The sequence below is a fragment of the Zingiber officinale genome, chromosome 1A (assembly GCF_018446385.1).
Source record: "Zingiber officinale cultivar Zhangliang chromosome 1A, Zo_v1.1, whole genome shotgun sequence".
Lineage (NCBI taxonomy): Eukaryota > Viridiplantae > Streptophyta > Magnoliopsida > Zingiberales > Zingiberaceae > Zingiber > Zingiber officinale.
The window spans coordinates 128,347,270-128,404,197 of NC_055987.1; the positions used below are offsets into that span (position 1 = coordinate 128,347,270).

General features: G+C 39.6%; 1 protein-coding gene across 1 annotated transcript; it reads left to right on the forward strand.

The window, feature by feature from the left end:
- The first annotated feature begins 28,720 nt into the window (after nucleotides 1-28,720).
- LOC122002793 (zinc finger MYM-type protein 1-like) lies at nucleotides 28,721-30,213 on the forward strand. Its single transcript, XM_042558124.1, has 2 exons — nucleotides 28,721-29,845; nucleotides 30,196-30,213. Exons 1-2 carry the CDS (start codon nucleotides 28,721-28,723, stop codon nucleotides 30,211-30,213), a joined length of 1,143 nt encoding a protein of 380 aa, XP_042414058.1.
- Nucleotides 30,214-56,928: the final 26,715 nt, after the last annotated feature.

Below are 56,928 nucleotides of genomic sequence, written 5' to 3' on the forward strand. Positions count from 1 at the left end.
AATTAATTTTCAAATTTATTGCTTTTATTTATTGTGATGTTTATGTGCATGTGATGTATGCTAGCATAGGTTAAAATCCTCATTTTTAAATAACTAAGTGGGAGAGGGATTTTAATAAATCCCATGGTCTCCATTACTGGTTTGTAAGTGATGCAACAAGCTTGCGTGTTGGCTCTGAGTGCCTCCCTCCACAACGGATGGGTTTGTTGCGGATCACTAGATCAAACTTCCTTTATAGATGGTTATAGGAAATTATTTAGGAGCGTGTGATCTTCTCCAACTGAAGGGGCACAATCCTATTTAATGGACTTAGTATCAAGTAATGGTATACACTTAGACGCATTCAATAGTATCCTCCCCAACGGAGTCACTGCTATTGTTTTGTTTGACCAAAGTGAAACCAACTATTAATTTTATTTGTCATAAAGTAAGGATGACAAGATAATAAAATTAATGGGTCACACCCTCCTCTTACAAATGTTGAATTTGTATACGTCCACACTAACGTGGCATGCAATATTCACGGTGATTTGAGGTGTTGGTTAATTTGAAATAGTATTGTTTGAGGAATCAATATTATTCTAAATTTAAAGTCTTCACCAAAGTTTACTTTTGTGATTCTTAGGATGACTTTCAACCCACTGACCATTATACTGAAAGAGAACAAACTTATTGGTCCCAACTATATTGATTGGAAAAGAAACCTGGATATTGTTCTTAATGCTGAAAGCTATAAATTTGTACTGACTGAGGCTTGCCCTGATACACCTGACGGTGACTCTACCCCAGAGGAGATTGAGTATCATAAGAAATGGGTAAAAGCTGATGAGATGGCACGGTGTTACATTTTGGTATCAATGTCAAATGTATTGCAACATCAGCATAAAGATTTACCAACAGCTTATGGTATAATGAACAATCTCAAAGAACTCTTTGGGCACCAAAGTCGGACTACTAGGCAAGAGGCAATGAGAAAGCTAATGACAACCACCATGTTTGAGGGGACACCCGTAAGGGATCATATCCTCAAAATGATGGCTTATCTGAATGAAATACAAGTCCTTGGAGGAGAAATCGATGCGGAAACCCAGGTCGATATAATTCTCCAAACGCTACCCAGAAGTTTTGAGCAATTCCGCCTAAACTATAACATGAACAAAAGAGAGTATACATTGGCGAAACTTCTGACAGAACTACAGGCAGCAGAAGGAATATTTCGTCACAGTTCTCAGATTCACTATGTTGAAAATGGTTCTACTTCTAAGTTGAAAGGCAAGAAGAAGAAGAAACAGGTCTTTTCAGCAAAGAAGGTGAATAAACCTCAAGGTACAAGACAGAAAGCTGGAATGAAGAAGCCGAAGAGTAAGTGCTTCATCTGCAAGCAGTCTAGACATTGGAAAGCGGATTGTCCTCGTAGGAACCAGAACAATAAAGGTATATCTCATGCTCTAGTAGTTGAAACATGTTTAGCGGTGTTATCTACCAACACTTGGTGTGTTGATATGGGAGCCATTGATCATGTTTGCAATTCTTTGCAGGGGTTCCAGGAAACCCGGCGACTATTTGATGGAGAGATAACTGTCTACATAGGCAATGCTACTAAGGTGGCAGCTGTTGCAGTGGGAGACATCTACTTATCTTTTGATAGGAATAGAAATTTGATTTTAAGAAATTGTCTTTATGTATCCAGTTTTATAAAGAATTTAATTTCAGTTTCTAAATTGTATTTGGATGGATATTCAGTTTCCTTTAGTAACAATGTGGTTATAAAGAGAAATAAAGTGATTATCTGTTCTGGTGCATTGGTTGGCAATTTATATACTTTAAATCCAATTTCTCCCACAAAGAAAAATATGGAAATTAATAACACATCTTCTAACTCTAATAAGAGAAAAGAACCTTCGGAAATGAACCAAACGTATCTTTGGCATCTAAGGCTTGGTTATATTAACTTAAGTAGGATTCAAAGGCTTGTAGCTGATGGACTCTTGGGTTCATTAGAGTTAGAAAACTTTCCAACATGTGAATCCTGCTTGGAAGGTAAAATGACCAAGAGACCTTTTAAGGCCAAGGGGTATAGAGCCAAAGATGCGTTAGAACTGGTTCATTATGATTTGTGTGGTCCTATGTCTATCCAGGCAAGAGGTGGTTATGAATACTTCGTCTCTTTTATAGACGATTATTCAAGATACGGATACATTTACCTGATGCGCCACAAGTCTGAATGCTTTGACAAGTTCAAAGAATATAGGGTTGATGTGGAGAAACGTCTTGGTAAAAGTATCAAGACACTACGGTCTGACCGTGGTGGCAAATACCTCTTTGGAGAGTTTAGGAATTACTTATCATAAGTCAGGATTCAATCCCAATTGTCTGCATCTGGTACATGTTGGTTAGTCCTAGGAAAACATACCGGTTCCACTGTACAAAATTTTTTGTACAAGTGTCGAACATTTCCTTAAATAACCTATTGTGTTCTTTAGAAGTTAAATTAGGAATCACAGACGGAACTTAACATCATTGATTCCAAATTTAACTTATCTGTTCTTAATGGTTTAGATTTGAATCGCAAGCGGAACTTAACACTATTGATTCAAATCCACCTATGTTATTAATTCCATTAAATATTAATTTCTAAAATTGGCTTCCAGGACTGCATGGCGAGGCACATTACCTTCTTGGATATGGGAGCAACCACCACCGCCTAGACAAAGCCTTTTAAGGAAAGCTAATATTTAATTTCCTAAAATAACTCAAGGTTAACCAAAAAGAACAATCGAATCACAAATTTGAAAAAGAAGAAAACACAAACTCGGAAAATAAATTTGATAAACTAGATCTAATTGCCTCTTGTATTTAGAATTCTTACAAAGAAAATAACTAGTATGATGCGGAAGAAAATTACTAGTTATACCTTCTCTTTGTAAGCTAATGACCTCGAGATCTTCTGCCGTATTCCTCGCCTCGCCTTGGACGTCGTGTGGGCGACGATCCTCCAAGATGAACACCACCCAAAAGCTTCTTTCTCTTCTTCTAAAATCCGGCCACCACCACCACTAAGGAGAAGAGTGTTGGTTAATCCTATGAAAACGTACCGATTCCACTGTACATAAAATTTTTGTACAAGTGTCGAACCTTTCCTTAAATAACCTATTGTGTTATTTAGAAGTTAAATTAGGAATCGTATACGGAACTTAACATCATTGATTCCAAATTTAACTTATCTGTTCTTAATGGTTTAGATTTGAATCGCAAGCGGAACTTGACACTATTGATTTAAATCTACCTAAGTTATTAATTTCATTAAATATTGATTTCCAAAATCAGCTTCCAGGACTGCATGGCGAGGCACATGACCTTCTTGGATATGGGAGCAACCACCATCGTCTAGGCAAAGCCTTTTAAGGAAAGCTAATATTTAATTTCCTTAAATAACTCTAGGTTAACCAAAAAGAACAATCGAATCAAAAATTCGAAAAAGAAGAAAACACAAACTTGAAAAATAAATTCGAAAAACTAGATCTAATTGCCTCTTGTATTTAGAATTCTTACAAAGAAAATAACTAGTATGATGATGACCTCTAGATCTTCTGCCGTATTCTTCATCTCGCCTTGGACGTCGTGTGGGCGACGATCCTCCAAGATGAACACCACCCAAAAGCTTCCTCCTCTTCTTCTAAAATCCGGCCACCAACACCACCAAGGAGAAGAGAGCAAAAGGGAAAAGAGAGAAGAGAGGGAGGGTCGGCCACTTGATGATCTCCAAGTAAGAGAATAAGAATTGTGTCTCATGAAACCCCCTCACCCCTTATTTTATATTACTTGTCTAAGACAAATAAGGAAAAACTTTTTATAAAAAATAAAATTATCCAAGAGTTTTTCCTTTTCCCTTTTAATTTTTCCTTTTCTTTCCTCTTGATTAAATCAATCACCAAATTTGATTTTGTGATGATTTTAATTTATTTTATTATGGCCGGCCCCTTGCTTGGGCACCAAGCAAGGTGACCGACCACCTCATCAAGGGAATAAAGGAAATATAATTTTTAAAATTTTAACAAGAATAAATCCTCTTATAAAATTTACAAGCTCTCTTTCCTAAAGTAGGAGTTAAAAAAGGAAAGTTCTAAAAATTAAAACCATGTTTTAAAATTTAAAACTTCTCTAACAAAATTTCCTTTTTTAACATGATGATAGAAAATTTTAATTTTAAAACTTATCTCTCTTTTTTCTTAAACCATGAGGATGGTTAAAAAAGGAAAGTTTTAAAACTTTTAAAACTCTCTATTAAAATATGTGACCTAATTCAAATAAGGAAAGTTTTAAAAATTAAAATTTCTCTTTTAAAACTTATAGTTTTCTACAAAGAGAAGATTTTAAAAATTCAAAATACCCCTCCTATTTGAAATAATTATGGCCGGCCCCTATATGCTTGGTCACCAAGCAATAGGGCTGACCCTATTAAGAGGAGATGTGGCCGGCCATTGCTTGGTCACCAAGCAATGGGTCAGCCCCCTTCTTGGACACTAAGACGAGCCTTTCTTTGGATGTACTTGAGGCTTTAATGAGGCTATGACAGGGACCTAGAGGAGAAATTGATTTTGGCCTTCCGATGAGCTTGAGTATCCCGTGTTCGCCCTAAACACACAACTCAAGTTCATCGATAATAACTCATTCCACTAGAGAGTTATTACCGCACTACCGCACCAATCCCAAATTACATTATGGGCTCCTTCTTATCATGAGTGTGTTAGTCTCCCTATATTTAAGATTACGAATGTCCACTAATTAAGTAAGTTACTGACAATTTACTTAATTAATATCTATCTCCGAGAGTAGTACCACTCAACTTCATTGTCATGTCGAACTAAGTCCACCTGCAGGGTTTAACATGACAATCCTTATGAGCTCCTCTTGGGGACATTCTCAACCTAGATAACTAGGATAGAGATTCCTTCTATAATCAACAACACACACTATAAGTAGTATCATTTCCCAACTTATTGGGCCTATTGATTTATCGAGCTAAATCTCACCCTTTGATAAGTTAAAGAAATAAATACTAAATATATGTGCTTGTTATTATATTAGGATTAAGAGCACACACTTCCATAATAACTAAGGTTTAGTTCTTTTATAAAGCCAGTACAAAAAGAACTTACCTAAAATGGTCCTACTCAATACATTTAGAGTGTACCAGTGTAATTTATTAATCAAGATAAACTAATACTTAATTACACTACGACTATTCCGATGGTTTGTTCCTTTTCACCTTAGTCGTGAACAACTGTTTATAATTTATAAAGAACCGATAACATGATCTTCTGAGTGTGACACCACACTCCATGTTATCTACTATATAAATTAATTGAACAATTACATTTAACAAATAAATGCAGATATTGACCAATGTGATTCTTTTATTTCAAATAAATGTTTACAAAAGCTAGGCGTTTAGTATACACTCTAACAAAGAGAGCAAAAGGGAAAGGAGAATGGAGAGGGTCGACCACACCAAGAGGGTCTCCAAGCAAGAGAATAAGAATTGTGTCTCATGAAGCCCCCTCACCTCTTCTTTTATATTACTTGCCCAAGGCAAATAAGGAAAAACTTTTTACCAAAAATAAAATCATCCTCTAGTTTTTCCTTTTCCCTTTTCCCTTTTTATTTTTCCTTTTCTTTTCTCTTGATTGAATCAATCATCAACATTAATTTTTGTGATGATTTTTTATTTTTAATTATGGCCTGGCCCTTGCTTGGGCGCCAAGCAAGGTGGCCGGCCACCTCATCAAGGGAAAAAGGAAATATAATTTTTTAAAAAATTTTACAAGAAGAAATCCTCTTGTAAAATTTACAAGCTCTCTTTCCTAAAGTAGAGTTAAAAAAGGAAAGTTCTAAAAATTAAAACCATGTTTTAAAATTTAAAACTTCTCTTATAAAATTTCCTTTTTTAAAATGATGATAGAAAATTTTAATTTTAAAATTTATCTTCCTTTTGTTCTTAAACCATGAGGATGGTTAAAAAATGAAAGTTTTAAAACTTTTAAAACTCTCTATTAAAATATGTGGCATAATTCAAATAAGGAAAGTTTTAAAAATTAAAATCTCTCTTTTAAAACTTATAGTTTTCTACAAAGAGAAGATTTTAAAAATTCAAAACAACCCTCCCTTTTTGATTTATTGTGGCCGACCCCTTCATGCTTGGTCACCAAGCAAAGGGTCGACCCCTATAGAAGAGGATGTGGCCGACCCTTGCTTGGTCACCAAGCATTGGACCGACCAACTTCTTGGACACCAAGAAGAGCCTTACATTTGGATGGACTTGAGACTATAATGAGGCTACGACAGGGACCTAGAGGAGAAATTGGTTTTGGCCTTCCGATGAGCTTGAATATCTCGTGTTCGCCCCGAACACACAACTCAAGTTCATCGATAATAACTCATTCCACTAGAGAGTTATTACCGCACTACCGCACCAATCCCAAATTACATTATGGGCTCCTTCTTATTATGAGCGTGTTAGTCTCCCTGTGTTTAAGATTACGAATGCCCACTAATTAAGTAAATTACTGACAACTTACTTAATTAATATCTAGCTCCAAGAGTAGTACCACTCAACTTCATTGTCATGTCGGACTAAGTTGTTGGTTGCTACTCGGAAAACCTAGAGGTTCCACTGTACAAAAATTTTGTACAAAGGTCTGAACCTTTTCCTAGCTACCATGTGTTCTTTTAAATTAAATTTTGGATCGCCTGCGGAACTTAACACGTTTGATCCAAAACTTAATCTATTCGTTCTTTTAGATTTTGACTTGGGTCTCCTGCGGAACTTAACACGTTCGACCCAAATCACCTTAAGTTATTAATTCCATTAAATATTAATTTCCATAATTGGTTCCCAGTACTGACGTGGCGAGGCACATGGCCTTCTTGGATATGGGAGCAACCACCACCGACTAGACAAAACCTTTTATGGAAAGCTAATATTTAATTTCCTAAAATAACTTTAGGTTAACCGAAAAGAACAATCAAATCACAAGAAAAAAAAAACAAACGAACACAACATCGAAAAACATATTCGAAATACTAGAATCGCATGCCTCTTGTATTTGGTATTATTTCCAAAAATAACTAGTATGATGCGGAAAGAAAAATTACTAGTTATACCTTCTAAAAAGACCTCTTGATCTTCTACCGTATTCCTCTTCTAACCTCGGACGTTGTGTGGGCAACGATCTTCCGAGATGAGAACCACCAAGCACCTTCTTCTTCCTTGCAAGTTTCGGCCACCACAATTCTCCAAGAGAAGTAGAGGTCCGGCCACCACCACCAAGCTCCAAGGGATGCAAGAAACAAAACCACCTTTCTCTCCTTCTTCTCCTAGCTAGAACCGGCCACCATCAAGAGCTCCAAGAGAGGTTGCCGCCGGCCATAAGAAGAAGAGAAGAGGAAGAAGCTAGGGTCGGCCACCAAGGAGGAAAAGAGAGGAGAAGAATAATAGAGTTGATCACCCATGAAGGCACCTCTACCCCCTCTTTTATAATCCTTGGTCTTGGCAAATAAGGAAATTTAATTAAAAACTTCCTTAATTCTTTTTCCATGGAAAAGAAAAATTTATTTAATTAAAAACAATTTTCCTATTCTCAATTTACATGGCCGGCCACCATCAAGCTATAAACAAGGAGAGTTTTAATTAATTAAAACTTCCTAATTTGTCTCCAGAAATTTATAAAAAATTTCTCCAATAATTTTCCCTTCATGGTGGTTAATAAAAAGGAAATTTTATAAATTAAAATTTTTCTTTTAAACATGTGAATAATTTCCAAAAGGAAAGTTATCTCTTAAAAATTAAAATATCTTTTCAATCTACAAATAAGGAAAGATATCAAATCTTTTCTTAATCTTTTGTAGAAACTAATAAAAGAGAATATTTAATTTTTAAACTTCTCTTTTAAATTATTATCATGGTTAAAAGGGAAGTTTTTCTTAAAAATAAAATCTCCTTTCAATCTACAAATAAGGAAAGATTTCAAATCTTTTCTTAATCTTTTGTAGAAAGCTTTTAAAAGGAAAGATTTAATTTTTAAACTCTCTTTTAAAACTATGATATCCACATAAGAAATAATTTTAATAAAAAATCCTTTTTAATATGATGTGGCCGGCCACCTAAGCTTGGGCTTCAAGCTATTGGCCGGCCACCTAAGCCAACCTTTGGCCGGCCACTAACTTGGCTCATCAACTTGGTCTTGGCCGGCCCCATTGGTTGGGTAAGAAGGTGGGTATGTGGTGGGTATAAATCTCTATATACAAGAGGCTACGATAGGGACCGAGAGGAGGAATTGGTTTTGGTCTCCCGATAAAATTAAGCATCCCGTGCTCGCCCCGAACACACAACTTAATTTTATCAATAATAATTCATTCCACTAGAGAACTATTATTGAACTACCGCACCAATCCCAAATTACATTTTGGGCTCCTTCTTATCATGAGTGTGTTAGTCTCCCTGTTTAAGATATCGAATGTCCACTAATTAAGTGAGTTACCGACAACTCATTTAATTAATATCTTAGTCCAAGAGTAGTACCACTCAACCTTATCATCATGTCGGACTAGGTCCACCGCAGGTTTAACATGACAATCCTTATGAGCTCCTCTTGAGGACATTATCAACCTAGTATCTCTAGGACACGCTTCCTTCTATAATCAACAACACACACTATAAGTGATACCATTTCCCAACTTATCGGGCTTATTGATTCATCGAACTAAATCTCACCCATTGATAAATTAAAGAAATAAATATCAAATATATGTGCTTGTTATTATATTAGGATTAAGAGCACACACTTCCATAATAACCGAGGTCTTTGTTTCTTTATAAAATCAGTATAAAAGAAACGACCTCAAATGGTCCTACTCAATACACTCTAAGTGTACTAGTGTAATTATACAGTCAAGATAAACTGATACCTAATTACACTACGACCTTCTAATGGTTTGTTCCTTTCCATTTTGGTCGTGAGCTACTGTTTATAATTTATAAGGTACTGATAACATGATCCTCTGTGTGTGACACCACACACCATGTTATCTACAATATAAATTAATTGAACAACTACATTTATCATAAATGTAGACATTTGACCAATGTGATTCTTATTACTAGATAAATGTTTATACCAAAAGCTAGGCTTTTAGTATACACCCTAACATAAGTCCACCTGCAGGGTTTAACATGGCAATCCTTATAAGCTCCTCTTGGGGGCATTCTCAACCTAGATAACTAGGACACAGATTCCTTTTATAATCAACAACACACACTGTAAGTAATATCATTTCCCAACTTATCGGGCATATTGATTTATCGAGCTAAACCTCACCCTTTGATAAGTCAAAGAAATAAATATTAAATATATGTGCTTGTTATTATATTAGGATTAAGAGCACACACTTCCATAATAACTAAGGTCTAGTTCTTTTACTAAGTCAGTACAAAAAGAACTTACCTAAATGGTCCTACTCAATACACTTAAAGTGTATCAGTGTAATTTATTAGTCAAGATAAACTAATATTTAATTACACTATGACTATTCTGATGGTTTGTTACTTTCCATCTTAGTCGTGAGCAACTTGTTTATAATTTATAGAGAACCGACAACATCATCTTCTGAGTGTGACACCACACTCCATGTTATCTACTATATAAATTAATTGAATAATTACATTTAACAAATAAATGCATATATTGACCAATGTGATTCTTTTATTTTAAAAATAAATGTTTACAAAAGCTAGGCTTTTAGTATACACTCCAACAATCTCCCACTTATACTAAAAGACTAAGCTGCCATATCTGTTACCATACATATGATTCCCATCCCCGCTACATGCCGATCAAAAGCTTTCACCAGAAGGGCCTTTGTGAAAGGATCTGCCAGGTTATCTGCTGATGCAATCTTGGCGACGACAACTTCTTCTTGCTTGACGATGTCTCGTATCAGGTGGTACTTGCGCTCTATATGTTTACTTGCCTTATGGGCTCGTGGTTCCTTCGAATTTGCAACTGCACCGCTATTATCACAATAACTTGTAATGATCTTGGGAAAACCAGGAATCACATCTAAGTCCATTAGAAAGTTCCTGAGCCATACAGCTTCTTTGGCTGCCTCAGAGGCTGCCACATACTCAACTTCCATGGTTGAGTCCGAGACGCATTTCTGCTTAACACTCCTCCATGCAATGGCTCCACCTCCTAAAGTAAACACATAGCCTGACGTAGACTTACTATTGTCCCTATCTGATTGGAAGTCTGAATCCGTGTAACCCACAGAGAGCAAATCGTCTGCTTGGTAGACTAGCATATAATCTCTAGTCCTTCTTAAGTACTTTAAAATATGCTTCAGAGCAGTCCAATGTCCTTGTCAGGGTTACTCTGATATCTGCTAACTATGCCCACAGCAAAACAGATATCAGGTCTCGTACACAGCATTGCATACATAAGGCTTCCTACAGCCGAAGCATAAGGAACTGCCTTCATGTCCTCTATCTCCTTTGATGTCTTCGGAGACATCTCTTTAGATAAGGCTACTCCATGCCTAAAAGGTAAGAAACCTTTCTTGGAGTTTTGCATGCTAAAATGAGCAAGGACTGTATCTATATATAAAGCTTGGGATAGGCACAACATTCTTTTCTTGCGATCCCTTAGAACTTTGATCCCAAGAATGTGTGCACATTCTCCTAAGTCCTTCATATCAAATTGTTTGGACAACTATACCCTTACGTCTGATAATACCTTGACATTGTTGCCAATTAACAAAATATCATCTACATATAGTACAAGAAATACCACCACATTTCCGTTATACTTCTTGTATACATAAGACTCATCCGGACACTGAATAAATCCATATGATTGGAATACTTCATTAAACCGGATGTTTCAAGATCTTGAAGCTTGCTTCAGCCCATAAATGGACCGATTGAGCTTGCACACTAGATGCTCTTTGCCCTTTTCAATGAACCCTTCTGGTTGCTTCATATAGATGTTTTCTTCAAGAATTCCATTAAGAAAAGTTGTCTTGACATCCATTTGCCGAATCTCATAATCCATATGAACAGCAATGGATAAGAGTATCCGGATAGACTTAAGCATGGCTACCGGTGAAAAAATCTCCTCATAATCAATTCCCTCTTTCTGAGTATACCCTTTCGCAACAAGCCTTGCTTTGAAGGTTTCTACCTTGCCATCTATCCCTCTTTTCCTTTTGTAGATCCACTTGCATCCAATGGCTTTTACACCATCAGGTGGTTCTACAAGCTCCCAGACCTTATTAGAATACATAGATTCTATTTCGGAATTCATTGCCTTTTGCCAAGATACTACATCTATATCTTGGAGTGCTTCGTCATATGTTCGGGGATCAGGTTCATGTTTACCTGGGATCAAGTCCGAAGACTCTCCAAAAAACATGAATCTCTCAGGTTGCCTCACAACCCTCCCACTACAACAAGGCACTGTCTCTGGCTGTGTATCATGTGTGACACGTGTTGCAGTTTCTTGTGATACTTCATCTTGTACTGTTGGTACTAAAGTAGACGTGTCCTCTCTAATTTCTTCTAGAACTATTTCACTCATGAGCTTATGGTTCATTATATAATCTTCTTCTAAAAATTGAGCATTGGTGCTAACAATGATCTTCTGATTTTTAGGATTATAAAACAAACCGCCTTTCGTTCCTTTAGGATATCCCACAAATAGACAAACTTCTGTACGTGATTCCAACTTGTCAGTATCTCCCTTCAGTACATGTGCTGGACTACCCCATATCCAGATATGATTCAGACTAGGCTTACGCCCATTCCATAATTCCATGGGAGTAGAAGGAACTGTTTTAGAATGTACCATATTCAGAATGTACACTGCTGTTTCCAGAGCATATCCCCAAAACGAATTTGGTAATTCTGAATAACTCATCATCGATCTAACCATTTCCATAAGAGTCTTATTCCTTCGTTCTACCACACCATTCTGTTGGGGTATACCAGGTGCAGATAATTGGGATTGAATCCCAACTTCTGATAAGTAATTCCTAAACTCTCCAAAGAGGTATTCGCTACCACGGTCAGACCGTAGTGTCTTGATATTTTTAACAAGATGTTTCTCCACATCAACTCTATATTCTTTGAACTTGTCAAAGCATTCAGACTTGCAGCGCATCAGGTAAATGTATCCGTATCTTGAATAATCGTCTATAAAGGAGACGAAGTATTCATAACCACCTCTTTCTTGGATAGACATAGGACCACACAAATCAAAATGAACCAGTTCTAATGCATCTTTGGCTCTATACCCCTTGGCCTTAAAAGGTCTCTTGGTCATTTTACCTTCCAAGCAGGATTCACATGTTGGAAAGTTTTCCAACTCTAATGAACCCAAGAGTCCATCAGCTACAAGCCTTTGAATCCTTACACTAATCATGCAGCTATCCAATATTTACTAAGCAAGAAAGATGCTAAACCACGACTTATCAGATGGATTTTACTACTTCAAGAGTTCAACCTCGAGATTCGAGATAAGAAGGGAGCAGAGAACGTAGTGGCTGACCATTTATCCAGAGTTTGGCAAAATCAGGAAAAGGATGCAGATTTTGACCTACCTATTGATGATATTTTTCCTGATGAGCACCTTCTAGCTTTATCGAGTGTTAAAATACCTTGGTATGCGGATTTTGTGAATTTCCTGGCAAGCGGAGTCCTACCCCCAAATTTCTCCAATCAGCAAAAGAAAAAGTTTTTTTCATATGTGAAGAATTATATTTGGGATGAACCCCTCCTTTATAGGAAATGCAATGATGTGATTTATCGAAGATGTATACCTGAGGAAGAAGTCAAGGATATCCTATTTTATTGTCATTCTTCTTCTTATGGAGGACATTTGGGGAGCTCTAAGACGGTAGCAAAAATCCTTCAAGCAGGCTTTTATTGGCCCACTCTATTCAAAGATACCAAGAAGTTTGTACAATCATGTGATCAATGTCAGAGGACTGGAAATATTACTAGAAGGAATGAAACACCATTGAATTATATACTTGAAGTAGAATTATTTGATGTATGGGGAATAGACTTCATGGGGACATTTCCCTTTTCATATGGGAATAGGTTTATCCTTGTAGCGGTGGATTATGTGCCCAAATGGGTAGAAACTATAGCCTCTCCTACAAGTGATGCAAGAACGGTTATCAAATTGTTTAAAAGCATAATTTTTCTGAGGTTTAGCGTACCTAAGGCAGTCATTAGTGATGGGGGATCACACTTTATAGAAAGACAGTTTGAGAATTTGCTCAGAAAATATGGAGTGATCCACAAAGTAGCAACGTCATATCATCCACAAACTAATGGGCAAGCTGAGATCTCCAATCGTGAAATTAAAGTCATACTAGAGAAAACAATATCTACTTCATGAAAGGATTGGTCATTGAAGCTAGATGATGCCTTATGGGCGTATCGTACTGCCTACAAGACTCCTATTGGGATGACTCCATTTCGGTTAGTTTATGGGAAACCTTGTCATCTTCCAGTAGAATTAGAACATAAAGCCTATTGGGCAATTACGAATCTAAACATGAATCTCAAGGAAGCAGGGGAGAAAAGGAAGCTTCAGTTGAATGAGCTTAATGAATTGAGATTGGATGCTTATGAACATGCTAGATCTTATAAGGAAAGAATAAAGAAGTGGCATGATCAACATATTCTCCGAAAAATTTTTAAGGAAGGCGATCTAGTTTTATTATTTAATTCAAGGCTAAAGCTTTTTCCAGGAAAGCTCAAATCAAGGTGGACGGGCCCGTTTGAGGTTAAAAAGGTTTATCCTTTTGGAGCAGTAGATATTTGGAATAAATATCTTGGATTGATTAAGGTAAATGACCAACGGTTGAAGGAATATATGCATGGTATGAAATTGGAAGAGAAACAAAGGTTATATTTTTCTGAACCTCGTCCTCCGGATTGACTTTTTAGTTAAGTCTTGTTTTAGGTTTCAAATTCTTCATTAGTAGTTCTTTTACTTGGTTTTTGTTTTATTTTCAGGTTGAAATTTAATTTCCATGAGCTGGCCATGATTTCTTCATGGGCATGGAAGTGTGGAAGGAGTTAGAATGGAGGGAAAGTTTCAATTGGAGTAAAACAGAGCATGGTCGTGTGCTGTACACGGCCAGGCTTACGGTGCAAAAAAGGGGGATGCTTGAGCCGTGTCTACATGACACGGCCGTATGGAGTCTCCAGAGAAGAGAAGGTTGCAACAAAGGAGAAAAACTCTTGTTTTAAAGGTATTTCTAATGATTTTGGCATTGTCTTCTCTAGTGAGGAGCAACATTTTAGGTATTCTTCTTTATGTAAACGCCCTCTTGTAAGTACTAAATTTATGGATGATGAAACTTTGGTAACATTAGGGTTTAAAGATGATTTAAATTGGTTGTTTGAAAGAATAGGCTGGAGTGGTTTAATGACAATGAAATATCCTACCTATCCTAGAATCGTTTTTAAATTTTGAGTTCTATAACGGTTGATAATGTTCAAGGTGGGGGTAAACTAAAATTTCGACTGTTTAATGAGGATTATGAATGGGCGTTGAGTGATTTTAATACTTGTTATGAGTTGCCTAGGAATGATTTGTGTACAATTTTACCTCAGTTCGAAAATTCACATTTTTGGCAACACATTTCTAAACAATCACATTTTAACCCTCATAATTTCAGAGCTCTTCACATTATTAACTTGATTTTTAGATATGCTTATCTAGTGATGAAGAATACCATATTTAGGAGAGAAGATAAAGAGAGGTTAGTAAGACTTGTAGATTTGTACTGTTTATGGGCAATGGTTGAGAATGTTGATATTAATTCAGGTTATTTCTTTCTTAAACATTTAGTAAAACTTGGAAAATCTGACTCTACAACACCTATTATTTTGGGTGGATTATTAACCCAGATTGCTTTGGTGTTAGGGTGTGATTTAAATGAATTGGAAATAATTGACAATTCTTGTAGATTAGATTTGAACTCATGTTTAGCAATAAAAATGATAAGACGTGAAGAGCATGAATATAGTCTTCTTATTAAGAATAATTTCCCTTTAAAACTGCCCAATCATGACCTCACTACCATCCATGTTAGGGAAAATTGGTGCTTGAAATTAGCAATTCAACATTCGAAAACATTGTCGATTTCATTTTCAAAAAGAGTTCCTTTGGTTAATCATGATGTTCATAGCTTTAATTTTCAATAACTCCACTCTGCTCTAGATAATATTCATAATGATTTGAACGCGACTGAAAATTTTCTTTCTAATAATAATCCCATGGAAGAGGAACAATTTAAAAAATTACAAGATTGTTTCAAAAGTGAGAGGGAATTATGTGAAAAGATTTCTCAGTTTATGAATTCTTATAGAACCCATTTTGAGTTTAATGAAGATTTTCGGGGGTATATGAGGTTTTTCCAAGATGATGTTGACAAACTGTTCGAGTATCATATGTTTGTTAGAAATGAAGTAAGGTGGTTTATTGATTACTTCCCTTTTATTCTGCCTGAATTTCCTGATCTACCTCCACCTCCACCATATTGATTTCATCGAGACGATGAAAAGTTTGAGTCTGGGGGGGTGTCAAACCTGATTTCTTTTTGCATTCTAGTTTTCAGTTTTTGCTTGGTTTCTTATTTTCTACATGTCTAGTTTTTGTTTTGCATTCTATTTTGATTGTCTTGCTTGAGTGTTTGTTTTGATAGTAATTTGATTATCTTTTGAAATCTTATGGCATACATCTTGAGAATATCAAACTTCACTTATATGCTTTCTTGTCTTCAAGATTAAATGTTAGCACGTTCATTATCTAGATTCATGATGTTGTAAATGATGCTAGTAGTATGCCTAGTGTACCTCTTTTTTCTATCTTGAGTAGCATGAAATAAGCTAAGTATCTTTTGGAGATAAGTTTTAGTCTTGGCTTGACCTTAAGAATCTTACTTTCACTACACTTTGACTTGATGCTTGAATGGTTGATATCATTGAAATAGTCATGATTCATCTTGTTTGTTTAGTACTTGGTTTCTATGGTGATTTTTCAAACTTCATTTTGGTTACTGGATGAGGCTCAATTCATGCAAGCTTATTTAGAAAAATCAAAATATCCCAACATTTGTGCTAAAAGTACACTTGTGAAATAAGATTTGCACAATGCAAATGCTTATGAAAAAAAAACAATGAAAAAGAAAAAAATGAATATGGGATATAAAAAACAGTTGTCATGAGTGGAATCTAGCAAGTCACCCCGTTGAGACCGAGTTAGGTTACTGAGGAAATGACTGCTTAGCTTCTCTTGAGATTGAGCACGCCTTTGAGACCATGGGTTGATTGAGAAATATGAACCAAGTGTTTGGCAAGTAAGTGTCTATCACTGGTTACTTGTCCATCACTGGAAACATTAGGAATTCAAATTTGATGACGACTTGACTAGGACATAGATTGAACTTAAAGAGTTTTGAGTTGTTTTTGCACTGTGCATAAGATACTTATGCTTGAGTCATACTTGACTTTGTTTTCATGATCATGCTTGTTAGTGAAACTTTTTGATAGAGTTAGGAAAGTACATTATGGTTTATGAATGTGTTATAGAACATATGAATGTAGATTGCAGCATTTTGCTTGAGGACAAGCAAAGGTTTAAGTCTGGGGGTGTGATGTGTGTAGATTGTATACATTTATTGGCATGTTTTGATGCACATTTACATACTTTGAGCATGCTTGATCTGTGCATTTTCGTACTTTGAGTTTTCCTTTTTAGCATATTTACTCGCTTTGTTCGGAGATCTGCTTTTGTGCATTTTATGTACACGGGAGTCGAAATTGGTGAAGATTTCATGTTTGAAGCCAAATCTGTGAGCAAAACAAAAGGGAAGAAGGTGCCCTACCTGAACCACACACTGCCCTACTCTGGGGGGTTGCCCAGGCCGTGTGGAGATCACGGGCCAGAAAGCTGCAGCAGGAAACAAAGAGGTTATGGTCGTGTGAACCTCACACGACCGTGCAAGGATCTGAAGAACCTAGATTGAGGAGGAGCCTAGGTCGTGTGCACCACACGGCCATGTGAGTTTTCCAGAGAAAGGAGAAGCCTCGGTCGTGTGTCTCACACGGTCGTGCCAGATTTTCAGAGGCTAAGATAGTTCAGGCCGTGTAGATCTACACGGCCGTGTAAAGGGGCTATTGGGGATGTTTGCCACGGTCGTGTCTCACACACGGCCGTGCAAGGCTGGTAGTGAGGAGAATGGGTAGGGTCGTGTGAACCTCACACGACCGTGCCACGGGGTCGTGTGGCGCCCAAAACTCACCTCTATATAATCCCTTCTTCTTGATTTGAAAGGGGATCTTCTCCCTCTTGGGGAGAGAGAGAGATTTGGGGCTTTCCTTCCAATCTTGGGAGGATTTTTGGGCGATCTAAAGGTGGATCTTCAACATAATCGGCTCCGGGAGCGTGGATTGGATCCGAAGAAGAGGCTTCATCTTAGATAAGTTTTCTTTCTCTCCTCTTCTTGGATTGGGGGGTCAAGAAATGCTTATAGTATTTGTATTTTCGGATTTCTCTCTTCGATTCATGGAGTAGATCTCTTTGTTCTAGGATGGAGGGAGTATTTGTATGATGAATTGATGTAAACTCTTGTGAATTTGCCATTTCCTTATTTCTACGATGTTGTCTTGTTTATATCAATTCAATCTTAGATGTATTGTTGTGATTTGGATCTAATTCACATTCTTGATTGATTGTTTGAATGTCTTATGGATCTTGTAGAGATTATCTCTTACTCGATTTTCCGAGGGAAGCACGCGTAAAGTGCAAGCCCGTATAAGGACATGTGAGGGATGAACTTTAGGGGGGAAATAGGATAATTCAAGATGGTAGGATAGATGTATGCATTAATCTTTATATCTAATGGGTTGAGAGGCAATGATTTCTATGTTGATTTTCCGAGGGATCTTCGTGACAGGAACATGCCCGTGTAAGGACAACATAGGCTCATATCCAATTGATCGCATTTAGGTATAGATTTCAGTCCTAAGCCAGTTGTCTATTGCAAGAGAGAACCGACAACCTTCTATAAAAGTTGGACAATTGAAAAATAGGGTTTGGTAGATCATTTACATTGAGGAATCTTGCAAAGAAACCAAAACTCCTAGAACATTCCTTTATCATAGCCCATAATCTTGTTTGTTGATCTTTCATTCCTATGTTTACTTTTCATTAGTTACATTTAGCTTTTGGAAACCAATTGATTAGTTGTTTAGCTAACTCGTGTTGAAACATTTCTAGTGCTTATTCTAGTCCCTGTGGATACGATAATCTTTTATTTTACTTGCGACATTTTCGTACACTTGCGGAACGTAACACCGACACTCTGAATCGATGGCAAACAGTAGCACGAAAGTTGAGAAGACAAATCAAACTCACATCAATACCACATCCGAACACTCACTCTGTAGTCTCACAGCCCATGAAGTTGCTGGCAAAACCAAGTGGAGTCACTGACCTGAGTGTGATCGCTGACAGCAAGAAAAGCTCCAACATCGACCGAGAGTCAAAGTTGATGACCGTGATACAATTTCGGCGAAGGAAACCCTGCGGTGGAGATAAGGAATCCAAGGACTCGCCGCTTTGGTTAGGAATCCAAGGAATCACCGGCACTGTTTAACAGCGACAGAAAGTGGCGATATCCAACGGATTGGGGCAACAAAGGTGATGAGAAACTTGGCCGGTGAGATTCGGAGCTAGGGCATAGCCCAAAAGGACACGGATGCTCAGCTGGAATTAGGTCACACGTCGACGAATGACGGCACGAGAAGGCTGAGAGAGAGAGAGTTAGCTTCTCGCTCGTGGCCGCAGAAGGGAGATCAGCGCCGACAATCGGCGATTGGCGCTCCGCGGCGACAATAAACGAAGATCAAAGAAGATGGAGAGGAATCGGCATGAGGGAGAAGAAAGGGAGAGAAGATGTGCCTCGATTTCCTCCTTGGCCACTGCTTTATCCGCGAGGAAGAAGAAACGATACGGTGCGGTGCCGTCGGTTTAGGGGAGGCGATCGGTTCAGCGCCGCACAGAGGAGAGGTGGAGGAAGGGATCGGGAGGCTTAGGGTTCGGCGCCGAAGAGAAGAAAAAGAAAAGGGAAAAAGGAAAAAGAAAAATAAAACTTTTTCCTCTTTTAAATGGATAGCTTAAACAAGCTTTCTCGTGGCCCAATAATTGATCCCCCTTAAACTCATCATACAAGCTCCGAAGAAATTCCCAGAAAATTTTTAAAAATTCCCTTAAGGTCATATTTAGGTGTCGTATTTTACAAGATGGCTGGACCAAGCATCTTCCCACCAAAGTTCGAGGGGGAATTCATGAGCTGAAAGAAAAGGATGGAGGTATTCTTTAAGACAGATTTTGATGTACTCTTAATAATGGAATTTGGTTTTATAGCACCCGAATGCAAAGAAAAATACCAATGGACTAAGAAAGAGCAAGCCAACTTCGTGGCAAACGACAAAGCAGAGTTCCATCTGCTAAGCATCTTACCGCCACAAGAAGTCAACCGGATCAGAGCCTACAAGTCTACCAAGGAGCTCTGGGAGAAATTCCTAGAACTACACGAAGAACCTCGGAGGTGAAACTCGCGAGATGGGATATGTTCAGAAATCATATTATCAATATCAAACTAGAAGAAGGCCAAACCATTGCATACCTTCACTCAAGGATCAAGGAGCTCATTACTAGACTCATGAATCTCAGAGAAAAGCTAAGCAACTTAGATTTGCTAAGGTACGCGCTTAACGCATTCCCTAGAAATACAAAATTTGCATCATTAGTAGATGCTTATTATATATCTAAGGATCTAGAATTAACTACTTTAGAAGAATTATTTTCAACATTTGAAGTCCATGAAACAAGATGCGCAGATCTGAAGAAGGAGCCAAAGTACAACATTACCTTGAAGGCAAAGATGGATAAACAAGATTCTGAATCGTCTCTCGATGATGATGAAACAACGTTCATAGTAAGAAAATTTAAAAAATTATTTAAATCTAATAAATTTAATCAAGTGCAGGGTACAAAAAGAAAATGAAAAGTAAGATGCTACCACTGTAATGAAGAAGGGCATATCAAAGATAACTGCCCAAAGTTGAAGAGCAAGGACAAGGACAAGGAAACGAACAAGAAACCAGTCCAACCCAAGTATAATCTAAAGGTGACGTGGGATGACACATCATCCGAATCAGAGATAGAAGCTCTCGCTAGACTTGCGCTAGTAGCAAGTCACCAAGAAGATGAAGACAAAGCAAGATCGTCTAAAATGATCATCGAGAGCATTGATGAAAGGGGAGTGACATCAGAAGAAAGCAAAACTTCAGGGGGAGCTTCAGATTATAGAATCGACAAGGTAAGTCAGGTACAATCTCTACCTCCGGATAAAATATTTAAATTTATAAAACTATTATCAAAAAATTACTGTAAATTAGAGAAAGAAAATAAGGATTTAAAATCAACCTTAGCTAGTTCTTGTCGATTAGAAGATTTCGACAAAGTAAAATTAGAAAATTTAAAATTAAAAAAGGAAATAAAAAATTTGAAAAGTTATACATGCTCAAAGTTTATTCTTTCTAATTTTAGAAATTATTCAGAACTTAACTAGTATCTCAAAAATCATAAGGATCAAATTAGAAAATTATCTAAAAATTATATTCCTCTAAAATTTTTAATTAACCCAGTAGGAAGGAACCTATATTAGGTGTCAAAAACATGCTTAAGTTGATTGTTTTTGAAATTAGGGCTTTCAGAGAGCAAATTAAATATCTAATTTCTTTAAAAGGCTTTGTCTATATAAAGTGGTTGTTGTTCCAATATACAAAAAGGTCTAGTACCTCGTCACAACCTGGAAGCCGATTATTGAAATAAATATTTAATTGACTAATTGTTAAGCATTTAGTAGTTATAAAAATACTTTAAATTGTCTGTCAAAAATTTTTTATCATTAAAAATTTAATTAATAAAAATCATATTTGTTAGAGTTTCTTTAGAAAATTTATTTTTTTGTGAAATCTTATCTAAACATTTTTTTTGAAAATTTTCCTTTAGAAAACTTTTTCAAAATGCAAAATTCTTGAAATCTTACTTAAACTTCCAATGTTACTTAAGAGTTTTTGATTTCCCTTAGACTTTAAATTTAGATTTTCCAAAATCATTTAAAGTACCCTATTTTAATGTGATCAAAGGGGAGAAAGGAAGATTAAGTCTAAGGGGAGGGTAATTTAATTTTTTGTAAATTATTAAGTTATAAATTTGTTATCTTCTTATTTCTTTATATTTGTTTGCCCTAACTTAGTTTGGATTTGATTACATCAAAAATTGAGAGATTGTTAGCACCCCAAGGTAGTTTGATGTGATCAACCAAGTCAGGTTAGGTATTGTTGGTTTTTAACCCCTATGTCTAAGTGTGCAGAAACTTAAGAGCACGGGAAGTTGAGCACGAAAGAGAGCCGACGGGCTCGGTGCTTTTGAGGGACGAGGTGCTGCGGAAGAGTACGTGAGCGGACGAGAAGGAGGCACGCAGCGTTTCTGAGGGGCGAGAAGCTGAAGCAAAAGATTGCTCAAAGGTCGAAAGTTGGGTACGGATGAGACCTATTCCAAATGGCCGAGATCACCCAAGCGAGTGGAGTTGAAGGGGAAGACCCAGACTAAGGCAAGCAGAACTTAAGCAGAAGACCGGGACCAAAAGTCAATAGGATGTTGACTTTCCTTATCTGAGCGCCCGGACCAGGATTTTTATTCGGAATGTGTCAAACGCAATTCGTTGTGATGGGAATAAAGTTTTATCCCCCTCCAGGTGCCTGGAATACTTCCAGGCATCCCGACTAGGGTTGTAAATACAGCCATGGTTCCAGAAAGTAAAACACAACACTTGTAATCAATTCTGTTTGAGTTTAGCTTTCTAGTTGTGAGATTTAATTGTTGTAAAAGGCTTCTCCACCCAGAGGAGATTTTTACTGAGCTTTTCATCTTCCTTGGATTAACAACCTCCTCGGTTGTAACCAAGTAACTCTTTCTGAGCCTCTTCTTTTTTATCTTTTAATACTTTTTATGCAAGTGTTTATCTTGATAAAGCTATAAGTCGAGGAAAGTCTTTTCGTTTTATTGTGTAGGCTATTCATCCTCCCTCTAGCCAGTCACCAAGGGACCTACACATACTCATAGTTAGTAGAGGATTGATCCATCTTAGTAATGGAAACTTTGACCATGAATCGCTTGTACTTGGTTAGCTAACCTAGAAAGTACCTCTAGTATATGATCTGCACCGATAAGGGAAAAGTGTAGAGCTAGCTGCTTAACACTTACGAGATACATTCAGGTATATCAATACACTTGTGGGTGGATGACTTTATTTTGCTCTATCATTGTTCAAGAAGCGATCAAATTTGATTGATGTTGAAGATAATTTGAGACATTGACGGATATTGTGAGATCAGATTTGGTGATATGTCAATTTTTGATGGTCTATTAGTGGATATGGACTTAATGGTTTATCATTAGGTATTTGTCATGGATTGTAGCGTAAGGAGTGGCACAGGGTGATATTTATACATTTGATGATTTGTAGTTGGTGATCAGATTATAACCCCATTGCCTATGATATTATGGTTGAGTGTGCTTAGGTGCGAATTTGATGAACTTTGGACTAAATATCTCCAGTACACACTTATGTTGTTTACTCTAGTTAATTGGATGATTGACTCTATTTATTCTGTTAGATTAAGGGAAGAAGAATGATACATGGTTGAAATGGTCTAGCAGGTTTAGACGACTTAATACAAAGACCATCAGGAATAAATATCCTTAGTGATATAGAGGATTTATTCTTTCCAGTGTCACTCGTTGGGAAGCTTCGGTCTTCTTTGTTGAGAAGAAGGATGAATCGTTGATATTGTCTGGCAAGTTGTAGACATATATAAGATGATGTTCCACATGCAGTACAAACATTACGAGTTTTGGTGATACCGTTTGGGCTTACCAATTCTCCAGCCAGTTACATGGATTTAATAAATCTGGTGTTCTTGGAGTATTTGGATCAATTTGTTATCATTCATAGAGAATATCTTGATACTCATGATCAAAGGATAAGTATATCCAAAACATAATTAAAGGAGTATTGTTGATATGTAAAGTTCAGTAAATACACATTTTAGCTATCTTCCATGGGACTTCTCAGATATGGAGTTCTGGCAAAGACATTTTCGTCTATTCTCAAAATGGTAGAAAGCTATTACTAGCTAGGAAGTTAGATCAATTATGGGTGCCTAGGGTTGTTTAGTCACCTTTTGTTGCACACAACAAGGAAGCCCGAGTTGGTAAAAACACCTCATGTTCTGAAATGATGAACGATATTAATCAGGACTGTCAATAGGTTTTCACATGATAAAGAGGAGACTCTCCATTTTTTAGGAAGATTGTGTATTCCTGAGACACATCCAAATATAGAAGACCTACATCGAGAAATACATATATCATGATTTATGGGTCATTAGGGGATACTCTTGTGTATCATGACCTAAAGTGCCCCTACTAGTGGAATGGTAGGAAGAAAGATATTGTGGACTTTGGAATCTAATGCTTTGTGTGTCAACAAATGAAGATAGAACATCGTAGTGGCGTAGTAGAGGGGTAGTGGGCCCCTAACCCACTGATAGTATCAGAGATCATTAGACTTATTTAAGATGAGTTTGGTACGTTAGAGGGTACATGATTCTATTTGGGTGGTCATTGACCGATTAACCAAGTTTGACCAATTTCTATTAACCCTTCAGACAGACTTTTTGGATTACTTGGTGGAGTTTCCAATGAATTATGTGTACAAACTTTATTTTTGTGAATAATTTCAGACAAACAATGAATGGAGCACATCATGCACTAACTAGAGGACTTACTTCAAGCATACAAGAGGGGCATCGAAGGCAACTAGAAGATCATTAATACCTAATGATTTGTACCCACTATGGTTAGCTAGACAATAATGTGAGAGTAGAGAAAGCATGGTGGATTCATAACCCACAGAATAATGATTGTTTACTTTAGAAGTAAATTAATTAGTGTATAAGGGATTCTAGACTATTATAGACTCTTTGAGATGTTGGATGAAGATATCGTAGTATTATAGTTTAAGTAATAAATTTGGGGACCAAATTTTTATTTGTGGGAGAGAATGTAAAATACCAAAAATATATAAATGATTAAAAATTTAGAACAAAATGAATTTATTTAGGAAAATATTTAAAAAATTAGTTAATTAATCAGAAAATATATTTATGTGAATTATAGAATTTTATGAAAAAAATTTTGGATTTAAAATACTCATTTGAGATTTCATGGGAATACATGGGTAATAGAAAACCTGTCTAAGATAACCCTATTTAAGTTGAGACTTGATTGAAATGAATTTAGGTTTTCATTAATCAAACCCTAAGTTTTTATTTAATCCTCCTTTGTTTCCTCCCCACACACCTCCTCGCCGCGTCTGCCAGCGACGTCGCCTGCGAGTCGACCGTCGATGTTGCTCCCCTGCCCACACGACCGGTGAATTTTGGCGTCGTGTCCATGTCCTTCCCCGACCACTGGACGCTGATTCTCCGTCGTTTTCTCCCACGCACTTGCGTTGTTCGCCGTCGCGCGTGATCAACAGCCAACGACCGCTGTCACTGGCCTTTGCCCTTGCGAGCAACCAATGCTGGTGCCCCACCTCTAGTCTTCCTCCCCTTCACGCCGACCGCCTGCAGCTGCGAGTCACCGCTAGAGAAGAAGATGCTGCCTCCTCTCCACGCGCGACCGAAGTCACGAACCGTCATCGCCGCAACCACCGCTAGTACTCAACCAGATGTCTCCCCTCCCTCTCCTCCTCTAAACCTGTGAAGCGGTGCCCACCTCGGCTCTCCTTATTGCCGCACACTGCTGGCACTGCTGCCCAAACTTTCGATCGTCGTTGTCCTTGCCTTTCCTTCCCAAGCTCGAGCAACATACACGTGTCACTCATTTGCTCTGATCGTCACCCTCTCTATTTCCTCAACACCGATGACCCCCATCACCGGCAACTCCCACAGCCGCCGTCGGATAAGATAAGATAATTAAGAGTTGATAGAATCATTGATTTCATAGTCGATTGATTGTATTAACGTGATAGTTAATTGATTAATTTATGAAGGATAAATGGAAGTATTAATTTGAAGGGTTTGTTAACTAAGGGTGATTAATTGCTAACCAAGTTAATTAAACTAGAGTTATGGGTTAAAAAATATGTTCACGACAAGGTTTAAATTATACCCGATAATTAATTAAGTTTGATGTATTAATTAATTGATGGATTAATTAGGTTTACTATTAATAAAGGGAATGATAATTAAATTTGGATTAATTAATTTTATCATTGATTAATTGAAGATATTCATAGAAGAAAATTATTCAATTGATGAAATCTATGTAATTGAATTAAATAATTAATTAAAATTATTAATGCACTTGATTTAAGGTATCAGTTGAGTTAATGAAGCAATACATGGATTAATTAGTTAAGAAGTTGATTAATCAAATTAGAGACTCTTAGATGGTCTTCTTTGCATAGCTTACTTGTAAGACTTAAGCTCGAGGCAGACTTTAGACTTGAAGACGATTTAGACACTCTACATTTAAGGTGAGTAGATTATGTTTATTTTTTTGATAGCTTTGATTAAAGTGCATGATTGTTTACTATCATGTTTTGATAAGGTCACAATTACTCACATACCTTACGTCTGTCCTATATCACTCCTGAGTTTGATACCTTATTGTTTATCCTTATATGTTGATCTATTGTTGATGGTTATGCAATTATGTTAAACATTCATAATTGTATTTATGGATATGCATGTGATCCGGCGGTAAAAATCCGGAACCCCATAAGGAGTCAACGCTGAGGGGAGGTCAAAGGGTCCAGTGGCTCGCCGGAAAAGGGCGAGCCAACCGGACTCAGAAGAAAGGGAAATCTGATAGTAAAAGGCACCCTGGTAGGGACCAGAGCCGGCCCTGGGCCAGGGCTACCAGGGCCCTTGCCCAGGGCCCAAAAATACCAAGGGCCCAAAAGTATAAGTATTTTTATATATACTTTGTTAAATATATTTTTTTTTAATAAGATTTTTATTCTTCTCAATTCTCACGGACTCACCCTCGCGTTTCTCGTCGCCCGTTGCCGAAGTCATCTCCAAAGCGACGAAGGCATGAAACCCTAGCTCTCTCGACTTTCACCTTCACGGCGATTCTCCTCGGCTGCCATCCTCACCGACCCGGCGTCTCCAGTGCCTTTAACCTTACCATCGAGAGGATATCGGCAGCGTCGGCAACCTCAACAGCTCAACTGCTCCTCCTCCTGTCCTCCAGTCACGGTCAGTACTTCGATTTGGGCAACCGCGGTCTGCGACTGCGATCAGATCTCTATTCTTAGCCTAGTTAATTAGGGTTTTGTTGTTTGATTAGCAGATTAGGCAATCGATTAGGGTTTGTATACCTGGATTTTACCAAAATTTTAATTTTTACTTTTTAATTTGCATCGAAATAGTTCTCAATATGCAGATTCTTCTTCTTCTCTAGTACTTATATTTTTATCAATTTTTTTTTTACATTTTTCAAGTTGAATAGAAATGTTCTTATTATCACAACTCACAAGAAGATGACTTTTTCTTCTTATTCCTTGTTACAAATTAAACTAGTTGGTCACACTTACTCTTTTTGTATTTTGTAATAATGAAGATGCCAATGTGCTCCTCCTTTTACATCAACCCTCTCGTTCTTCTCATAATTCATATACAACCAAAGCACTCCTCTGCACCTTTGGCATGGAATATGATGGACGGACCAGCCACCTCTCTTATATTGGTTCCAGAATGTGTAATTACTAATTAGCCTCTCTTCACAAGTGAGTAATGAAATAGGCCCCATTGTGTTGTTGAAGTTCCCTTCTCTCCTAAGCCAAATTTGCAAGTTGCAACATGTACTTTGTGGTCACATTGCAAGCTTGATGACAACCAAAGGTCCATGTTCTCCCCTAGAACAACTTGAACATTGTTAGTGTCGTAAGTCACCATGGCTTGAAATCTCATACTTAAGAAAAACAAGCAGATATCAACAAATGGATTTGTGTGTGTGTGTGTGAGATACAAGAACTTTTTTATTGGTTTACTCTAAAAAGTCTTGGCTTCTAGTTGTTTATTCTGTTCAGATGGATTCTTTTAGCTAGTAAATGATAGGTAGATTAACTAAGTTTTCATGTCATTTAGCTAGTTAGATTAATGTGTTTGTGTCTTTAATTGCATGAATAAGGTCCCAACTTCTAAATAATTAAATTGTTGTGTTTTTTTATAAACTTGCAGGATATCCATGTTAGGTCTTATATAAGTGGATCGAATCAAAGAAAAATTCTCCATATCAGGTTTTATTGTTCTTTGTTTATTGCTTATTGTTCATAATTATCTATCATCATGAAACAACTCTCTGGATATCAAAAAAGACAAAAAAAGAAAAAAGATGAGGAGATAGCCCAAAGCTTAAGAGGTTCATTGAATAAATATTTTAGTAAAGAATCATATAACACATCAGAAAGCTTAGTCCAGATTTTAAGTAATGAATCAAATGCAAATGAAGATTTTGTTGAAAATAATAATAATGAATATGAAGAATTTATAAGAAATGAAAGTGATGAAAATGAGAAATTTGTAGAAAATGAGAATGAAGAGAATACAAATCTTAATGATTTGAATGAAACTGAAATTGACAAAACTAAAGATATTGATAATTGTTGTGATGATGAGCGTATAAATGAATATCAATGTTCGACACCTAGATATGATATAAACATATTTGATCCAAGAGTTTGGGATAACCTTGATACAAAAATGAGAGACTTACTTGTGGAAAGAGGTCCTAAAAGAGAAGATATTCTTAAGTTTCCTTTAGATAAAGAATCTCGACACTTTTCTCATACTTACTATGTTCAAATGCTACCAAATGGTGAAACTCGTGATCGAAAATGGTTAGTATATTCGAAAGAGTTGGACAAAGTGTTTTGTATTTGTTGTAAGTTGTTTAAAGTAATACACACCAAAAGTAATTTAGCAAAAGAAGGAGTTAATGACTGGAAACATTTATGTGACAAACTTAAACAACATGAAAATAGTATTGAACACCTCACTAATCTGAGAGCCTTTGTTGAACTACAAATGAGATTAAATAAAACATTGACAATTGATAAGGAAATACAAGAACAAATTAAAAAGGACACAAAACATTGGAAACATGTTATGCTAAGAATAATTGCTGTTGTCAAATGTCTTGCTATACATAATTTGGCATTTCGTGGTACACATGATAAAATTTATGAAGATGGTAATGGTAATTTTTTGGGTCTACTTGAAATGATTGCAGATTTTGATCCAATAATGCAAGAGCATTTTCGACTCATTCAAGATAAAAAGATTCATTATCATTATCTTAGTCATAAAATTCAAAACGAGTTAATATCTCTTCTAGCTTCTAAAGTCAAGAATGTAATAATTAAAAAAGTAAAAGAGGCAAAATATTTTTCAGTAATTCTTGATTGTACACCGGATGCAAGTCACAAAGAACAAATGACTCTCATATTAAGATGCGTAGATGTTTCAGAGACTCCAATTAAAATAGAAGAGTACTTTTTAGAATTTATAAATGTAGAAGATACAACTGGTTTAGGTCTTTTCAATGAATTGCAAGTTGTTTTACGATCTTTAGAACTTGATATTGATAATGTGAGAGGGCAAGGTTACGATAATGGATCTAATATGAAAGGTAAAAACCAAGGTGTGCAAAGAAGATTGCTTGACATTAATCCTAGAGCATTTTACATGCCATGTGGTTCTCATTCTCTTAACTTAGTTGTTTGTGACATGGCAAATTCTTGTGCTAAAGCAAAATCATTTTTTGGAGCATGTCAATGTATGTACACCGTGTTCTCTAATTCAACAAAAAGATGGAATATTTTGCTTGAATATATTGATGGATTAACTTTAAAATCATTGTCAACTACAAGATGGGAAAGCCATATTGAAACGGTCAAAGCAATATTATCTCAAGCTTCCCAAATCAGAGAAGCTTTGTTCAAATTAGCAGAAATAAGTGAAGATGGTAAATTAAGTAGAGATGCTGAAACTTTAGCATCTGGTGAACTTTCAAGTTTTGAGTTTATATTAAGCCTTGTTATTTGGCATGATATTTTGCATAAAATTAATTTAGTTAGTAAAAAATTACAGTCAGAGGATATGCGTCTTGATGTTGCTGTAAAACAATTGTCTGGTCTTGTTTCCTTTTTTGAAAAATATAGAGAAAATGGTTTTGATTCTGCTATGGTTGATGCTAAAAAAATAGCATCTGATATGGAAATTGAGCCTGTATTTCCTATAAAACGTAAAATTTGTAGAAAGAGACATTTCGATGAAATTGCTAACACTGAAAGAGAAAATCAATCACCAGAAGAATCTTTTCGAATAGATTATTTTATCTTAGTGGTCGATATTGCTCTTGGGCAATTGAAGAGTAGATTTGAACAGTTGCAATATTTTGAATCTATATTTGGGTTCTTGTATGATGTTGCAAAATTAGTTTCATTAGATGATGATGAATTGATGAGTTCTTGTGTTAACCTTGAAAATACTTTAAGAAATGGTGACACTTCTGATATTGATGCAAAATATATGTTTTCAGAACTACAAGTTTTGCAAGTAATGTTACCAAGTGAATCTTATGAAACAAATAAAAAATGGTCTTCCATTCAAATATTAGATTTTTTAAAAACAATGGATATGTTTCCAAATGTGATGATTGCTTATAGGATATTATTGACAATACCTGTGATAGTGGCATCTGCCGAAAGAAGTTTTTCAAAATTAAAATTAATAAAATCTTATTTACGGACCACAATGACTCAAGATAGACTAAATGGATTAGCAATTTTATGCATTGAAAAGAATATTTTGGAAAACATAGAATATGATGTTATTATTAATGATTTTGCCTTTAAAAGTGCATCACGAATACACTTTAAATGAGTTACCTTTGTGTTTTTTTGCAGGTGTATTACAACCGATAATTTAATTATATCCTCTACATTCACTCTCATTCGCACTTGTAGGTAAACATTTTATTACTTATGAGTACACGTGACATTGTATTTATGCTCTTAAAGTGTTCATAAGTCATAACAACTCTAGTACTTATGCTAATTGGTGCTACTCATACTCTTTTTCTTTTGGTGATTAGATCAATTGATAGTTTGATAAATTGATACTTTTTTGTTTAATGCGGTTTTCGGAGGGAAATGGTGGAGCATTTTCTGTGTTGGAAATTTTATTTTAATGAGCATCCTTTTTTATGGAGTATTCTTGATATGCTTTGATACAAAGAGGTTTTATTCATGTCAGATTGGGTGGCTCTTCATTTGGTGGTTGGCCGGCTGGAGTATGGATGTTGCAGTGGGTATCTTGCAGGGAGGAGAAGCTTATTTACAGAATGTGCTTCGAATGTGAGTATGATGTGCTGTGTTTATAGTGGTTTTTTGTATTGGTTGTTGGAAATTTGTAAATGTTAGTTTTTAATGTCTAGTACTTTCCTTTTATTAGAAAATGTGATATTCTGATAGTGTAGGGGTATGTGTATTTGGTTGGTTTTGTTCTGATATGGGTTAGTATTTGATATGTTTTGATTGTGAAATACTATTGGTGTTGGAGTCTCATGTTATGGTTTCTAAAGAAAGTGGAGCAATGCATATTTTTGAAGGGTCATATATGTGGTTGATTCATTGAGTAAAATTTTATTTGGTGGATTTCTAAAGGTTTTCTTTGTTGGTGGTTTTATTTCAAGGAAGAGGTTGAAATATCTTGGATTTGTTAGAATATTTTTGTTAGAAAGTGTGTAATAAAGTCTATTTTATATTGTGTTCTTGGAATGTAAGTATGGAGAAAATGGTTTTGTTTAGAATATATGTAAGTTTGTGGAGTCCTTGTAAATTGTAGTATGAGATTAGATTTGACCTCTCATTCTATTGTTTTTTTTATATATGATTTTTTTAATTAAATAAAAATAATGCTCAGTTAAATAAAATTGGGGCATAATTTATAATTTCGCCCAGGGCCTTTGAACAATAAGGACCGGCTCTGGTAGGGACCAGGGGTCCGACGCTCAAATAAAGCAGGGCGTAATGACCGAGCGGAAGGAGGTGCCGCCCGGACGGCGCAAAGAATCAAGGCCGTCCGGACGACGTTCATCGCCCACCCGGCGGGCCGGGCACCCCAGTCAGACGGTGGGTAAAAGACGGGGACATCTTCTGACAGCCGTCAAGTCGTATGGCTGTGCCATACTTCTAGTCTGACAACGGGTGGTCCTGCCGTCCCATCAAAGAACATGCTCGGACTATGGCAGCATGGTGTCAGGTAAGCTCTCTGACAAGTGCATACCGTGGTATGGGTTGCTGACACGTACGCACCTCGGTGGGCGTGCATCAGTTCCTTCTCCGTCCTATATAAAGAGGCTATTACTTCGCCAAAGGTACGCATAATACAAATTTGGCAGCCACTTTCTCCACCACTTACCTGACTTGAGCGTCGGAGGACCGTCGCCGGGGCACCCCTCCCGGCTCGGTTTTGTTGCAGGTTCGCCGGAGCACTCGAGGATCCAGCAGAGAGCGCCACGTGCCCAGCGTCCGCTGACTCTTGGTTCGGACAGGATCAAATTGGCGCCGTCTGTGGGAACGCTCCTGCATTCGAACAAGAACAATGGACGAGGCTGGACGACAACACACGGTGGCGCTTTCAACAGAAGAACTCGACGCTCTGGTCGAGATGAGGGCCGCCAAACTCATGGAGCAAAAACAAAAAGCATCCGCCGAGCGGGCGGAGCAACAAGCAACATCTGCGTCTGGTGGCCGAGCGGAAGCACCTCCAGCCACCGTCGCATTCCATCGGGCCTTATTTCGCACCCCTGAAGCCATACCAGCCCGAAGAGATAGAGGATCTTCCTCAGATGAAATGCCAAGGCGGGATGACAGGAAGGGGAAAGCTCCCCGAGCGGACTCCTCCCCCGAGCGGATCAATCGCCAATTTTCGGAGGCTATCCTACGAGACCCTCTGCCCAAGCACTACGTGCCTCCGACGATCGGCGAATACAATGGAACAACAGACCCGGATGATCATCTGGGTAAGTTCGATAATACAGCCACGCTCCATCAGTACACAGATGGAGTAAAGTGTAGAGTCTTCCTTACCACCCTCTCGGGATCGGCTCAACGGTGGTTTCGGAGGTTGCCGGACGGATCCATCACGAGCTTCAAGGAATTCCGAACGGCCTTCCTCCACCACTTCGCCAGTAGTCGGCGTTATCAAAAGACAAGTGTCAGCTTATTCGCCATCAAGCAAGAGCCGAGAGAATCGCTTCGAGGTTATATTCAGCGATTCAACCAAGTGGCGATGGATATCCCCACGGCCACATCGGAGACGATGATGAATGCCTTCACGCAAGGCCTTGTGGATGGGGACTTCTTCCGGTCGCTCATCCGAAAGCCGCCCCGAGATTATGATCACATGCTACATCGGGCCAACGAATATATAAATGTGGAAGAAGCGCAAGCCGCTCGGAAAAAGGAAACTCCGGCCGAGCGCGCACCTGTTCATGCCGAGCGGAAACAGCACACCGCTCAGCAGCCACCCAGAGGACCGAGGGCCGAAGCAATTCGATCCCCTCACGTCAGATCGCACGTACAAGAAGTGGCTGCCGCTCGGCCCAAGCCAAAGAAGAGGTGGACCCCTATGTTCTGCAAATTCCACCAGACGGATACGCACAACACGAGGGATTGCCGAAGCCTTCCCTTTGTGTCCAATCCTGTTCCCAGGAAAGCCGAACGACGGTCGCCTCCCATCGACAGGAGACGTAGGACTCATGAAGCTGACCGGACCCGCACCGAGGGGCGACATCAGCAGACACCCGATCGGCACCGATCTCCGAGGCAGGAGAATCGCCGGGCGTCCAGAGAACGGTCACGACCGTCCGCTCGGGAGGAGGAAAATAGGAGCAATACTTCCCGGGGCGAGATCAACGTTATTGCTGGTGGGCCGACCGGAGGAGACTCCAACCGAGCCAGAAAGGCGGGCGTCCGCAGATCCACGCGGTCGGCTGCAGCCAAGAGCGGGCAAGTGGACCGGAAATCACTTTCGGACCCGGGGACTTAGAAGGAGTAGAAGTGCCCCACGACGACGCGCTGCTCATTAAAGCGGTAATAGCAAATTACACCATCCACCGCATATTTGTTGACACAGGGAGCTCGGTCAACATCATATTCAAGAAGGCGTTCGATCAGCTGCAAATTGATCGAGCCGAGCTGCTGCCCATGACGACCCCGCTCTACGGGTTTACGGGCAACGAAGTTCAGCCGGTCGGACAAATCCGGCTGGCCACCTCGCTGGGAGAAGAGCCGCTCAGGAGGACCAGGACAATAAACTTCGTGGTGGTCGACTCTCCCTCATCCTACAACGTCATTTTGGGACGACCGGCGCTCGGCGAATTCCGAGCGGTTGTCTCAACCTTCCACCAGAAGATAAAGTTCCCCGTGGAGGACAAAGTAGGAGAAGTGCGGGGAGATCAGCTAGCTGCTCGGCGGTGCTATATAGAGATGATCCGAGCAGAAGCTTGTTCCGCTCGGAAGGCGCCCCGAATTGAGGTACACGCCATAACCGAGAAGCCTCCTGCTTTAATTTATGATGAAAAGGAGGAAGTCCAGATCCATCCGACCCGATCGGAGGCCACGACTTTTATCGCCTCTGATCTGGGGGAAGAACAGAAGGAGAAGCTGATCCAATGCCTCCAACGAAATCATGATGTCTTCGTCTGGTCGACACATGAGTTACCTGGAATTTCGCCGAGCCTAGCGCAGCATGAATTGCATGTCCGACCGGACGCTCGGCCAGTGAAGCAGAGAAAAAGGGACTTCAGCGCCGAGCAGAATGCCATTATCCGGGCGGAGGTGGAAAAACTTCTGAAGGCCGGCCACATACGCGAGGTGCAGTTCCCGAGCTGGCTGGCCAACGTAGTCTTGGTCTCCAAGCCGGGCGGCAAGTGGAGGGTCTGCATCGACTTTCGAGATTTAAACAAGGCATGCCCCAAGGATTTTTATCCTCTGCCCCGGATAGATCAGCTGGTGGACTCTACGGCCGGCTGCGAATTAATTTGCATGCTTGACGCCTACCAAGGATATCATCAAGTGCCGCTCGCCCGGGAAGATCAAGAAAAAGTAAGCTTCGTAACGGCCGACGGCACATATTGTTACAATGTGATGCCGTTCGGATTGAAGAATGCCGGGGCCACCTATCAACGCTTGATGAACAAGGTGTTCAAGGAGCAGATCGGGCGGAATCTGGAAGTTTATGTGGACGACATTCTTATCAAATCCGTCCGAGCGGCCGATCTTTTCAAGGATATGGAAGAAACCTTCCGAACGCTGCGCAAATATGGAGTCAAGCTAAATCCCCAAAAGTGCCTGTTCGGAGCCAAAGGAGGGCGTTTCTTGGGGTACATAGTGACCGAGCGGGGAATCGAAGCAAATCCCAGCAAGGTTAAAGCACTGCAAGACATGCCGCCCCCAAGAAATACAAGAGAAGTGCAAAGGTTGACCGGTCGGATAACTGCTTTATCCAGATTCATCTCCAGAACCGCCGACCGGAGCCTGCCATTCTTCAGGATCCTGCGCAAGGCCACTAAGTTCCAGTGGGATGAAGAATGTGACCGAGCATTTGAAGAGTTGAAGACATATCTTAATTCTCTGCCAGTGTTAGCCAAGCCGGTCGGGGGTGAGTCACTTTATATGTATCTGTCGTCAACTGAGCATGCTGTAGGCTCAGCACTTGTGAGGGCGAGCGGCGAAGAGCAGCCGGTGTATTTTCTAAGCCACATTTTAAAAGATGCTGAATCTCGTTACACCGGGCTCGAGAAGTTGGCCTTTGCTTTGGTTCTAGCCGCTCGGCGCCTTCGACCGTATTTCTTGGCTCACACCATCATTGTCCGGACGAACAGTCCACTCGGAAGAGTACTGTTGAATCCAGAAGCGTCCGGACGGCTTATCAAGTGGACGACAGAATTAAGTGAATTTGACATCCAATATCAGCCCCGCTCGGCGATTAAAGCCCAATCCTTGGCTGATTTTGTGACCGAAGTGCAAAGGCCAGAGCCGGAAGCTATGTGGAGAATATATGTGGATGGATCCTCCACTCGGCTCGGAAGTGGGATCGGAATATTACTACTCTCACCTCAGGAAGAAAAGATGCACCTATCCGTCCGGCTAGATTACAAAGCTACTAACAATGAAGCAGAGTATGAGGCCCTCATAGCCGGATTGCAGGCAGCACGGCATGTGGGAGCAGGTCGGGTGACACTCTATTCCGATTCACAGTTGGCCGCTCAGCAACTTTCCGGCACCTTTGAAATCAACTGTGTTCGGCTCAAACTCTACGCTGAGGCCTTTGAAAAACTCAAAGCTACTTTCCGAGAGGTGCTTATTCAGAAGATCCCACGAACGGAGAACCAGGCGGCCGATGAGTTAGCCAAACTCGCGAGCTCAATAACGCCGGTCGCCATTCAACAACCAATTGAAAAAACGCTGCTGGTGGCGCATGTCGACCGGATGCAAGGCCTCGCGTTTCCAAGTGATTGGAGGACACCTATTATAGAATTCCTCCGTTCGGGCACCACACCATCCGATGAATATGCAGCCCGGCTCCTCAGAAGAAGAGCCGGTCGGTTTACACTCATCGGAGATCAGCTTTACAAGAAAGCTTTCTCGCGTCCTTTGCTGAAATGTGTAAGCTCGAAGGACTCAGCTTACATCCTCCAGGAAGTACATCAAGGATCATGCGGGGGTCATCCGGGCGGACGCTCATTGGCCAAGAAGATCCTCTTGGCCGGATACTTTTGGCCAACTTTACAAACAGATGCCGCTCGGACAGTATCTACATGCCTTTCATGCCAGAAGTATCACAACTTCTCCCACCGACCGGCAGAGGAGATGAAGGCATCAACCATCTCATGTCCGTTCGATCAATGGGGAATGGATATTGTGGGTCCATTTCCGATGGCGACCGGGCAGAGGAAATTTTTACTAGTGGCGGTAGACTATTTTTCCAAGTGGGTGGAGGCCGAGCAGATCACTGAATAAATGGTTAAAAATTCATCCGCAACACATCATTTGTCGGTTCGGCATCCCTTGCCGACTAGTGTCCGACAACGGCGGCAGTTCACGGGGAAGATGTTAGAGGATTGGTGCAAAGCTACGGCATTGAGCAACATTTCACGTCCGTGGCCTATCCTCGAGCAACGGTCAAGCTGAAGTCGCCAACCGGCTCGACCATTTGGGAGGGAGTTGGCCGGATGAAGTGCCGAGCGTCTTGTGGGCCATCCGAACGACGCCAAAAGAAGGGACGGGAGTCACACCGTTCCATTTGGTATATGGCGGTGAGGCTGTCATACCGGTCGAAGTCGGCGTTGAGTCAGCCAGGATCCAGAGCTATGATGATGACAACGCCGAACGAAGAAACATGGAGCTGGACTTGGTAGAAGAGGAGAGGGCAAAGGCGTCCGTTCGGCTGATGGCATACCGTCAGCGGATGAAGCAAAACTACAACCGGCGCGTAATTCCCAGATCGTTCCAAGTCGGCGATCTTGTCTGGAAGAAAGTCAAGCCGGTCGGCGACGTCGGCAAGCTTGAAGCTCCATGGGCAGGCCCTTTCAAAATCATCGAAAAGCTCCGCTCGGGCGCGTATTATCTGGAGGACGAGGACGACCGTGGAGCGCGAACCACCTCCAGCCTTACCGGGCGGGGTGAAAGGTGTATCACTGTAAATCACCCTGTGTATTTCATTTTTCGACTAAATACTTGAAATGCAGAGATGAAAAGTCAAAAGAGCGAATATAAGGCATTATCATCGTGACCCGAAGGCCCCCGAGCCGATCGGCCGGGAGGTTTATATCCGAGCCGGGAGCTCGAACCCGAAGACCCCAGGCCGTTCGGCCGGGCTGCGTATAGAATATAAGCAGCGTTCGAAATCGAAGACCCCGAGCTGTTCGGCCGGGCTGCATACTAGTGTGGCAGGAAGGAAACCAAAGCCCTGCGCTGTTCAGGATGATAGAGGGAGGTTATTGCCTGAAGCGAAGGCCTAAGCCGGTCGGCCGGGTATATGGTTTTCCGAGCCAAGTGCTCGACAACGAAGGCCCCGAGCCGCTCGGCCGGAGGTATACGGATCAAATTGGCGCCAAGCGCTTTAAAAACGGAAGCCCCGTACCATTCGGAAGGGGGTATATTATCCGAGCCAAGATACTCGACGAAGTGGACCCTGAGCCGTTCGGCCAGGGGGTAATTATCCAAGCTAGACTTGAAAGGAAGGCCAAGGTCGCTCGACCGTAGAGCCGCGCCGATCGGCTATAAATATCCGCGCCGTCTAGCCCAGACGTTAAACCGTAGAGCCGCGCCGACCGGCTATAAAAACCGAGCGGAAAACCGACGAGCACCGTCGTTAAAAATCGAGAGTCGCGCCGATCGGCTATAAATATCCGCGCCGTCTAGCCCAGACGTTAAACCGTAGAGCCGCGCCGACCGGCTATAAAAACCGAGCGGAAAACCGACGAGCACCGAGCCTTCCGAGCGGAGGAATGCCTTCCTCACTTCGTCCGAGCGGGCCGACTCCCCCTCTTGATACTCCTTGAGCGCGGCATGGGCAGCGTCGCTAGCAGCTTGGAGATCCTTCAAGTCTCCATCGAATCTTTGGAGATCAGCCGAGCGGCTCTCTTTTTTGGTGGCCAGCAGAGCATCCAGGTCCTTGATGCGTTGCTCCAGCCCCCGGATCTCCACCTTCATGTGGTCCATATCGTTTATGGCCTGTTGCTTCCGAGTGGTCGCCGTCTGGATCTCCTTGTCTCGCTGCTTAATCATTGTTTCAAGCCGAACGACCTTGCTCGCCAGATAAGAGGCTCGTTTCCGTTCGGCTTCTAGCGATTTCTTGGCCTTCTCCAGAGCGGCCGTCGACTGCCTGGCGTCCCCCGCTGTTTTTTGTTTCTTCAGTTCCTCCTCCAGCTCGGCCAACCGATCGCTAATGGCGATCTGCTCCACCCAGTTCTGCTAGCAAACATGAACAGGGTAAAAACTTCAAATAAGAGAGAGAAGAGGGGGAAGGGCTATACCCCGGTGGCTGATTGAAGGTTGCTGTCGCCGAGCTTCCCGGGAGTCAACTTAGCTATCCGACTCCGAGCATCTATCCAAGCTTGCGCGAGGGCCCGCTGTGGTGATCATCCGTCAGAAACACCTACCGATCGGCGGTACCATGTACGCCTCAAGGGAGGCGCAGCACGGTTTAAGTAAATTCCGCTCGGCCCGCTCTGAGACGGCCCACCAACAGAAGAGGAGGGTAGCTCGCCTAAACGCTTGAGACGTCGTCGAGTCCTCGAAGGGCTGGACGGCGGCACCTCCAAGCTGGCCCTCGGAGAATCCTGAGGGGTCGGGGTACTCTCGAGGGAAACTGTCCCGGACAGCACCGGCGCATCTGCACCCCGCTCAGGTTGTGGCTCATCAAGTGTAGAGGCAGGTGCGGATTCCGGTCGCCGGCGTTTCCGAGCGCGCAGCGGCACATCATCGGCCGAACGACCCTCCACTTCAGCTTCGCTCGTAGGTTCTATATTGCCCGTGGCCTCATCAGGAGGGGCGGGGGCGTCCGGGGCTTCTGGGACCGGCCGGATCAGCCGGAGCAATGCCCCGTTCGGCTGCCCCCTGGCTCGTCACCGCCTCAATCCGAGCGGCCTTCAGTTTGAGCTTCTCGGTGGCTCTGGCCCGCCACATGACCTCAGCTGCAGAAGCAGAGAATAAATCAGTTAGAACAAAATAAAGGGCGAAGATAGGGAAGCTTACTCATGCTACAAGGCAGATCGGGTGGTGTAGAAGACAAGCCGAATATATGCATTACTCCTGGGAGAAGCATCTTGTCAATGTGGTAGCGCTGACCGACTAGCTGTTCGGCTGCATGGAGATAGTCTGCGTCACCTCTAAACTTGCCGAGCTCCGGTTGCGCAGGCATAGCCGTCTGCCACTTGGTGCGGAAAGTGGGCCGCTCGAGAAAGCGTATATAGAAAAAATGCTCCTTCCAGTGTTTGTTGGAGCTCGGCATATTATCGAAAAGGACGAAGCCTATCCTAGATTGGAAAACAAAGGTGCCCCACTCGGCTTGCTTGGGATAGTAGAAGTAGTGGAAGATTTTTGGGGTTAAGGGAATGCCGTTCAGTTTGAACAAAACTACCACTCCGCTCAGCAACCTAATAGAATTAGGAACTACTTGGCCGAGCGGAATGCGGAAATAGTTGCAAACTTCTAAGAAAAACTTGTGAGGAGGAAAACGTAGTCCGGCCAGGAATTGATCCCGGAAGAAGACAACAGTGCCGGGCGGAGGATCGTTAGGCCGATCGGAAGGCGTGGCTAACACTATTTCGTGGTCGGTCGGTAGGTCATATGCTCGAGTGAGGCGCATGGCGTCTTCCTCGTCGAACCGACTTTCCATGTTCGAGTACCAAAGACCCGGAGCACCGCCGGTTGACTGCGAGGTACTGGTCATGATCGAAAGGCCAGAATGCGGGATAGAAGAGGATGGTTCAAGCAATGGAAGAAAACCGGCTGAAAAGGATGATTAACAGAAAGAAGAATGCGTCTGAAGCGAGAAAAAGGCTCTTACAGGCGAGGAAGATGACCGGAAGAAGCCGTGTGATCGTCGGAAAGTCTGAGAACAAAGTCGCCGGCGAGAGGGGGAATGACAGGAGTTTGGAAACGAAGAAGACGAAATGCGGCGGAAACGAAGTCAAGGGTCTTATATCGCCGCCCGGAAACGATCTCCACCGTCCGATCCAGGTCGTCGATATCGAGGTTGTCATCGGATCGTCCGTTTCAAACGGCGGCTGTCCCATCGGAAGTGACGTAACCGCCATACTCTGACAAATGTACGGTCGCCACGTGTCAGCCGGTTACTAGCCGCATTTAATGAGCTCCCCTTACCGTGCGCAGAGCACGTGATGGGTAGTGTGGGAGAACAACGGACATCGATTCCCAGAAAATATAAGGCATGGACAAAGTATCGCCGGACAGACAGATATCGCCGCACGGATGAGCATCTTTATGCCTGGCCGAGCGGCCTAAGGCAATGATCATTGTTCGACAGATCGGAAGTCCAGTCAGTCGGACTTTGCCTCCTTCGACTAGACTCGAGAGGAAGGCAAGTGATCCGGCGGTAAAAATCCGGAACCCCATAAGGAGTCAACGCTGAGGGGAGGTCAAAGGGTCCAGTGGCTCGCCGGAAAAGGGCGAGTCGACCGGACTCAGAAGAAAGGGAAATCTGATAGTAAAAGGCACCCTGGTAGGGACCAGGGGTCCGACGCTCAAATAAAGCAGGGCGTAATGACCGAGCGGAAGGAGGTGCCGCCCGGACGGCGCAAAGAATCAAGGCCGTCCGGACGACGTTCATCGCCCGCCCGGCGGGTCAGACGGTGGGTAAAAGACGGGGACATCTTCTGACAGCCGTCAAGTCGTATGGCTGTGCCATACTTCTAGTCTGACAACGGGTGGTCCTGCCATCCCATCAAAGAACATGCTCGGACTATGGCAGCATGGTGTCAGGTAAGCTCTCTGACAAGTGCATACCGTGGTATGGGTTGCTGACACGTACGCACCTCGGTAGGCGTGCATCAGTTCCTTCTCCGTCCTATATAAAGAGGCTATTACTTCGCCAAAGGTACGCATAATACAAATTTGGCAGCCACTTTCTCCACCACTTACCTGACTTGAGCGTCGGAGAACCGTCGCCGGGGCACCCCTCCCGGCTCGGTTTTGTTGCAGGTTCGCCGGAGCACTCGAGGATCCAGCAGAGAGCGCCACGTGCCCAGCGTCCGCTGACTCTTGGTTCGGACAGGATCACTAACATTTCTACTTTATATTTTAAGTTTATATTTTGAAACTTAATTTTATCAAGATCTACTTGTAAGCATGCATTTCGTTTCTTTATATCAATCTACTTATTCCTCATTTTGAATAGAGATCTACTTAGTATTTTTATTGCATCATATAATTTATCAGATGGTAAGAATCGTACCTCACTTACCATCTCATATTTGTAAGTGGATGCTCCCCTTTCATTGATGCTTTTTTCCAAAGACCTTTTGTCATTTTCAGGTAGCTGGTTGGCCGTTAGTGCTAGTTCGATGTATTCTTCGATCTCGAACTCTTCTGAAGATGAGTCGCTCCATGGTGCTTGTAGATTCTTCTGCTTTGGTTGTTTGCTTCGCCTTTGATTTTCTCTTTTTATTTTGGGCATAAGTCTTTGATATGACCTTTTTCGTCATAGTTGTAGCACCCTACTCTTATTTTATCCTTTCTATGTAGAAACTTAATTGCATGTTTTTTTATCAAAATTGTTAGTTTTAAAAAATAATTATGCATTTTCCTTACCGAATAAGCTTCTTGATCTTTATCGAGAGATGTGTCTAAATTTGGTTCGTTTTGCTTTACTTTCAGTGCTAGGTTATGATTTAGTTCCTTTTCCTTTATTAGTCTTGTACATCGGGATCATAAAGTTCTACTGTCGAAAACAATCCTTCTAAACTTCTTACCTCGAGGTCTTTAGAGATATAGTAAGAATCAATAATTGATGTTCATTCTTACATCCTCAGAAAGGCATTAAGTGTAAATCTTAAAGAGTCTCGATTTATTATCATTTCTCCGAGGTTGGTTAGTCCGGTGATCAACTCCTTCAATTTGGCGTGTAGCTGAGCAACCGTTTCTCCCTTTTCAAGCCAGAGGTTGCTAAGTTTATTTCTGAGTAGATACTATCTTGCCAGTTTAGCTTATCAGGTTTCCTTGTATAGTTCCAAGAACTGCTTCCAGAGATTTTTGGAGGATTCATAGGCTTCAATTCAATTAACTTCTTGAGATGGAAGTATACTCAGTAGGTGAAATTCCACTCTATCGTTGGCCACGAAGTCAGTCTTCTCTTTCTTGTTCCAAACGTACTCTTCTTTTTCTTCTCCGTTCTTATCTTTGAGTCCTAAAAAACCATACTTAATTGTTATAAGAATGTCAATTCAGTTTTAAAGCATACCTTCCATTCGATATTTTATAAGTGTAAACTTCCCCTCAAACTTTGGTGAGTGAATACTTGGTCTAACCATCTTCTTGTTGCTTTAGTCAGCAGATAGTTCTTTTAAAGTAGTTAGGCTCTGATACCACTTATTGGAATGGGTGGACTGACTAGAGGGGGGGCAAAATAGATTGCAATTTAAAATTCAATTCTCTTGCTAACTAACGGGCAAGGACACACAAACATTACTCAATATTAAAACACATAAAAATAAGGTAAGAGACTAGAGTTGACTTGGTTTGCAACTAGATAGTTGCTAGTCCAAGAACTATGTGAAAGTTCCAATGAAAACTCCTTCGAGCAAAGTGTTGAGGCGGACTAGCCTCTTACAAAAGATGAAAGTATGAATTGAGAATACATGAAATGAAATACAGAGTGTATTGTACAAACTTAGAGGACAAGACCTATATTTATAACTCTCTAGTTGAGATAGCCGTTTGCTGACGTGACACTTCTTAGGCGCTTGGAATCAATTTGGGCTCCTTGGCTCGGTCAAGTCGATCCACTTAGCAACGGGTCTCTGCAACGATCTCGGGTTTCCCGGGTGCCTAGAAGGGATCCGAGTGCCTGAGTTTTTTTACGTGAACCTCGTGCTGATCCGCTTCGACAACGAGTCTGGTGATGTGGCCACCCTTCCTAGGTGCTTGGAATGGATCCAAGTGCTTGGAATCCGGGTAGTTGGACACGATTCAAGCATCTAGAATGGTCAGCTCATAAGTTGACCATTTTTCCATCCACATGTTTGGATTATGCTCCGATTGTCTAGAGTTGAGCTCACTCAAATCCAACTCCAATTTTCTCCTTGAGCATACTCCCTCCCCAGCTTCTCGTCTCTTGGATGCGTCACACGCGTCCTTCTTGTCCACCGGTGTACTCTTCCGCAGCTCCTCATCTCTCAGATGCATTGAACCCGTCAACTCCCTTCTCGTGTCGTCCTTCTCATTAGTTGTGTCTTCTGCTTGACTTCTTGTGTTCCTAAGTCCCTACATGCTTAGACACAAGATATCAAATCTGTAGGACCTAACTTAAATCAGTTGACCATATCAAAATTAATCGGGGGTACTTACATCTTTTACATTGAGATACTCAACTTTCAATCCATCATTAAGATGGTGACAAAGGAAAATAAGTGTTTTTGCACTATCATTTAGAGATTCATTGTTTTCTTCTTTTATTATATCTCCTAAGTTCTTAGCGACATGGTGAATCTTGGCATCCAAGATCCATGACAAATAATTTTTTCAAGTCAAACGCTTCAAATTCAAGTTTTGTAATATTTGTCATAGCAACCACTATATAAAAATATTTTTTAAAAAAAATGGAATAATATCATTTATAGAACAAAATGTGTTATTATTTGAAGTAATAAAATACTTGTATTCATATAAAAATATTATAGCAACAAAAATTAAAAGCAAACAAATATTAAATGAGTTTGCCATAATACGATCAAAACGTATTATGTTTCCATAGTTATGAAGCAATCAAATATTTATATTCACACACAAATATTATAGCAATAAAAATTAAAATGAAAAAAATACTAAATAAGCACGTCATAATATAATATGATTAAATCAAATATATATTTTAATATTTAGGAATATTGAAAAATATTATATCTTTAATCAAAATTATTCAAAAATATTGATTTGTGCCTCCTTGAGGTGACTAATCCAAGGATCCAGCCCTCTCTCACACATGCACTATGAAAGAGCTCCTTCTCAAAAATAATCCGGAGGTGGAGAAGTCTTGTACAAGCTCAAGAACAAGAATACAACTCGAAATAAGGAAATAAACGTAAATATTAATCGAAACATGACTTAGCACTTTGAATCTTTATTTTCTTGAACTTTTCTTGCTTTAGAATGCCTTTGAAGGTGGAAAATATAGCAGCACTTGTCTCTCCCAAATCTCAAGAATTGACATTGAAATCTTGTAGCAAAAATACTCAAAGCAATGTTAACATCTTGATTTACTTGGTATCCACCTCCTTGAGGTGACTAATCCAAGAATTCGGCCCTCTCTCACACATACACTATGAAAGAGCTCCTTCTCAAAAATAATCTAGAGGTGGAGAAACCTCGAACAAGCTCAAGAACAAGAATACAACTCGAAATAAGGAAATAAACGTAAATACAAATTGAAACATGACTTAGCACTTTGAATCTTGATTTTCTTAAGCTTTTCTTGCTTTAGAATGCCTCTTGAAGGTGGAAAATGCAGCAGCACTTGTCTCTCCCAAATCTCAAGAATCAACGTTGAAAGCTCTATCAAGAACTATCGTGAAAAAACTTTTTCTAAGGTTATCTTGGGAACCTTAATCACTTAAGAATCTCCTAAATGATTACCACGTCAGCAACCTACTCTGAACTTGCAGAACGACTATATTTTTGAACCTAAGTGATTACCCCAATCACTTAAGAGGGGAGGAATCAATTAGCTCGATCGATTCCGCTCCCTTCTGCTTAATCATAAGAAAGGTCATAAGCGATTAATTAGTTATCCTACTTAATCACTTACCACCCTTTCTATTTCCTTACAGAAAAGGCCTTAAGCGATCAAGATAATCACTTAAGTCATCCTGAATCCCTTAGCTTAAGTGATTCAAGTCGCTCTGCAATCGCAATTTTGAGCATTAAGTGATTAAGCCCTACTTAATCGCTTAAGCTCTGCCAAATCGATAATTCCAATTGACTTGGCAACCCTAGCTCCTAAACCTAAGTCCTAGGGTTCCCTACCCAATATCTGGTCAATCATGACCTATTGAGACTCCTCATTGCCTAGCATTCGATCAACCCTTGACTTGTTGGGACTTCTCCACCAAGTGTCTGATCAATCCTTTGACCCACTTAGACTTTTCTCCTCGTGCTAATTGTCGGATCTTCCATGACCCACTTGGATATCCAAATGTTAAGTGTTCGGTCAACCTTTGACCCATCTGGATTTTCCAATACCTGACTTCACTCACCAAGACTTTTCACCACCTAGCTTCATTCACTAGGATTGTTAGGATCGATTTGTAGCTAGAGGGGGGAGGGTGAATAGCTCGTCACGCTTTGTTTGCTTGCTTCGTTATGATGATATGCAGCGGATAGAACTCGAAGCAACACTTACAACGCTAACACAAGAATTTACTTGGTATCGACCTCAAGAAGAGGTGACTAATCCCCACACATGACACGTTCTCCACTATGAAAAATACTCCTTCTCGGTAACTACCGAAGGTGGAGAAACCTTGTACAAACTCACACAACAAGATACAACACACGCAAGAAGAAAATACAAAAATACAAAGTAAAAAAACCTCTTATTGCTTGACCTTGTTGATGTAGATCGCCTCTTAAATCTTGGAAGTGCAACAACACTTGCCCCCAAGAGCTTCCAAGAACTGGCGGAGAGTGTGCAGAGAAGTTCGCGTGCACTGGAAGAAGGCTCGAGAAGGAGTGCTGAGAAGAAAGCTTGCCACGGCTTTATACAATGCGCCTCTAGGGCTCCCAATCGATTGCCACGTGAGATTCGCGCCATCCCAACCATCCACAACTCGCTACCTGCGCAACGGTCATATCCCAATCGATTGGGGAGGCTTGAATCGAACGACTGATCAATTTAGAGCACCTCTATTCTCTCACTAGAAAATGCCTGAATCGATCGACTGATCGATTCAGCCTTCCTCGTGCCCGCACAAGAATTCCATCTCTAATCGATCGGATGATCGATTGGCGGTGTCCAATCGATCGGATGATCAATTGGCGGTGTCCAATCGATCGGATGATTGATTGGCGGTGTCCAATCGATCAGTTGATTAATTAGGGATGCTTCTGTGCTCGCGATTCAGGATCCTAATCAATCAGTCGATCGAGTGGGTTGTTGTTTATCGCAGCACTCTCCCAATCGACCGGCTGATCGATTGGGCTTTGGTTCAATCAATCGGTTGATCGATTAACCACCCTTGACTTGTTTAACTCAAGCTCAAGGGTTCCCAAATCTAACATCGGGTCAACCGTGATCTGTTGGAATTCCTCGTGTCTAGCATCCGGTCAACCTTGACCTGTTGGGACTTCTTCACCAAGTGTCCGGTCAATCCTTTGACCCACTTGGACTTTTCTCCTCATGCCAAGTGACCGGTCAACCTTAACCCACTTGAACTTACCGTCTTGTGCCAAGTGTCCGGTCTTCCATGACCCACTTGGATTTCCTTTCACTAGATGTCCGGTCATCCTTGATCCATCTGGATTTCCTTATGCCAAGTATCCAGTCACTCCTTTGACTTACTTGGACTTCCCAACACTAGGTGTCCGGTCAACCTTGACCCACCTGGATTTCCATGTGCCTGGCTTCACTCACCATGTCTTTCCATCTGCCTAGTTTCACTCACTAGGACTTTCCATCTGCCTGGCTTCACTCATCAGGACTTCTCATCTGCTTAGTTTCACTCACTAGGATTTTCACCTGGCTTCACTTATCAGGACTTTCACCTAACTTCACTCACTAAGATTTTTTTACTGCCCGGCTTCACTCACCGAGACTTCCAACTGCCTGACTTCACTCACTAGGACTTTCATCTAGCTTCACTCACTAGGATTTTCACCTGGCTTCACTCACCAGGATTTTTACTTGCCCGACTTCCCTCATCGGGACTTTCCCACTACCTGGCTTTACTCACTAGGACTTTCACCTAGCTTCACTCAGTAGGATTTTCACTTGGCTTCACTCACTAGGATTTTCACTTGTCCGGCTTCACTCACCAGGACTTTCCCAATTAAGTATCCGGTTAACCTTGACATACCTGACTCTTCTTCACATCAAACTGGATAAACCTTGACCAGAGGAAAATTGCACCAACAATTTCCCCAATCGGATGATTGTACCTGCAATCTCCATATATTGTCAAACATCGAAACTCAAACATCAAGACTCAAGCTTGAGTCAACTCAAGCTTAGTCAACTTGGTCAACCTTGCCCCAGGGCTATTGTACCAACAATCTCCCCCTTTTTGATATTTGACAATACCTTTAATTTAGGCTAATCCCATAATCTTAACTTCTTCTCCATGCTAAAACATAAATGAGGGTTTCCTTCATTCTCTCCCTTTCCTAGAGGACAAACTCCCTCTTTAGATAATGAAGGCCTAGCTTAAACCCTACATTCTCCTCCTTTGGCACACATCAAAAACTCTCCCCCTGAAGAGATACTCATACATTGTTCACAACCTCGCATGTTGTTCTCAATATTACAATTAAGGTCTCATACCCTTCATTGTATTCAATGCTCACACAGGAGCATTAATCCACTTCACAATGCTCATCCTAGAGCATTTACTCTAACAAAGGTTAACCACCTTCCAAGGTGTTTAAAAAAATTTCCATGTCCTTAAAGAGTGACTCCCCTTAAAGACATGCTCCAAACTTCTGTCATTGCATCAACAATGACTTGGAATCCCTAAACCTTTAGGAAATCCAAAACTTGAAGTTTTGAGGTTCAAGTATCAATATTTGAATGCAAACCTCAACCTAAACTTCAACTTAGTCTACTTTTAACCAAACCATTCTTGTTTCAATAAGAATATCACCCTTAAATGTATATAAATATATTCCAAGGGATTAGGAATGGTTAACAAGACTAAAAATGACTTAAAGTGTTGAAATTAGACTTTTGTAGCCAAATTCAACCTTTTCAATCGATTGAGATTGGGATTCAATTGATTGAATCCATTTTAATCAATCAACTGATTGATTCCGCAAGCATCTGTTTGCGGAGAAGCTGCTTGAATCGATCGATTGATTGATTCAGCAATGTTGAGTCAATTGGTGGATCGATTCCGCGAACTTCTATTCGCGAGAAACCCCATCTCAATCGATCGGCTGATCGATTGAAGCTCTGATTTCCTGAAAATAAATTTCATATGAAATTCAAAAATACCCTAAAAATTCTACAAAATTCTAAAAATCATGACAACTCTTGTAGACATTATTTAGGTCATATACTATTATGAAAAAATAGTTTTCTAAGAAAATATTTCCTATTTTCAAAGATTGACACAAACTTGAAAACTCTTGAAAACTTCAATGTTTTATTCTAGTTTGTGTCTAACTTTTCAATGATAATTACTATCAAAAGATAACCTTCACCAATATTTTCCAAAGTATATTTAAAATTATTTTCAAATTCAATTTTCAATCATGTTCTTTGGGCTCAATGCACATGATTTGTACATTAGCTTTCCCAATGATTGGAGGGCACATAACTATGTGTTTTGATGAAATCAAAACTCAATAAGATACACTAAATCAATATCTTGAGTTTTGTTCATCATCCTAATATTTCACATGTATCTAATGTGCACTAAAATACATACAAATCACCTTATAACCTTTGTGAAATGTAGATTTTGGTTTTGCCCTAAATTAGGGATCATGCATATCTATCTAAGCATTTTAATTTATGAACATCCACCTAGGATGTCACTTGTTAGCAAATGTCATTGTCCTTAATTATAAGAAATTTAAAACTAATGCATGATGATTTTATGACATATATCAAAATAAGTAATTTTCAAAAGAAAATATACTATAGCTACATGATGTATGAATGACATGACATGGTATTTTTGTTTGTTTTTCATAATAAGCATGAATACAACATATGATGTCATGACATATAATGGGCAAACAATCATGACAAATTAGCATAATAAAATATACTTAGATTAATCTATCTAAGTATCTTTAACCCTTAGCTAAACTTAATAAAATCATCCAAGGTTGCCCATATTTTCATAAGAAAATGTCAAACTCTCAACTTGGCATTTCTTTTGGTTTTCCTCATTTGTGTCAATTTAAATTAAATCTAATTCCTCAAGGTTTGGCACATTTTACTCTTCCAAAGAGTAATCAATTAATCCTTTTCATTTTCAAAGGTTAACAAAAACCTTGAAAATACCTCCAAGTGTCAAATTTATCAAGGTTGGGTTAACCATCCTTACCCATTTAGAGTTGACACTCTCTAAACCCATTAGAGTGTAGAGAATATGCTCCTAGGAACCCAAAGTCTATTGGTGCTCCTTGGATGCTCTAGGTACTCACTAGGGATAACTTCCCTAGTTACCTTCCTAATAACTTTTCTAGGCTTCTTAGAAGCCTTGGTCACACTTGACTCACTTAAGTCAACTCTAGGGATAGCTTCCCTTGTAACCTTCTTGGTGACTTTCTTTGACTACTTAGAAGTCTTAGTCACATTAGTCTTGGCAAAAATACTTCTAGGGATAACTTCCCTTATATCTTTGACTTGACCCTTAGACCTAGGGTTGTTTTCATAACTATATGGAACCCTATGGTATGACGCCACATCCTTCTTAGCCTTAGGTTTGTATCCCAAACCTCTATGGTTATTTGATGGCTTTTGTGTTCCTAACCTAGGTTATGCTCATTTTTCCCTTTTAGAATATTTTCCATTCCTTTTAGGGCATTTTCCAATTTATCAAGGCTTAACCTCAAGGCTTCATTTTCCATCTTTAAATCCTTAGTTTTGGATTTTTCATTTTTCCCTTGAGCATTTCTATTTCTAGGCTTATATCTAAAGTCCTTAGAGTTATTATCTAATTTGTTATCTATTTTTCTAGCCTTAGGTTGAGTAGTTTTAGCATGATAAGCTATATAATTTTTCTTAATACTCTTATGCTTCCTATTTTCATGATAAACAACATTAAAATGATATAAACTAGACCTAGCATGCTTTTTATCATAACTTAAAAGAATAGGCTCAATGAATAATACCTTGGGTTTGCTCTTGAGAGCTCCCCCTTGAATTGAGCTTCCTCCTTTGACTTTGGCCGATTTCTTCTCCTTAGGACATTAACTCTGGTAATGTCCTATTTAATTGCACAAGAAACACACAATGTGTTCCTTACTCTTCTTTGTCATGGGGTCGACCTCCTTGGCCTTCTCCTTAACCTTGGGTGTCACTTGGCCCGTCTTCTTGACCAAATTAGGACACTTACTCTTGTAGTGTCTTTTTCCCTATACTCAAAGCATATAATGTGATTTTTATTATTTGAAATTGAAATAGTTATACCTTCTTTGCTTGTAAGGGTGACATTTTCTCCATTTGATCCGGATGAAGAGACTTCTTCTTGATCCGGCATTGATGTTCCACGCTCCCCCTCAATCCTTGAGGTGGAGGCTTCTCTATCTTCATCCTCTTATACATGAAACAAAGAGTATGCTCCCTCTTTACCATTTTCGTTACACTCCTTTGAGAATGAAGCTTCTTAGACTTCCTCTTCTTGAGTTAAGCATCTCTCAACTTCGGACCCCTCCTCCTCTTGGTCTTGATCTAATGAGTCGCGCTCTTTGAATTTCTCTTGGTTTAGTGCAGTGGAGGGGATCTCATGGATTTTGGCCAATTTGCTCCATAGCTCCTTCGCATCTTTAAATTCTCCAATCTTGCATAAAATTGTGCTTGGCAATAGACTAACCAATAATTTGATTACTTTGTTATTTGCCTCGTACCTTTGAATTTGCTCCTTGCTCCATTTACTTTTCTTGAGAATTTTTCCTTTTGAATTCTTTGGAGCTTCAAAGCCTTCCATGAGAGCAAACCATTGCTCTATCTCCATCATGAAGAAATTTTAGATTCTTAATTTCCAAGAATCAAAGCTTATCAATGTATACAGTGGAGGCACCCTTGTGTCGAATCCGAGTCTATCTCAGAATTCCATTTGAAGTTGAGCTCTTTTAAAGTCTTTAACTTTATTGAATTTGCTTCAACTTCTTCTCCTTCTAGCTCCTTGCCCTTTTCGGCAATGATTTTGGTGAAGAGCGACCTTGCTCTGATACCACTTGTTAGGATCAATTTGTAGCTAGAGAGAGGGGGGATAGCTCGTCGCGCTTCATTTTCTTACTTCATTATGATGATATGCGGCAGATAGAACTCGAAGCAATGCTTACAATGCTAACACAAAGATTTACTTGGTATCCACCTCAAGAAGAGGTGACTAATCCAAGGATCCACACATGGCACGTTCTTCACTATGAAAAATACTCCTTCTCGGTAACTACCAGAGGTGGAGAAACCTAGTACAAACTCACACAACAAGATATAACACACGCAAGAAGAAAATACAAAAATACAAAGTAAAAAACCTCTTCTTGCTTGACCTTGTTGATATAGATCGTCTCTTGAACCTTAGAAGTGCAATAGCACTTGTCCCCAAGAGCTTCCAAGAACTGGTGGAGAGTAGGCGGAGAAGTTCGCGTGCACTGGAAGAAGGCTCGAGAAGAAGTGCTAAGAAGAAAGCTCGACACGGCATTATACAGTGCGCCTCTAGGGCTCCCAATTGATTAGGCTTGCTCCCAATCGATTGCCACATGAGATCCGCGCCATCCTAGCCGCCCACAACTCGCTACATGTGCAACGGTCATATCCCAATCGATTGGTCAATAGATTGGAGAGGCTTGAATCGATTAATCGATTCAGAGCACCTCTGTGCTCTCCTTGGAAAAGGCCTAAATCAATCGACCGATCGATTCATCCTTCCTTGTGTCCGTGCGAGAATTCCAGCCCCAATCGATCGGCTAATTGATTGGCGGTGCCCAATCAATTGGCTGATCGATTGGGGATGCTTCTGTGCTTACGATTCAAGCTCCCAATCGATCGATCAATCAATTGGGTTGTTGTTTATCGCAGCACTCTCCCAATCGACTAGTTGATCGATTGGGCTTTGGTTCAATCGATCGGCTGATCGATTGACCACCCTTAACTTGCTTAACTCAAGCTCAAGGGTTCCCAAATCCAACATATGGTCAACCGTGACATGTTGGAACTCTCATGCCTAGCATCCGGTCAACTTTAACCTGCTAGGACTTCTTCACCAAGTGTCTGGTCAATCCTTTGACCCACTTGGACTTTTCTCCTCGTGCTAAGTGACCGGCCAACCTTGACCCACTTGGATTTCCTTCCACCAGATGTCCGGTCATCCTTGACCCATCAGGATTTCCTTGTGCAAAGTATCCGATCACTCCTTTGACCTACTTGGACTTCCCAACACCAGATGTTCGGTCAACCTTGACCCGCCTGGATTTTCACATGTCTGGCTTCACTCACTAGGTCTTTCCATCTGTCTAGCTTCACTCACTAGAACTTTCCATCTGCCTGACTTCACTCACTAAGACTTTCCATCTGCCTAGTTTCACTCACTAGGACTTTCACCTACCTTCACTCACTAGGATTTTTTCACTGTCCGGCTTCACTCACCTGGACTTCCAACTGCCTGGCTTCACTCACCAAGACTTTCACCTAGCTTCACTCACTAGGATTTTTACCTGGCTTCACTCAACAGGATTTTTACTTGCCCAGCTTCACTCACCGAGACTTTCCCACTGTCTTGCTTCACTCACTAGGATGTTTACCTAGTTTCACTCACTAGGATTTTCACACTAGGATTTTCACTTGCCCGACTTCACTCACCAGGACTTTTCCAGTCAAGTATCTGGTCAACCTTGATCTACTTGAGTCTTCTTCACATCAAACTGGTCAAACCTTGACCAGAGGAAAATTGCACCAACAATCTCCCTAATCGGTCGATTGCACCTACAATTTTCCTATATTGTCAAACATCGAAACCCAAATATTAAGACTCAAGCTTGAGCCAACTCAAGCTTAGTCAACTTGGTCAACCTTGACCCAGGAATATTGCACCAACAACTAGGATTTTCACACTGCCTTACTGTACTTACCAATGTTTTCATACTATCTAGCTTCACTTATCAAGAATTCCTACTTCTCGGCTTCACTCACCTGGACTTTTCAATTGTCTGACTTCATTCACTAGGACTTTCCATCTGCATGGCTTCATTCACCAGAACTTTCCTCACTATTCGTCTTCGCTCACCATGACTTCTCACCACCTAGCTTCATTCACTAAGATTTTCCCACTGCTTGAATTTACTCACCGGTACTTTCCAACTGCCTAGCTTTATGCACCAGGACTTCCTCACTACATGGCTTCACTCATCGAGACTTTCTAACTACCTGACTTCACTCACGAGAACTTCCTCACTACCCGGCTTCACTCACCAGGACTTTTCACACCAAGTGTCCAGTCAACATTGATCCACTTAGTTTCTCTTCTTCTGCTAACCATCTCATTGGTCTTGTCCTTGCCTAACCTCCAATTAGAACTTTTTCAGCTAATTATCCACTCAATCTTGACCTACTTGACTATTCTCTCATTTCAAACTAGGTCAACCTTTGACTAGAGGAGACTTGCATCAACATTCTCCCTAATGGATAATTATACCTGCAATCTCCATATATTGTCAAATATCAAAACTCAAGCTTAAGTTAAACTAGTCAACTTTGACCCAAAGACAATTGTACCAATAATGTGTTGATCGTAAATCAATATTCTTCAGGAATATTGATAAAACTTATATCTTATATCATATATCAATATTTTTCAAGAACATTGATAAATCTTATATCTTATATTTTAAATTACAGATGTATCAATATATCAACATAAGTTTATGTTATGCTACTTTAGGAGCATCAATATAAATTAAAAGTTGTGCCTCTTCATAAACATCAATATAAAATTAAAAATTATACTTTTTTAGAAGCATCAATATAAATTTAAAATTTATGCTACTTCAAAAGAATCAATATTAAATCTAAATATCCTGCTACTTCAGGAGCATTAATATAAAACTAAAGATATAAACATCAAACTAAAATTAAAAATCTATATTATTTTGAGAGTTTCAAAAACTAAGAATAAGAATGATTATGAGTTCAAACATAAAAGAGCACTCGTGTTGATAACATATTATAATTCATAATAAAAGAAGAGAGAGTTGTCTTGTATTTTATTTCTATCAAATACTCCTATTTATAAGATAAGTGTGTTGGTCCCCTAACAACCGATAAGAGGGGGATGAATTATCCTGTAAATAAAAATGCAAACCTTTCTCAACTTTTCAAACTAATTTAATAAACACTTGCATAAAAAGAATTAAGAAGCTAATTAAAAAGGAAGAGACAGATCTTTTACTTAGTTTGCAACCAGGAGATTATTAATCTAAGACGTTGAAAGTTCACTAAAGTCTCCTTCGGATGTAGAAGCCTCTTACAGAAGTTAAAGTACCGAATTACAAAGCTAAACTGAAAGTAGATTATTTACAAGTATTCTGTTTAGCTACTGGGATTAGGACTGTATTTACAGCCTTGATCGGAACGCCTAGAAGGGTTCCGGGTGCCTGGGCGTGAATAAAATTTTATCCACATAGTAACATATCACGACAGTTGGTGAAACGATAAACTTTCTGGTCTGGTGCCTAGACCAGGTTCGGGCGCCCAGACAAGTCTAGCAAGTCAACAGCCTTATTGACTACCTCCCATTCCGGCTCCATTCGTTTGGGTGATTTCGGCCATCTGGAATATGACTCACTCGAATCCATTTTCCGGCCTTCTTGAACAACCTTCCGCTCCGGCTTCTCTTCCCTCAGAAACGCCACGCGCCTCCTTCTCATCTACTATCATACTCTTCCCAACACCTCGTCCCTCGGACGCATCGAACCCGTCAACTTTCTATCATGTCATCCTTCTCGCTACTGCGTCTTTCACTCGACCTCTTGTGCTCCTAAATTCCTGCACACTTAGACACAGGGCATCAAACCACAACAGAACCTAACTTGATTTGGTTGATCATATCAAAATTACCATGAGGTACTTCCAAAGTAAAGTAATGTAAAGTTATTCAATAGCTATTACTACATATAGAAACTACTCAGTCACTACTACAACTTGAAAAATCAAACTATTTCATTAAAATCTTAAACCCTAGTTAAATCATATACTTTGAATATTATTATATAAAAATATTCTTTACTAACTTAATTATTTAAATTTAATTAAAATTATTGTAAATTAATTAAAATCATTTGAAAACAATTATAATAATTATTTAGTAGTTACTAAAGTGCATAGAAATTACTAAGTATCATACAATACTATAACAGTAATAAATTAAATGTTATATATTATAACAACTACTTAGAATATACTATATATTATAGCATTTAATTGTAGTTGTTATGGTCTCCAAGGTATAGTTAAATTGGTCATCACATGATAAATTTGTAGCAATGGGCAAAGGTAGATTCCCGATTAAGCCGGCAAAAATATCCTCTGTTATAGTAGCTTATTTAATTTTTTTTAAATTTACTTCTCTATAAATGACCTGATGAGAAGTCTGAGATCTGCGTATGACTTTTGTATAAATATAATAGCACCGGAAGTAAAGGTATACCGAAATAAAAATATCCTATCGAGGTGTTTTTTTTTAAATGTCAAGATTTTAATCCAAAAATATTTTTTTTTACAAAAATTGCAATTAATTATGTTTTCTAAATTCTTTAACATATATCAAAATCATCATGGATATGATTTTTTTTTATATTTTAATAAAAATAATGAAATTAGATTACTCTCAGTGATGGTATCTGTAGATTTCTTTTATTTTTTTAAAAAAAAATAATTTTATATTGACAAGCATTTAGATATGCAAAATAAAAACAGAAATAAGTTCCTGTCAAGGGTTTGTTATCATGATTTATCTCTTATTCTTCAGGGTGGTTAATGAAGTCCTTATAAAATGCCATAGGGTGATAAATTTGTTATAATAAGTTAAGAGATTAATTTATGATAAACGTATGCTTTGGAGAAAAAAAATTCTTCACATCCCTAGTTAATTTAGCAATTGATTATAATTTAACAATTGATTATAAGTTGATCATGTGATTTACCTACCTTTCTTAATATAATCTGAAAATTGACGGTAAGATAATTAATTTTACTATAATTGAGGATGAAGAGGAGTAGTTTTTTTTTACTATTTTTATTTATAATTCTTTATTTTTATCTTAATATTTTATTATTATTCTAATAACATTTGAATATTATATATCTAAAATATCTTAATTTTTAAAATAAAATTTAATTTAATTTTAAAAAATTACTAAATCCTAAATTGTGATGCAGTCAAAGTCAATCCAATTCTAACCCAACTAAAAAAATAATAATTTAATTGGAATCTGAAAACTCTCAATTCTGACCTACTCATTTTGGATAGACTAGATTGACCTATTAAATTCATTTTCAACAAGGGAAAATTGTCTTGTAGTCTCTTTTGACAAACAAATTTTTACATGCAGTCTCTCTCCATAAAAATTTTTTTTCCACTCCCTAGTCAAACATATTTACCTAATTATTCATAATATTTTTAGGTATAAAAAGTCCAAAAATCAATATAATTCCTCTTAAATTCGATACATTAAATTAGAATCTAGTATATTTTTTATCAAATTGATTATGATTCTTTTTTCATCTCAATTAGATGGAAAATATAATAAATTTTCTTTAAATGGTACTCAATTGGATGAAAAATATATTAGATTTTCTTTAAATAGTAAATGATGCTAAATTTATAAGGAATTATATTAAACATGAAAAAAATTCAACTCAAGTTAATAGAAAATATACTCAATTCTAATTTAATGGGCTGAATTTAATAGAAATTATACTTATTTTTAGACTATTTGTACCAA

What these genes read in the sequence shown, in the direction of transcription:
- LOC122002793 (XM_042558124.1), top strand. Translation starts at nt 28,721, where the DNA reads ATGACTCTCATATTAAGATGCGTAGATGTTTCAGAGACTCCAATTAAA.